The sequence below is a fragment of the Drosophila kikkawai genome, chromosome 3L (genome assembly GCF_030179895.1).
Source record: "Drosophila kikkawai strain 14028-0561.14 chromosome 3L, DkikHiC1v2, whole genome shotgun sequence".
Lineage (NCBI taxonomy): Eukaryota > Metazoa > Arthropoda > Insecta > Diptera > Drosophilidae > Drosophila > Drosophila kikkawai.
In genome coordinates this window covers 26,429,547-26,501,635 of record NC_091730.1, presented here as the reverse complement: position 1 = coordinate 26,501,635, position 72,089 = coordinate 26,429,547, and the positions used below count along the sequence as shown (strand labels likewise).

General features: G+C 38.4%; 1 protein-coding gene across 7 annotated transcripts; it reads right to left on the bottom strand.

Annotated features, from left to right (window-relative positions):
• Positions 1 to 34,187: 34,187 nt before the first annotated feature.
• Positions 34,188 to 50,528, bottom strand: LOC108083325 (uncharacterized). 7 transcript variants are annotated; one of them, XM_017179072.3, is made up of 4 exons: positions 50,463 to 50,528; positions 48,422 to 48,897; positions 46,480 to 47,529; positions 34,188 to 34,319 (listed from the first exon to the last, which is right to left on the bottom strand). In XM_017179072.3, the coding sequence occupies exons 2-3, from the start codon at positions 48,727 to 48,729 to the stop codon at positions 46,524 to 46,526; spliced, it is 1,314 nt and encodes a 437-aa protein (XP_017034561.1). In that variant the 5' UTR covers positions 48,730 to 48,897; positions 50,463 to 50,528; the 3' UTR covers positions 34,188 to 34,319; positions 46,480 to 46,523. The 7 variants fall into 7 exon arrangements, with proteins under 7 accessions (XP_017034561.1, XP_017034558.1, XP_017034560.1 ...); XM_017179069.2 differs by having other exon boundaries at positions 49,848 to 50,519; XM_017179071.2 differs by having other exon boundaries at positions 49,893 to 50,519.
• Between the last annotated feature and the right edge of the window lie 21,561 nt (positions 50,529 to 72,089).

Genomic DNA, 72,089 nt, shown 5'->3' with positions numbered 1-72,089 from the left:
AAAAGAGGAAAATCATTAAAAAGCTTATCGAGGAAGGCAACACCTACGCTCAGGTGGGGCAAATCGTCGGTTGCTCCAATAAAATGATTAGTAATGCCTTAAATTATAAAAATAAACCAGAAACACGCGGTAGAAAAGCCGCAATGTCTAATTTGCTGGTGAACAGACTGGTTCGCGAGTGCAAGAAGGCCCCCTTTAAGCCGGCTACTGAGCTAAAGAAGGAGCTCAACATATCGGCTTGCATTAAAACAGTTCGGAATCGCTTAAAAGATTATAAATTTGTGACGCTGCGCGCACAAAGTATATATATAAAGGAATAGTAGAATAAATAAGAATAGAATATAAGCAAAACTGAAAGGAAAACAAAAGAAAATGAAGTAGCAGAACCAAAAAGAAACCAAAAGAAACATGAAGTAATAATAGTCAATAAGAACACAAATGTAAACGAAAGCGAAAAGGAAACAAAAAGAAATGAAGTAGCTGCAATAAACACAAAAGCACGGGAACATGAAGTGTTTCAATCGAGCAAACTCGAGGAAAGAGGAAAATGGAAGACACACGCGAATTCAAATCAAAAGCGCGCGCGCGCGCACGGTCAACGGACGGCCACACTGGCTATACGACGGCCGGGCACACTATCGGAGGCCCAAAACCGACAAGTGAACTGGCCACACTAGGGCCTCGCCGAGCCCTATATAAAGCGGGCCACGGCACTGGAGCAGGCACTCAGCCGCTGATTGCGATCGTAATCACCCAAGCAGCCAAGTCACTTTTCGGGAACCAGGTAAACCCAGGTTCCACCCAATACATAGTAGTTAGTCGTAGTCCTCCCCGCTAACCCCCCCTCCCTCATCCTTGCTGACTTTCGAGTCCAAATCGTTGCCGACTTTAGGGTCCAACTCTCTGCTGACTTTAGGGTCCAAATCTCTGCTGACTTTAGGGTCCATCTCTGCCGACTTTAGGGTCCAAATCTCTGCCGACTTTAGGGTCCACCTCTGCTGACTTTAGGGTCCACATCTGCCGACTTTAGGGTCCAACTCTCTGCTGACTTTAGGGTCCAAATCTCTGCCGACTTTAGGGTCCACCTCTGCTGACTTTCGGGTCCCAAACCGCACTTCTCCGGCAGACTTTCGAGTCCCAAACCACACTTCTCCGGCAGACTTTCGTGTCCCAAACCACACTTCTCCGGCAGACTTTCGAGTCCCAAACCACACTTCTCCTGGCAGACTTTCGAGTCCCAAACAACAACTTCTCCTGGCAGACTTTCGGGTCCCAAACCACACTTCTCCGAGCAGACTTTCGAGTCCCAAACCACACTTCTCCTGGCAGACTTTCGAGTCCCAAACAACAACTTCTCCTGGCAGACTTTCGGGTCCCAAACCACACTTCTCCGAGCAGACTTTCGAGTCCCAAACCACACTTCTCCTGGCAGACTTTCGAGTCCCAAACAACAACTTCTCCTGGCAGACTTTCGAGTCCCAAACCACACTTCTCCGGGCAGACTTTCGAGTCCCAAACCACGCTTCTCCTGGCAGACTTTAGGGTCCCAAACCACACTTCTCCGAGCAGACTTTCGAGTCCCAAACCACACTTCTCCGGGCAGACTTTCGAGTCCCAAACCACACTTCTCCTAGCAGACTTTCGAGTCCCACTTCCACTTTCCGAGCCGACTGGCGAACCCACGCGACGGACGACATCCGGACCTGCGCGGCCAACAACAACCACCCGCCACCCCGAGCGGAGCCAACCTCTCTCTTCTCCCTCTTCCCCAGGCACAAGCTGCAGCCGACGGCATCCAGACGCGAGAAGACCCACCCAGACCCGAGAAGCCTACGTCCACCGTCACCCGGGATTCACGGACCCGATCTTTCCCGTCGCCCGAGCCATCCTTTGGTCCACCAGCGCAGCCGAAGTCCTGATCAATTTACCTCCCTGTAACATTCCGTCAATAAACCGTACTCTTACTCTTTACTGTATTTCCCTCTCGAGTTCTCCCTGGGGGGCAACGGATCGGGAAACAATCTCTTACAGCAACCACGCCTGAACCAAATAAATATATCTGCACAGACCCTGGACGTCCCGCTGACTACCCGTGGACGACAGGACTTTACAGATTGGCGCCCGAACAGGTTGAAGTGGTTGTAAGTAAAAGATCCGATACCGTGGGAGTAATGTCGAGCTGGGTATACCTTGCATCAAAGAGTGAGATAACGGAGTACGCGGAAGAATTTGGGCTAGACACCGCAGGAAAGAGCGAGGAGCTAAGGCGGTTACTAGCGACTTTCGCTAAGAGAACGGATCACACGGAGGCAACGGTACTGAAACTCACGGAGCTTGCGGAAAAACACAGGAAGGAGAAAAGTCCGGCTAGAAGCTCAACACCGGCGATCGTGGTGACAAGCGGAGAAGAGGGGAGCACCGAGGAACGACCAACAACGAGTGCAGCGGCAAGGGTCAGAGCTGTTAAAGAAGGAGAACAGAAAACCGACCACCGAGGAACGGTTACGGCTAAAATGGAGGAGGTCAAAGAAAGGAAAGGAGAACGGAGAATGGAGACAGATATTGTGGACCGAGTAAGAGGTTGGGGCATCCGGTACCAAGGAACAACAAACCCGCTGGAGTTCCTGAGCAAGATGGAACAATGGGCAGATGGGTACGGGATACAGAAGGACCAGCTAATACAGACCATGCCATTTATACTGGAGGGGATCGCGTACGACTGGTGGAACACCGCACCGGCCAGGATAGCAACATGGCAGCAACTGACATCAGAACTGCTGGAACATTTCCTACCGCCGAGATACGGAGAACAACTGGAGATCCAGATAGTGCAACTGAAACAGCGGGAAACAGAGCCAGTAAGAGAGTACGCGATGAGTCTGAGGAAACTGATGCGGTTCACAAAACTAACGGAGGAGGAGAAACTCGACCGGGTGTACAAGAACTGCAGAAGCAAAATAAAGCTGTATACGCGGAGAACGGGGTTCAACACCCTGACAGAGTTCCTCAGGCTGGCGGAGGAAGTGGAGGAGATCGAGGCGGCAGAAAACCTCACACAACAACTCCAACAGCCATACCAGCTCAGCCCGGACATATGCATGCGCTGCGGAGGAACCAGGCACGCAGCGAGAACATGCACGAATCCGCCAAGATTGTTCTGTTGGGTCTGCGGGAGAAACGGCACCCGGACAACAGAATGCTGCAGATCTGGATCGGGAAACGACAGAGGCCTGAGCAGATGAAGCTGGCGGCTCAGGCGACAAGAAATCCAGCTATAGAGGACGACCTAAGCTGTGACGGGTTTCAGATCATAGCACGGATCGGAATCGGGAGAGGAACGGCACGCGGAGTGGTCGATACGGGGGCATCAAGAAGTGCGATCAGCAAAAACATGTACCAGGATCTAAGGGACCACGGAAGATGGTGGGGTACACGAGAGGAGATCACACTCGCCAACGGAGCCCGACAAAGAGCCATAGGGAACTTCACAGCAAAGGTTAGCTTCGGAGGAAGAGCGTTCACGATAACGTTCATGATTCTGAAGAACGTGTCTGGAGGAATACTATTGGGTATGGACTTTTGGCAGGAGCGAACAGCATGCTGAGGTGCGGCAACCTAGAGTTGGACCTGGTATCGGCCATGGACGGAACACCGACAAGGGAGGAAAAGGATACGATGGCAGAGAAGGCAGGAGAACCGTCAGAAGAGGAAGTGCAGCAGTTCCTGAACAAGAACAGGCAAGTATTCGAGGACATGAAGGGGGTAAGCAACGTGACCGAACACAAAATATACCTGAACGACGACAGACCGATCAAGCAGCGATACTACCCGCGAAATCCCAAGCAACAGGCGGTCATCGACGAACAGGTAGACGAACTGCTGGCTCTGGGGTTAATAGAACGATCGAGGAGTCCGTATAGCGCACCAGTCGTGTTGGTAAGGAAAAAGAATAACGAATGGAGGATGTGCATCGATTACAGACAGCTGAATGAGAAAACAGAGAAGGATGCATACCCGGTACCGCGAATGAACTTCATCCTGGACCAATTAAGGGAGGCAAAATTTATAAGCACCATAGACCTGAAGTCAGGATATTGGCAAATCCCGATGGAACAGGGAAGCAGGCAATACACTGCATTCACGGTACCAGGACGAGGGCTGTTCCAATGTACGGTAATGCCATTTGGGCTAACCACCGCCCCGGCAACGTTCCAGAGGGCGTTAGACACAATAATTGGGCCAGAGATGGATAGGCCGGACTAAGAGGGAGCATCTTGAAAAGCTCCAGGAAGTATTCCGAAGGCTGCAACAAGCAAACTTGAGAATAAATCCGGACAAGTGCCATTTTTTCCAAAAAGAACTAAAGTACTTGGGACATGTGGTAAGCGAGCACGGGATCCGGACAGACCCGGAGAAGGTAGCAGCAATTCGGGACTTACCGACACCCAAAAACACAAAGGAAGTACACAGTTTTTTGGGAATGGCGTCGTGGTACCGGAGATTTATCCCGAACTTCACGGAGCAAGCAGGGGCACTGCAGGAGCTTACAAGGAAGGGCCAAAAATTCGAATGGAACCAAAACCATCAGAACTCGTTCGAACAGCTGAAGGAAAGCCTGATGCGGGCTCCGGTACTGGCGTGCCCGGACTTCACGAAGCGGTTTAAACTGCAGACCGATGCCAGCGACTTCGGAGTGGGGGCAGTACTTACGCAAGACACAGAGGACGGCGAACATGTAATCTCATTCGCAAGTAGGAAGCTGAGCAAGGTAGAAAGGAAATATAGCGCAACGGAGAAGGAGTGTTTGGCGATCCACTGGGGCATAGAGAAGTACAAGATGTATCTGGAGGGCTACCCGTTCACAGTAGTAACGGACCATATGGCACTCAAGTGGCTAAACTCGATAAAGAGTCCCTCAGGAAGGATAGCAAGATGGGCGCTAGGTCTGCAACCGTACCAGTTTGACATACAGTACAGGAAGGGGAAGCTAAACGTGGTGGCGGATACATTATCAAGAGCACCGCCGATAGAGCTGAAGACAGTAAACCAGGTGGCAAGCTGGGTTGAGCGGAAGCGAGACGAGGTGGAAAAAGGGCAAGGCGACACTGACTTTTACATAGAAGGTGATCAGCTCTACAAACTCAATCAAAACCGGAGGGATCAGCAGCCATGGAAATTATGCATACCCGAAGACCAAGTACACCACATACTGACGGAAAACCACTGCACGCCAGCAGCAGGGCATCTGGGGGTGTACAAGACAAAGCGGCGAATACGTAACCGATACTTCTGGCCAGGTATGGCAAAAGATGTGGAGGAATTCGTCAGTAAGTGTGATAGCTGCCAACGATACAAAGTATCGCAACAAAAAACGCGGGGAAAATGCTAACAAGAATAGCAGAGGCGCCATGGGAAACGATGTGCGTGGACTTCGTCGGGCCGCTACCACGGACAACCCATGGAAACACAATACTAGTGGTGATAGTGGACAAGTTCTCCAAATGGGTGGAGCTAGCAGCAATTCGGCAGGCGACGGCAGAAGCATTCTTGAAAATCTTCCGCGAGCGAGTAATAGCACGAGTCGGCGCGCCAAAAATCCTAATATCCGACAACGGAGTGCAATTCACGGGACGCAAAACTAGAAACGCGATGGAGAAGTGGGGAATACGGCAGCAGTTACCGCACCCTACACGCCACAGGAAAATCCGACGGAGCGAACAAACAGGACGATTAAAACAATGATAGCACAGATGACGGGATCGGAACAAACAAAGTGGGACGAACACATCCCGGAACTGATGCTAGCATTCAATAGTAGCACGTCGGAATCGACGAAATACAGCCCGGCACAGTTAGTTTTTGGAAAGGAGCTAAGGTTACCGGATATGACCTTCGATAAGGTAGCGAATGGCTCAGGAATAAACGAAGAAAGCATATCGGCAAGATGGAGGCGCATGGAGGACGCACGAAAAGAAGCAACTGAAAGCATGGGGAAAGCGGCGGAGCAACAGAAGCGGCACTATGACTTGCGGAAGCGGGAATGGAAGCCCAGGATCGGGGAATGGGTTTGGTGTAGGACGCATCATCTCTCAAACGCGGTGAACAAGTTCAATGCAAAACTGGCACCACGGTATGACGGACCCTGGAAAATAGGAGGGTTCATATCCCCAGTGATATTGACACTAAGAGACCCGAAAACCCGGAAAACAAAACGGGCATATATAGGGGATATTAAGCCTCAGAAAGGGGCAGAGCCAGAGCAGAGATCGGCACAGGTGGCAGAGAGAAGGCAAGAGAGCGATAGGGCAGATAATCAGAGTCAGGAACCGATAACAGGCAAAGACCACAACCTAACTCGACGACCCGAACGTAACGTTATACAACACTATAACCACATGGGACGTAGCCTAACACTAGAAAACGAACTAATCAGCTGGCCAAAGACTAACATGTGTTCTTTCCGTATCCTCCCAGCAGAGAGAAAGCGATGGCTTTCAAGCAAGCGCGGAAAAGTTCAGGAAGAACCTCGACAAGGCGGCACGCGGGGCGCCACGAACGCAGCTAATAGACCCGAGCGTGGCACCGGGGACAGTAAGGAAGCGGACGGCACCAACCAGGATGGGCAGCAAGAACGCGAAGGCGCCGGAGAGTGGGGGCGAACCGCTCGCTGGGCTGCCGACGGCACCCGTCCGCCCGGGGAGGAGCAGGGTCGCCCACACCCCCAAGGAGCAGAGACACACGGAGGGACCTGGATGCAGCGGTGCGCAGCAGCAGCTGCGCGCACAAAGTATATATATAAAGGAATAGTAGAATAAATAAGAATAGAATATAAGCAAAACTGAAAGGAAAACAAAAGAAAATGAAGTAGCAGAACCAAAAAGAAACCAAAAGAAACATGAAGTAATAATAGTCAATAAGAACACAAATGTAAACGAACGCGAAAAGGAAACAAAAAGAAATGAAGTAGCTGCAATAAACACAAAAGCACGGGAACATGAAGTGTTTCAATCGAGCAAACTCGAGGAAAGAGGAAAATGGAAGACACACGCGAATTCAAATCAAAAGCGCGCGCGCGCGCACGGTCAACGGACGGCCACACTGGCTATACGACGGCCGGGCACACTATCGGAGGCCCAAAACCGACAAGTGAGCTGGCCACACTAGGGCCTCGCCGAGCCCTATATAAAGCGGGCCACGGCACTGGAGCAGGCACTCAGCCGCTGATTGCGATCGTAATCACCCAAGCAGCCAAGTCACTTTTCGGGAACCAGGTAAACCCAGGTTCCACCCAATACATAGTAGTTAGTCGTAGTCCTCCCCGCTAACCCCCCTCCCTCCTCCTTGCTGACTTTCGAGTCCAAATCGTTGCCGACTTTAGGGTCCAAATCTCTGCTGACTTTAGGGTCCATCTCTGCCGACTTTAGGGTCCAACTCTCTGCTGACTTTAGGGTCCAAATCTCTGCCGACTTTAGGGTCCACCTCTGCTGACTTTAGGGTTCACATCTGCCGACTTTAGGGTCCAAATCTCTGCCGACTTTAGGGTCCACCTCTGCTGACTTTCGGGTCCCAAACCGCACTTCTCCGGCAGACTTTCGAGTCCCAAACCACACTTCTCCGGCAGACTTTCGAGTCCCAAACCACACTTCTCCGGCAGACTTTCGAGTCCCAAACCACACTTCTCCTGGCAGACTTTCGAGTCCCAAACAACAACTTCTCCTGGCAGACTTTCGGGTCCCAAACCACACTTCTCCGGGCAGACTTTCGAGTCCCAAACCACACTTCTCCTGGCAGACTTTCGAGTCCCACACAACAACTTCTCCGGGCAGACTTTCGAGTCCCAAACCACACTTCTCTGGGCAGACTTTCGAGTCCCAAACCACACTTCTCCTGGCAGACTTTCGAGTCCCAAACAACAACTTCTCCTGGCAGACTTTCGAGTCCCAAACCACACTTCTCCGGGCAGACTTTCGAGTCCCAAACCACGCTTCTCCTGGCAGACTTTCGAGTCCCACACAACAACTTCTCCTGGCAGACTTTCGAGTCCCAAACCACACTTCTCTGGGCAGACTTTCGAGTCCCAAACCACACTTCTCCTGGCAGACTTTCGAGTCCCACTTCCACTTTCCGAGCCGACTGGCGAACCCACGCGACGGACGACATCCGGACCTGCGCGGCCAACAACAACCACCCGCCACCCCGAGCGGAGCCAACCTCTCTCTTCTCCCTCTTCCCCAGGCACAAGCTGCAGCCGACGGCATCCAGACGCGAGAAGACCCACCCAGACGCGAGAAGCCTACGTCCACCGTCACCCGGGATTCACGGACCCGATCTTTCCCGTCGCCCGAGCCATCCTTTGGTCCACCAGCGCAGCCGAAATCCTGATCAATTTACCTCCCTGTAACATTCCGTCAATAAACCATACTCTTACTCTTTACTGTATTTCCCTCTCGAGTTCTCCCTGGGGGGCAACGGATCGGGGAACAATCTCTTACAGCAACCACGCCTGAACCAAATAAATATATCTGCACAGACCCTGGACGTCCCGCTGACTACCCGTGGACGACAGGACGTTACAAATTAAGTGCCCGTAGTCCGAGAAAAGTTCCACTTTTGAATGCGAAGCATGTGGCAAAGAGAATAGAGTTTGCCAAAGAGCACCTGAATTGGCCGGCAGAAAAGTGGAGAAACATCCTATGGTCGGATGAAAGCAAAATCGTGCTATTTGGAGGAAAAGGATATCGATCCTATGTACGGCGACCCCCCAATTCGGAATACCGCCCAAGTTTCACCTGCAAGACCATAAAACACGGTGGAACGAGCATCATGGTTTGGGCATGCTTTTCTTATTACGGAGTGGGTCCAATACATTGGATAAAAGGCATTATGGATCAACATGTCTATTGCGATATTTTGCAAACAGTGATGCTGCCTTATGCAGAATACGAAATGCCGTTGTTGTGGGTCTTCCAACAGGATAACGACCCTAAACATACCAGCAAGAAAGCTCGTAAGTGGTTTCAAGACAGATCCCTTCACCTAATGGATTGGCCTGCTCAGTCTCCAGACCTTAACCCGATAGAGAATCTTTGGTCTGATGTAAAAAAATATGTTTCCAATGCAAAACCAAGGAATAATCAGGAGCTCTGGGCCACTATTCAAGAATCATGGAGCAGTATTCCACGGGAAAGGTGCCAAAATTTGGTCAATTCTATGCCGAGACGTTGTGCTGCTGTCATTGCTGCCAAAGGTTTTGCAACGAAATATTAATACACTATATCGATAAGGAATACAAATGAATACAAATATTCCAGAACTTCCCGTTTCTTTTTCGTTTTTTTTTCGTTTTCTTAAGTTATTTTTGAAATAGTGCTATTTTTGTTGCCACCTAAAATGTTCAACGTTCACATTCTTAATGTAAATATTTCAATTTCATGTTATTATCGACGACACTTGCAGTGTATTTCGATAAATTAGAGCCTAAAGTAAAAATAAAAGCCTTAAACAAGTTAAATATATGAATAGTTATAAAACAAATAATCAATAAAGAAAAATATATGTCATGGTGCTATTTTTTTTGCCGCAGCTGTATGTATATAAGTGAAAAAATGGGTATACTTCAAAACGACAGTTAAATAGAAAACAAAGTTTGCACATGTATTAATTTTTGCTGAGGTATAGCAAATAATTGCAATTTTCATAAAATGTCATTTTAAAATTATTAAAAAAAATGTGCTACTTACGAATGCGAACAGTCCAATATTTAAATTCCAATAATTTTGTCATTATAATAGCAAAAAAAAAAGTTTCTTTAATGTAAGCAAACAACGAATATGTAATAAATAAAAACGAACAGAGGAAAATCATAATGAGTTCATGAGTTTATGATGAAATATTTCAAAACAAAATAAAAAATAAGCTGAAAGTCACACATTTTTTTAGACTTTTCATTTTAGCATCGCGGTGGACCTTTTTAGGAAATGCCCATATATGCCCTGCAAAGGAATACAAAAATTAAAGAAAAAATTTTTCGTTAGGTGCGCCACAAATACCTGACTATTAAATTGACTCATTCACGCGCCAAACTTAGCCCTTGTTAATGAAGAGGATCCCTGCCAAAATGGCTTAAAACCTATCAGAGGCTGGGGAGCGGCATACAAAGTTACCAGCCCACCACAGAAAGTTTCACATTGTTTGCATCAGTGGCAGAAAGAAAGAGTTAGGCACCACCATGGGCCAGGTATTGTAAACAGGATGCGGCAAATATGCCACTTTTATGGAACGTTTCCGCATCCGGGCCCAGCCAGCGGAGACGGCTTCTTGCCAGCAGCAGCACCTACTGTGCTCGGAAAGGGTTAGGAAGGCAGCAGCCAGCAGAGCGGATATAGTTGGTAAATTACGGTGGCAACCTCCGCAGGATGCACAAGGAAAAAGGGAAGGGCAAGGTGGTAGCGCCATGCAGGAACGCAAAATAGTCCGCACTCTGGCTGCATACGGGCCACTTGACAAGGCAAGGATGAGCATTGGCAGGAAGAGCGGGCAAGGGAGTGGTTGCCGAGTTCCTTTGGTTTTGAAATCTCAGGCTCCTACCATTGCGAATGGCCCGATAAGAGTGGATAATTCCATTAGAAGGTGTATGTGCCGCGACGAAATATTTGAACATTTTTTTAAGGCAAACTGCGGAACTTCCCTTTTTCATATGTCTTGCGGGGGACCCGATTTCAGTAGATCGGGTATTATAAAATGTTAAAACGTATCAAATTATCTTGTGGTTTAGTCAGTAAAAATTAATATTTTTGTGAATTTTAGCTGTGTGGTTTCTGTGTGCATTTCAGTGATTTATTTTTATACCCTTTCAGGATATTATAATTTCAGTCAGAAGTTGGCAACGCTGCTAAGGAAACATTTCCGACCCTATGAAGTATATCAGGCCTGTTCTAGTTTCCACTTCCGCAAAATTTATTCGGATTCGGATTTCCCTGACCTGTTCTAATGTTCACTTCCGAAAAATTTTTACGGATTCGTATTTCCCTCTGTTAAGTCTCTGTTAATTTGCAGGAGAAACGCACGGAAACTTACCGTGTGCCATTTGGCCGGCTGATTCAAATCCGCAAAATCAGAAATTAATTATTTTAAAATACAATGCGATTATGTATATTACAAATGTTAATTGTAATCTATTCCTAGAGGTTTTGGGAACATTATTGCATAATTGAATTAGCTAATACTAAAGTACTTGATTTATAAATAATTATTTTGTGGGTGCACCTAAAAATCGGTTCGATTCTAACCTTCAACATTATTGCAAATCCGCTGCCGCTGTGTCGTATTTGAGAGGGACCATTTAAGGGTTGTCAGCGTTTCGAAAAAAACGGCATATATTTAAGATTAATTTCGAACAATTACTTTTTGTGTTGTTTTACAATTAAAATATCTGCTATTAGGTAAAGTATATGAAAAAGTGTTTTTCTTTAAAATACCAGCCAATTCAATCCACAAACTGAACTAAATTTTATGCGAAGGGAATTTTTTCAAAACCCTCGGCAACTCTACTTTCGATCATTTTGCCACCAGAACAGCTGATTGCAATTACAAATATTTCAAAATGTTTATTTCCTGTATTAATGCTTATTCCTTAGATTTTATTATTTAAATTAGTGCTTCATTACTATCTATGAGTTGGAGACTACAGCGGGCCAAAATTTGATCAGCCCCTTTTAGCAAATCTTAGACAAGGGAATCTCTTTTGTTGAAAGCGACCAGCTGATTTTGTTTGGGAATTTAAGGGAAATTAAAAAAAATTTACTTAAATCACCAAGGGAAATTCGCTTATGTAAGAGGGAAATCCGCAAATGTTACCAAATTCACTTCTGAGTGGAAACTAAAACAGGCCTGTATATATTCTTGATTACAATTAAAACCCGAGTCGATCTAGCCATGTCCGTCTTTCCGTTCGTCCGTCCGTCTCACTATGGGGCGAACGACCACTTTAGGTGGCATAAACCCATTTTTTAAAAGTTATTAAACTAAATATTTTTTAACCGTAATGTATTCAAATATCATTAACCTGTTATGCTACATACCGGAAATTTTAACAGAGCGCGCCAATGTTAAGTTTACAGCTGTTAAAGTCAGCTGTTGCGTCCGCGTTACTCCAGCGATTGCCGATTGTTGGATAATCGTTGAGAAATCGTGCAAGTTTAAAGTGACAGTGTGCTACTTTTACAATGCAGTTTAATTCTTGTGGTTTGTACTATGTGTTTGTGGTCGTCGATTGTTTAAATTTACTGTGGTGTCCCCATAATCTTCTGTAAGTTCTAACCCTACTAAAACTAAGAATTTGTAGTGTATTTTTATAGTTTAACTAGAGCAACAAAGTGAGTCCAGCTGAGTCCACTTCTAAAACTAATTATATGTTGTAGAGTTATCTATTCTTATTATTTGTTGTTAGTATAAAAGTGCACTTTTGCGCACTTTTCCTAAAATTAAATTTTAAGGTGATAACCTCAAAGTGAAAAACAGCGAATTGTTCGTGAAATGGAACGCAGAGACGACGAGTAAAGCACAAGCGAATGGCATTTTTAATTGTTTTAAAGCGTCGATACGTGGACCTTGTTATGAGCAGGATGAGAAAATATTATTAAATAAAAGCAAAAGCATATCCTGGAGAATTTCTAAAAATTGGCAAAAGAGTAAACGGAACTTAAAACACTTCGAACGAAGTCATTCTGCTTGGCTAAGCTCTGAGACATCAGTAATTCTCACAAAATGGTCAAAACCTGTTGGACGACCTGCATTACCATTTACATCAAAAACAAGAAAGAAAGCTAACTTCGGCACGCCGAAGTTTGTATACCCTTGCATATATTATACCCTTGTTTATATTATAGATTTAAATGCTGAAAAGACTCACAAAACAGTGTTTCATTACATTTTACCTATACTTATTATGTTTACAGTTTGACAGTTACAGTTTTACATTCCCAGCTTTACATATTTTATACATTTACCGATCGCTATATGATATAGTTGTCCGATTTTAATAAAATTTATACCAAAATTCTAGAATAATAAAAAAAACTTATATCTCAGAGTAGATAAACATACGTTGAAAAACAACGAAGCTATACTTTTTTTCCTATTAATTTCCCGATCGTTCCTATGGCAGTTATATCATATAGTAGTCCGATTTTCATAAAATTTTTACCAAAATTTAGAAATAATATAAAATGGCCACATCTAAAAAATGGTGCAAAAATATTGAAAAACAGCAAAGTTATAAATTTTTTTCGAAAAATATATCGAACATTTGTATGGCAGCTATATGATATAGTCGTTCGATCCGGCCCGTTCCGACATATATAGCAGTGAGAGCATATAGAAGACTATATGCAAAGTTTCATTCAGATGGCTTTAAAACTGAGGGACTAGTTTGCGTAGAAACAGACAGACAGACAGACGGACATGGCTAGATCGACTCGGCTGTTGATGCTGATCAAGAATATATATACTTTATAGGGTCGGAAACGTCTCCTTCACTGCGTTGCAAACTTCTGACTGAAATTATAATACCCTGCAAGGGTATAAAAATAAGAGCGCAAAGAAAGGAGGTTGCAGACTTTGTTGCAAAGAGGGCAGGAAATATAAAATTTATTATTCAAGCTGCGATTGCGGCTGCTCGAAAACGGGAGCAGCATGATCTTGCTTATGTGCTAAGATTATTAGCTTTATGTCCACAAAAAGCAAAAGCTATAAGAGATTTATTAAGCCGGCCAGTTGCAAGCCCTACAAAAGTCTCTGCTAATGAGGCTTTAGCTCTCCTTTTGGACAAGGGCCTTACAAAAGCACAATACTGCGCAATTAGGGAGCAAACCAAAAACAATTTGTTTCCATCGTACAAGGAGGTTGCTGATCGGAAAAAAAATTGCCGGCCGAAGGATTTGCAAATATCCGATACAAAGGCAGAGGTACCTTTACAAAATCTTCTTGACCACACAGCATCTCGGATTAAATGCCTGCAAGAAGACGTTATTTTAAGCGTTATGAAAGATCAAGGCACGGAATTCCTAACTGCAGATCTTATATTTAGTTATGGGTTTTATGGCAGCTCTGGGCAGTCAAAGTACAAGCAAGGATACTTGTCAGAGCAACCCATTACTAGCGATTCAAGTATTTTTGCTACGACTGTAACACCACTAAGACTTATGGATGCATCCAACAACGTGTTGTGGAATAACAGGACACCACAATCAATTCGATTTTGTCGTCCCTTAAAATTAGCTTTCATGAAGGAGTCGAAAGAACTCATACTTCAAGAAAATGAATCGCTGAAAAATGAGATACTTAATTTAAAGTCATGTAAAATTCTCATAAGTCAAGGAAAAGTTTTGTACATAAAATTTCGACTATATCTAACAGTTATCGACGGGAAGGTATTAAACGCATTGACGGGAACGAACTCATTCCAAGCTTGTCCAATTTGTGGATCTAAGCCAAAGGATTTTCTGAACAATAATAACTTTAAATGCGTAAAGTTTCATTCAGTTTTGAGTAACCTTAACTTTGGATTAAGTCCTCTGCACTGTTGGATTCGGTTATTTGACTTCATATTGCACGCAGGCTATAAATGCCAAGTAAAATAATGGAAAATTTACAACCAAGAAGACAAGAGAATAGTTGCTGAAAGAAAAGAATACGTGCAAGCCTTGTTTTGGAAACAGATGTCACTGAAAGTTGATCAACCGAAAGTTGGCGGCTTTGGCAGCACAAATGATGGAAACACCGATCGTCGTGCTTTCAGTGACCCAACAAAATTTTCTGAAATTACAGGAATAAGCGTACAACTTATTTCAAATCTAAGGACAATTTTAATTTGCCTCTCATGTCAGCTGCCCATTAATGTTGGAAAGTTTCAGAGCTTCTGCTATGAAACTGCGGAAATTATTATTGATGAGTATCCTTGGCTGCCAATGACTGCAACGGTACATAAAGTGCTTATACACTCTGGTGACATTATAGAAAACACCGTGCTTCCAGTAGGTTACTTTGGAGAAGAAGGCGCCGAATCGAGAAATAAATTTTACAAATCCGATCGGCTGCACCATGCGAGAAAAAATAGTCGAAAGGATCATTTTTATGATGTATTTCAAAGGGCAATGGACACATCAGATCCTATAATTTCTTCAGTAAACCTCCAAAGAAGAGTAACAAAAAAGCTTTGCCTTCCAGAAGAGGTAACAAGATTATTAACCTGCGAGTTCAATAGCACAGAAGAATTTGACGATGGTGACCCTAACTTATTAGGATATTCATGGAATTTGGTGCTGGAAAACGAAGGCGATGACGAAGAACCATAGGTGCGAAATATAAATATATTAATTACAAAACAATTCTAGTTTCTTAAACTTCAGGTTTTAGTTGGAAACATTATTTTAACAAGCATTCTGTATTATTTCTTTAAAAAAAACTGTGAATCAAAATAGTAAGACAACTCTGGTTTTTACTTTATTGTATTATTTAGATATTATATTTTACATTTTTGGTGGAAAAAAAATTTTCGGATACACCGAAAAAAAATTTTTTTTTAAATTTTATTTTGGGGCAGGACCATGCCCATTTTTCCTAAAATATATTACTATTTGTATTATTAACATATATCAAAAAACGGAACTTAAAAATGTTGCTTCGTTCTCGAGATATTAATTAATGCCTCAAAAAGTGGTCGTTCGCCCCATAGTGCGTCTATCCGTTTTTACACAAACTAGTCCCTCAGCTTTAAAGCTGTTGTTTTTCAACGCATTTTCATCTATCCCAGAAATTTCTCCCCATTAATATAAGACTAATAGTCGCCATGGCATGCTTAAAATCCGCACTCTTCTATGGGGTAGAAATCTTAGGGAAATGTTATGCAGCTGGCCAACACAAATTAAATGTTGCGTTCAATAGTATTGCCCCATATGTGTTCAATGTTAACAGATAGAAAAATGTTACTTTTTACTCAAATAAGATTTTTTAAATAAAAATGACAAAATGGATTAAACTTAAGGCTTTAATCAAAAAATTTAAACGGCATTTGATAGGTAATTATTGTAAAATGTATATATGTATGTACTGCATAATGTGACACGCCCTCAAATTAGCTTTTTTATAGGGTTTCAAAGTAAAAAAATGAATTTTTTCCTATGAAAACGAATTTTTATTATTTTTGGTTAATTTTGACTACCTATTACTATATATATATGCTTATTTTTGGGGAATTTAATATCAACTAAGCATTTCTGGACTCTAATCACTTGATTCTATCTCTTTTCGTTATTTTACATGCCGCAGAGATGCAATAATCAGGTTAGATGCTGTATCAATCAACATGTACTTTTTGGTAGATTCTGGACGCCGCCGATGAAAATTAATTCTGATTCAGGAAAGATACACGCAGTGCGTAGTCATAGTGTAGTTGCCGGTTCTGTGCAGCTTCAGAAGTTATAGACTACTTTAGCCAGAAAAAGGTAAAAATAATGAACACCTGGCAGGTAGCGATTAACCTGTACAAGCCTATACCAAAGTGAAATTTCTTTTAGGTTCATTAACAGTTTATGAATGTATCAATAATTTAAAGTAAAAACAATGACTATTGCTTTTATGGTTTTGTGTAATATTATCTGAAAGTCGTCCAATTTACAATTTTTTTAATGATGCAAAAACCGAAAGAAAGCTCAACTTTGAATGCTCATAAAGAAGAAAAAAATTATAAAATTGATTTTATTCAAAATTCTGAATTTCGATTTTTGCAACGCTAATTGTTTGAGAGGCGCTACTGTGCGATGCACCAAAAATATAATTCCACTAAAAACTACTCTAGCTAGCTCTGGCAAGCACTTCGTCATAATACTATTCGGCTTTGGAATCAACTTCTACACGAAATAAAATCGATTATACCGATTTTTGCTAGAATCTAGGGATCACTTGCAAAACAGACGTTAAGGGACAATTATATATAAAATAAAAACTAGAAAGGAAACTAAGCCGAAGTTTGTATACATTTTCAGTTTGCAATTAGAAACAATGTATTGTCCACCTAATAAAACTGAATATTTAACCCATGCGGTTTGACATTGGATCATTAAAAATCGATCCATTCTGGCCAAAAAGATTTATATATCCTTTTTTTATTTGTATAAGCCTAGTACTCTGACGACGAAAATCCGCTGTCTAAATTAAGACAGCGGAATCGCTGTTTAATTGGTTACCGAACCAGTGTGACTGAAAAAATAAGGAAAAGCCATGAAACGCCATAAAAATGTACCTTTTATGGCGATTATGGATTTTCTTTGGCCACACTGGACAGCTGTTTGTAAACAAATATTCAAAAAAAATATTGTAAATATTAATAAATATGGCATTAAAATGTCCTTTGTGGGTTAAATTCAATATTATGGGCTTCGGCTTGACAGCCCATATCAATGCCACTTTTTTCCTTCAACTTTCCCTCCATTAGGGGTGTCTAAATAAATCAAATAAATTATTTAGACAGCACGATATCAGCTGTTTACTCTCTTGATCTGGCAACGGCATTCAATTTTCGCAGGTATCATTTTCGTCGTCAGGAGGCAAAAACCCGAAAGTATACATACGTGTTCTTATTTCGAGTGCATTTCAGGTTAAAAAAAATGTTAAGGTCTGTATTTTATTATAACAAAATTTTGATGTTAAAAAAACTATTACATTTCTTTGTTGCTAATTTCGGGGATGCTTTCCAAAAGCTGAATCACCTCGTCATCCAAAGCAATATACTTCTTCAGGGCTAATATTTCTGGCATTTTTAACTTCTGCGCTTTTAGTAATTTTTGGGAAATTTTCTGAGTCTAGGTTCAATAACATCTGAGATGCATTTCTTTTGCCAGAATTATACAAACTCACGCGAGCAGCCACGACCAATTCTTCGCATGGGGTTTCCCTAACAATATCGGAAACTCTTTGAACTTGGCGATGAGGTTTGCAATCAGAGAAAGCCTTTACTAGGGGCCCAGAGCTACTAGAGGCTATTTCAGTTAGCACAATAGACTCATGAAGCCAATTTTCATTTTGTTTTTGAAAATATATGTGGTTTCTACGGCATTTTTTCCACTTTTCCATAATTTTGTTAGAAAATTTGGCTATTTTTCATTTATTTGCTTGTATTCTTCATCGCTAATATTTTTCTCATTAATAAGGAATGAAAAAACATATCTTTGAATTGCCTCAAGTTTCTTTTCGAGCACCGTTTCCTTGTGCCATATTGCAAAAAGCGTGCTTCTTAAAACTGACATAGTACCTATAAATATTAATAAGCTATAGGGTAGCAGTTGGTATCACCTCATTTTGGCACTGGAGCATTCACAAAGGCTAATTCTATAAACACAGAAAGATTGGTGGCAGGAGATCGTAGGGGTCACAAGTTCTATTCCACGAAAGTCTGAGGTATGTAAGTAATGCTACTGTAAATGAAATGTTAACTTCTACATCGATTTACCACGAATACAAACAAACACAGGACACACACATGTTTTTTTTTTATTAAATATATACCAACTTTGACTTAGGTTAACACTTATTTCAGAAAAAATCGCAAAACTTTAACTTTTACAAAGCAGAAGCGAACGCCTAAAAAGTGCGGGAAAATATATTTAGGTGTGGACAGAAAAATTTAGTGAGCTTCACTCGCTCACGACTGCGTGACTATTGATTAGAAAAATATAGTAGCATCAAAATAAATATTGCCGGGATTTTAGTTTTCAAATACAAATATGAATTAAATTTTAACCTTTAATTTTATATTTATTGCCTGCCAGATCGGCTCAATCGACCAATCGACGTCAGCATCAACAGCCGAGTCGATCTAGCCATTTCCGTGTGTCCTGAAATTATACCCTGCTAGGGTATAAAAATGATTGCAGACCATTTTGTGACGATTTATTGTTAGTTTTTTTTTTTTTTTTTTTTTTTTTTTTTTTTCGCATAATATTTATTGGTTTTAAAAGCTTTGCTGAATTAAGCTTAATATCTACTATTAAATCATTGGTCCAATAATATGTAGCAGAGGAAACAATTCAAAAAAATATTTAACTAGGTTATTCGCCGGGTGGGCAGCTCCCGTATGATGACTCTCCTAAGTCGTCGTCTTCCTCTCGCAGCTGGCAGAGCTCTCGCCAGCGGGTTGGGGTGTCGAATTAACCTGGTTCGGTGTCGGGCGGCAATGGTGTTTATGGAGTCTCCCACAGCAGGGACATGTAGCTCTGTTCGTATATCCCGGTTCCTGATATACCACTCAGCACCTGTAATACGCCTTAGGAATCTGGCTTGGAAGGCTTGTATCCTTCGCAGATGCGATCTGGCTGCAGTGCCATATACAGCCACTCCGTATTGCCAAATCGGTGCCAGTAGGGACTGGTACAGGCGAGTCTTGCACCTAAGGCTCAGCTTCGATTTAGGGCCTGTGAGCCAGCTAATGCGCCTGGCAGTGTTTTCCAATTTAGCCCTAATCTGCTTGATATGTGTGCTGAACGTCAGTCTCTTATCAAGCACCAGTCCCAGGTATGTGTGTTCCACAAATTATTATTATTGTTAGTAACATTAACAAGAAATAAATTACAAATAATTTAAATTTTTACGTTTTCAGCATTAAGCTCCCAAATAGCCTTTGAGTTTCTTGAAAGTATAGACTTTTTCAATGGTACCGAAGTGTAGTAATTAGTACCCCTATTTTTTTAAATTGTTAACTTCTCTTTGATATTTTAAAAACAAAACATGTATTTTCGAAAGGAACATGACGTCATGGATCGCTGAAGATGATCCCTTTTCACGTCCACTTTTCTGGGTGCATAGCAACAGCTGCATTTGATGAGCAGTGCAATGTCGCAGTTGTTCTGCCAAGAAGTTGGCAAGAATGGGCGGCAGCCTGGTGCTGCGGCATTTTTAACTTTTACGTGTAGCACGTGCTCAAAATCGGGGTATCTAAGCATAGTATGCAAAGTAGATGCAGGCAGAAACTGAGGCGGCTATAGATACTGGTGGTGAGACTAAGCTGGAGCCCTCAATCGACACACGTGCGCCCTTTTTTCATGCCTTTCAACAGTGTGTAAAACTAAAGAAAAACTTTCAGCAGAGCAGCTGGAGGTGGAAGTGTCTTGGTGGCACGATGGCAAGATGGCTAGTTGCCACCGTGCACATCATCAATGTGAGCATCTGGGTAAGTGCGAAGCCATTCCCAGCGGCGACGATGATTGAAAATGTGGGTCACTGCGGAAGATGCCGGAGTCAGAGCCATTTCACGGGAAAAATCTGTTTAATCGTTAAATCAAAGCTGAATTGCGAGTGGAAAGCGATTGAAATTCTCATCCAAACACATTAGGATCGCCCACGATCCAATGGTGCCGTCTAACAACGCACACTTGTGGACTTAGTATCCTGCTTCTAGGCACGTCCTGGGAACTCAATTCCAGACACTTGCCCGTCGAACTACAGCAACCGGCCAGGACATTACAAAGCGATTGACCGGAACATGACACAGCACGCACGCAGGACACTTGTGGCCGCCTGAGAAGGCAAAGTTTTCCGTTGAGCCGGCTTCAAGTTGCAGCTGCCAAGAGGAGCAGGGTGCTTCTGTAGAGATTTCGAAGCGTCAAGCTAACACTTCGGAGGACTTCTGGCTAAGGCAATATGAGTTGCAAATAGCCAGGTCCAAGGATCCCAGCGAGACGCGACAGCCCGGCACCTTAAAGCGAACTTAGTTGCCCCCTTTAAGTTCGAGCAAAGTTCTTGTGCCACGCCATGTTGCAGTGTTTGCGCTTAAATTATGCGGCATTCATAATGCAACAGAGTCGAGGATGTTCCGTCCTCTTTGACATATTCCTTCCAGAAACTGCCGGCAAAACTTACCAGCAGGCGGGGGGCAGCGGCATTCAATTTTATGCACATTCTCGCAGGCACAGAGCACACTCGCATACATATACCATACATACATACGTATCTGGATGACTGCTTCTGCTGCTGCTCGCTTAAGGCCAACTTAATGCCCCGGCTTCTGGGCCATTATTTCAGCGAATTTTCTCTTGCACATAGAGTGCTAGTTGTTGCCGTTTCCGTCTCCTTTCCGCTCTCTTCTGCCACCATGGCTTTTCCTTGACTTTCTCATATTCCATTTTATTTAAGAACTTTTGCAGGACAAAGTCAAACAAATTTAAGTTCAAGTTTTCTCCTTTTGTTTTACTGTACGGCTCTTTGGTGTGCTGGCTCCGCCCCGATATTTAAGGCCTGCCGTGGTCGTGACATAAAAAGTGCTGAGAAGCTATTAAGAGAATTCCTCGTCGATGAAATTATCGAACTTTTAGGCACCAAAGGAAGCTGGAATGGCCCTGCTCTGGCTCCCAGTCCGGGGAAGCTGAATATTTTATTTATTTTAAAGCGCGCATTGTTTGGATACTGCGACCTCCGACCGCTGACACATACACTATACGTGCCCAGGAAGTAAAGGGGGCCAACACAGCCCAGACTGTGTGCGGTTATCTGTGGATTACATTGTAGGTATGCATTGTTGCATTGAGAACCTAATCTATTTTTGATGAATCGGAATTGTAAATTTCAACAATAGATATGAACCTTCGTTTCAAGAGCTTTGGAGAATTATTGTGTGCAACATAAACAGGACCATGATTGTATCATGTATGGGCTTTATCAAATGCACTGCAATTTTCGCTGGTTTACATCTGCCATTTGATAGCATTCCAATAGCTAGAGTACTATTGTGGGATCCAGTACTCTGCTGACTGAATATTTGACTCCCTCTGTTCAAGTTTTTTTTTACTGTGTTGTGCGCCGAACTCTGCTTCATAAAGCAATTGAAATGGTTGCTTGTCCATATATGTATTTGCAATGATTCGCATTGTTGGCCATTGTTGGAACCTTTTGCCCCCAATCCTTGATGATGCTGCTGTTGTAGATCCCGGACTGATTTGTTATGCACAAAAAACGCCGACTGGCAGATAGAATTTATCATCAATTGCTGTATTATTTTCAATGGAACCACTCTGATATACTTAATGGAATAACACATTTTTGTAGCCACCACTTAATAGAAGCATTAAAAAAAAAATATCATAGTTCAAATCATCGTGAGTGTGCGAAAGTCAATTAGTAAATATTCTACATTAACAAATAAATCTAAACTTACAATTTTTCTGTACATTTACTATTAAAGTCTATTAATTCACATTTCGTCACAATTAAATTTATAGTCAAATTGATATGAAAATAGGATTATGAAATGCTATTGGAGTGATCGGTCTAAAGTTTGGTTTATGCATAAATGTCTCTCACGTTAGGTTTTCTTTATTTGACCGAAATATTTTTCGAAATTTTGATTGCTCTTAATCCTAGATGGTCATGCTTTGTCGATTCGACTAAGCAAAATCACATATGCTCAATTATTCCCGATATTTTTTATTTATATTATTTTATTTTTACACGTTTTTCGCAACGACGAACCATGTCTTTTTGGAAATGTTAAAAATGCCTTAAACGACTTAATTCATAAAAACAAGTTAAACAATGATAAAAACCAATCCTAATTAAATGCCAAAAATAAGATCTGCGCCTCTTGTCCTTCGTCAAAGCGACTTATGACAAAGACAATATGTGCAAAATGGCCAAAAATCTTTTGTAAAATACATAACATTTATCTTTGTGCCTCTTGCTCAAAAAAATTAATTTGTTACAGAAATTTACATTCTTTTTTAATATTAAGTCTTAATATTAATATTCGATTGAATATAAGCAAATATACATAGGTATGTATGTGTCTTTTGTTTCCTAATTTGTCCAGAGGTATAATTTTTTCGTTTTTAAGAACATTATCTATGTGGAATTAAAAGATTATTTTTAATTTTGAATTTTATTGATATTAATAAAACGCTGTCAGAAAAAAAATTTACAATTGCAATCTGCAATTAAAAAACTTCAGTCTACTGAACTTACATTTCCATTCATTTTTAATATATTTTCTTATTACTTGAGGTATGGCGTTCGTTTTATTACATAATATTGATACTAATTTTAGGAAAATCGGATGACTACATGACAAATAAATTTAATTTTTAATTTTTATCCCAAAAGTTTTTTAATTTGGTGCCAATCAAAAGTGTATGGTAGATGCAGAGGAAACTATTTCCGACCCTTTAGGTATATATTTTCAATCACCTTCACCAGCCGATTCGCTTTAGCCATCTTCGCCTGTTCGTCCTTGTGACACAAAGGCTCTAAGTAACTATAAGAGTCCTCTTCGTATCTGCGAAAATTAGCCCCTTAGTTTTGGAGCTATCTGAATGAAACTTTGCAAATAGTCTTTTGATTACTTTCATTTATATATGCATATGCGTCAGAACGGCTGGATAAAATAAATATAAATTCGTTTTTATTTTTTATTCATTATTTCATCTACTTTAAAATAGGGCCATTGCGTATCTTCTTGCAAGTGCCAGTGCCATGTCTATTACAGATGTCTCATCTGGGGCTCCTTATGGAAGTGCCTTCATTAATATGGCCGTTATGTGCAAGCACACGTACTGCTGTCTGCAACGCGGATTCAATTCGGAGTCACCAGCTTGCAGTAATCCAGCGCTGCGAAGCCTTTACATTCCTTCCCATGCAGACGGTGCAGTGGATCCCTTATCGCATTTCCAAACAGATGAATGTCTGTTAAATATTTATGAGTATCGAAATGTTGCCTGAGTGCATGTTTTAACAAATGAAATGTCAATTTCACGAAAAAATGCAAGCAATAATGACACAGCAAGGATTGCTGCTCTGCGCCATCAGCTGATGCTGGCCTGGAGGCCAGGATTCGGCCAATTTCAATTGGATGTCCACGACACGCCTCCATGGACTATAGCCGTAGGTCGAGTGGGTGTTCGCCTCGTTTCCTTCGTTTCGTTGTTCATGCTCGAACTTTTATATTAAATATGGAACTGAATACTCGACCCCAAAAGACTGCAGTATCCACATTCAATTTGGAAGCTTAAGTGGAGTTCTTCGCCATAAAACATATATGCATTTACATTATGTATGTAACGTGTACATGTATGTGCTTCTTGGAAATTCGATCTAAATAATCGAAGATCGGAGCCATGGACAATTGCAAAATTTTATAAGTATCAAACAGTTTTCTTAAAACAATATTTTTCTGTCAGAGATTCAGTCTTATTAATATTAATAATCCCAATCAAGGTTCAGATTTAAAACTTCGCATACTTTCTTAATTTATCAATAAAAATGGTTGTACAGTGATGAAAACAAATGTGATTTTTATACCCTTGCAGGGTATTATAATTTCAGTCAGAAGTTTGCAACGCAGTGAAGGAGACGTTTCCGACCCTATAAAGTATATATATTCTTGATCAGCATCAACAGTCGAGTCGATCTAGCCATGTCCGTCTGTCCGTCTGTCTGTCTGTCCGTCTGTCTGTCCGTCTGTTTCTACGCAAACTAGTCCCTCAGTTTTAAAGCTATCTGAATGAAACTTTGCATATAGTCTTCTATGTACTCTCACTGCTATATATGTCGGAACGAGCCGGATCGGACGACTATATCATATAGCTGCCATACAAATGTTCGATGAATTTTTAGAAAAAAAATTATAACTTTGCTGTTTTTAAAATTTTTGCACCATTATATATGGCCTATTTATATTATTTCTAAATTTTGGTAAAAATTTTATGAAAATCGGACGACTATATCTTATAGCTGCCATAGGAACGATCCGGAAATTAATAGGAAACAAATTATAACTTCGTTGTTTTTCAACGTATTTTCATCTACTCTGAGACATAAGCTTATTTTATTATTCTAGAATTTTGGTATAAATTTATAAATATAAATGAAAATCGGACAACTATATCATATAGCTGCCATTGGAGCGATCGGTAGATGTAGAGAAAATGTAGAGGTGTGAATGTAAAACTGTAACTGTCAAACTGTAAACATAAGAAGTATAGGTAAAATGTAATGAAATAATATCTGCAAGGGTATACAAACTTCGGCGTGCCGAAGTTAGCTTCCTTTCTTGTTGGTCATAAAATCGTGACCATTTGGTCACGAAAGTAGCATAATCATATTTTGGGCTTATTTTAAGATGTTTCTTAATTTTTAATAATTATAATTTTAGTCAGAAGTTTGAAACGCAGTGGAGTAGTCTTTTCCTACCCTTTAAGGTATGTATATATATTCTTGACCAGCATCAACAGCCGAGTCGATCTAGCCATGTCCGTCTGTCTGATCGGAAAATTTTTATAAAATTATTATTACTTCGCTGTCTTTCAATATATTCTCTAAAACTAAATGGTCAATTTATTATTTCAGAATTTTAATTTTGTGAATTTCGGACGAATTATATTTTTTGCTGCTAAAGAAACTACAAAATCCTTGAATAAACTAGTTAAATATTTATAATTTAGTTGTTGTTAATATTAGTGTTAATGGTCACAAAATTTAGTTTGTGAATATTTAAAAGTTAAATAGTGATGGGTTGTTGTTTGATTGTATTACTTAACATTTTGGCAGTTTGTTTGCGAAGAAGCAGTGAAATTGGTATATCGAAGCAGTGCTTAGCAATTCTGTTTTGTGTGGAGGGGCGTGGCGGGCGTAGGGGGTAAATGGTTAAATATCATTGTTCAAAATGATAAACGAACTGTAAACGAAGTATAACATAAACAAATAGATATCTCTATATATCTCTATATTGCTTATTCTATTATGATTCATTAATTCCAGGAATTACTTATTCAATTTAAAATTTAGGAGCAGAAACACTGCACTTGAAAAGTGATAGCAATACAGCAGCCAAAATGTTCAAGTTATTTACTGGAGGTGTGCAAAATGCTTTCAGCTATCAGACAATAGGCTCAAAAGGCCAATGGAAAGGTGGTAGCTTCAGAAAGAGCAGCAAGGGCGGTGCCTAGGCCATAAAACTTATTCAAAGGGCCTTTCCAATGGTTTTCCTTGAGAGCGACAGAGACAAAATCAGCAATTTATAAATAATAATTTTCCTCGGTTGCACTCCTGTCGTCGCCAGACACCCAGCCGACAGCCAACAAAAGGGATACCAATAGAAGAATCTATGGAAGGAGTCTGACCGAATGGGAAGGGGTCGAGGGCACCTTTGTTTCTCACTCAACAAAAACAATTACATCCAGAACAGCATAGTGTGCAAAAGAGAAGGACGCGTTCATATTAGAGAAATGCCACTAGCAGTTGATGAAGTGTAGACAGCTGTCCGTTTTTATGCAACTTGCCCTTACTCCCACCAGCACAGCACTCACCAACTCAGACAACTCTCAACACTATCCAAAAATCATATATTCTCACATATATATATGAAGAAAGTCGCTACAAAGAGTCAAATTCGATTTGTCCTTAATTTTATAAATATTATTCCTAAAATTATTTTCAAATACTGAATGCTTTTTCTCAACTTTTTGTGACTTTCTAAATATATGTTATGTATAAAAAAATTGTATTATTAGAAAGTGTTCGTTAACCGATTATAAGAAAGATAACTCACTAAGACATTAATTTGCTTAGAAACGGGTACGCGGACATATTTTAATAACCTTACCCGACTTTTGATTAGTTTCTCCGTTCGATCTTACGAGTTCCAAATTATATTAGAAATAACATGTATCTATGAACGGTCAATCAGATAGTTACAGACTGACGGACCGTCCATAATACTCAAGAATCTTTGAGAATCTACAGTGGATCGCAGCTTATTTCGTGCAGTCAAGAAACGAAAATTTAAAACGTCCCTGTGGCTAAACGATTGAAGATAATCCAAATATTTAAACGCAGTACTTTTAGTACTTGTACTAACATTTATACTGAACAAAGACAATCTTCCTAATTATAAAAACGATTTTGTATTTTAATAAAAACTAATTTGAGGGCTTTTTTCATGCCGCAGCTTATTTCGTGCACTTCGTTTGATTCAACTTATTTTTATTAATTTAATATAAACAATTTTATGTGACCTCTTATTTTATTCTGAATACCTTTCAGATGATGTTTCAATTGAATTAACTAGTTTTTTTAATGTTTCTAGATTAATTTTAATCAATTCCTCTAAGGCACTACTTTTTTGATAATTTTGGTCAAAACTTTTAATTTTTGGGATGGCTAGTCCAATATTTGCTAAAAATTTTAAATAAGGATTATGTCTGGGTGACATTGATGTTGTTTTTTTGTCATTAGGACCGTTTTGTGTGAGCTAAAGCTTCCGAAAGTCCGATAAGTAGTAGAGACCGCTGTACTAATAGTTTTGCAAACTATCCCGTGTGACCACGTTTTCTACATTTTGAAAGAAGTTAACATTTTATATTGAAGGGAACATATTGGTTTCCAAGATCCTGCCAAAAAAAATTTGGTTTCCTACTCTACAGGAAGCCATTTAGGCCCAAATAAGACACGATCGCCGCCTTGCTTCAGAGTAGCTTGCAAGTGTTTGGTTTCTAGCTCAATATTGGGTCTCCGCCAATAATTTATACTGTCATCAGGATTAAATTAGTTAAACTTTTACTTATTGGTAAAGATAAAAACATTCCAAAAGAAAATCGGACGAATTATAAGCTCCTATGAAAAGTTTTGATGTTGCTCCTGTGCTGGTTTCCTTATAAATGGCTCTTTTCATACTACTAGAGCCTTATAGATGTATTTTTGCAACAAGAGGCGTATTAAATCGGCACTACACTTGTTTCTTATTTCGTGCTCTATCTATATAACAAATTTGGCAGACGTTTGTTAATGATTTCACTTTTTTTTTGGTCCATGTAATGAACTTAATGTTCACTGAAAAATGTATTCGGTGCATTTCGGCCCTTATGTTTGGCCCAATCTTCACGGACAAACGATTAATTTATGTTTTTATATATGTGCGATTTAAGAATAACATTTTCGTAGTACCACGGTGATTTTTTTTCTGTCTTAAATTGAAAGAGAACTAATTATCGTATTTTAATAGAAATTCGCGATCCTATTTTACTTATTTCCCCATAACTTCATATTTTAGTGTGATCAGGCCAAGAAACTTTTAAAATATACATAAGCTACCAATACCAAAGCCAAAATAAAAAAAAAAATTAAAAATTAAGCCAAAAATTCATTGTTTCTTACATTTTAACTAGCTGCACGAAATAAGCTGCGGCGTGAAAAAAGGTCATAAATTTGTTTTTTTAATATTATTGTTTGTTCTTATTAATTGGGAAGATATTTTTTTTTAATTTAAAATGTAGGATATCTGATTCAAAACACTGCATTTAAATTGTTTCGATATCTCTTATGGTAGAGCAGCAGTGATGATTTATACTTTAGTTTCTTGACTGCACGAAATAAGCTGCGATCCACTGTATGTACTTGATAGGGTCAGGAATGACCTCTGGTAATGCTGTAATATGTTAAGAAAAATAGGTACTAATATTTTCCCATTATTCATTCCTATGGCAGGTAAACAAATGATATAGCTTACCGATCCGTCCAATTCCACTTCTGTATAGAGTACTACCAGCCATAATGGCTATTTGATATATTTCTTTCCGATAGCTACAAAAGTATAACTGACTGAAATTTTATCTACCCTTCGCAACGGAGTACCGTTTGCACAAACAGAATAATTTCCAAGGGGAATAGACAAGGCTCATAGTAAAACAAGAAAGGAAGCTAACTTCGGCACGCCGAAGTTTGTATACCCATGCAGATATTATTTCATTACATTTTACCTATACTTATTATGTTTACAGTTTGACAGTTACAGTTTTGCATTCCCAGCTTTACATTTTGTATACATCTACCGATCGGTTTATATGGCAGCTATATGATATAGTTGTCCGATTTTTTTGAAATTTATACCAAAATTCTAGAATAATAAAATAAGCTTATATCCCGGAGTAGATGAAAATACGTTGAAAAACAACGAATATATAATTTTTTTTCTATTAATTTCCCGATCGTTCCTATGGCAGCTATATGATATAGTCGTCCGATTTTCATAAAATTTTTACCAAAATTCAAAAGTAATATAAAATGGTCATATCTAAAAAATGGTGCCAAATTGTTGAAAAACAACAAAGTTATAATTTTTTTTCTAAAAATTTATCGAACATTTGTATGGCAGCTATATGATATAGTCGTCCGATCCGGCCCGTTCCGACATATATAGCAGTGAGAGTATATAGAAGACTATATGCAAAGTTTCATTGAGATAGCTTTAAAACTGAGGGACTAGTTTGCGTAGAAACGGACAGACGGACAGACGGACGGACAGACGGACAGACAGACATGGCTAGATCGACTCGGCTGTTGATGCTGATCAAGAATATATATACTTTATAGGGTCGGAAACGTCTCCTTCACTGCGTTGCAAACTTCTGACTGAAATTATAATACCCTGCAAGGGTATAAAAACACACACACACACAAAACTATGCAACTATGCAAAAAACTGCAACGATATTAACAAACATATGTATTAAATTTATTGTTTAGTTAATAGTAAATTCCGTTGAATTTAAATAGAGTTTAAAAAAGTAAACAAATATTATTATGCGTGTAGTCAACAATCACCTCTAGGTACACGTATTTACCTTCCCCCTTTTCATTGTTTTGAATTGTTTGCCAGATTTCCCTTTGTTACACCCATTCTGTCGGACGCACTACGTCTCTGTGTTTTGTTTCATAGAGCTCGGGAACCTTAGTGAGTGCCAATGATCAGTTAGGCTTATTTATTGAAAGTACACACTTCGGGGTAAAAAATATCTTTTTTGCTGCTTAATAAACAACCAACTTGGCACAGTATTTCTTAACTAATTCTGCAGGATAATTCTGTCTATATATATCATTAAAATTGTATCAAATAACTTGTTAAAGTTTACACTTTTATAGTTCGTTCCCGGTTTCTAACCCCTTATCACGCATATCGGACTTGGTTTCCTCACTTTTGGTGCTAAGGTCGCCTTTTCGCACGCATCGTTCAATATAAAAACAATCAACACTAATTGGAAACTTAACAGTTTACACTGCTCCGTAGTTGAACCCAACTGCTTTTAAAGGTAAGGTAAGCCTTGACTTCATCAAGAGGGGGTCTGCAAAGGGGGCCCAATCGAGCTTGTTGTTTATTATCGAGTTAGCTAGTTCAATGACTAAAGTACACTTTCGTCAATATATTTTCAGTGGAAAAATCCGGCCCGAACAGAACACTCTGGGACCTCCCACACGCACAAGCCAACGTCCCCTAAATAGGGTGGGAGTGTAGGCAGGACGAGGAAGGACTGATGAGGTGCTTCGTGTGGCAGGACGTGCATATACACATTAAGACACTATCAGCGCGTGCGTTTCATTTCAGATCTGAGTTGCTTTCATCTACGGGTGCCTGCCAGCGCCGCGCTTCTCCATTCCCGCGATGTTTTGGCTCGCTAGGATAACACTAATTTCGCACCGCTAATTACACTTTTTCAGTTGGCAGCCCCCACCCCGACCCCCAATTTGCAGAATTATGCTGAGTGAGTTTTGCTACTTAACTCATTTGGGAAATATCGTAATAAAAATTACCCCGACTAATGTTGTTCCGACTGCAATGTTGTAAGCTTGTAGCTGTTGCCGCTTCCGCTGTGGCAGGCAGTTACTTTTCATTTATAAAGAGTTTTAGAGAGGAGCGCGAATGCCGAATTGAGAGCAACGTCCTTCTGAATGCTGCAAAATGAGGTTACCGAAAAAGTGCACAGACAGTGAAATTAAGAGTGGGACGTTGAATATTTTAAGGAATTGGTTCAGCACATAAGCAACTGTGCACATTAGCTAAATATTGCAGATAAAGCGGATAATTGCAACTTGATAAAATAAAGTTTTTTTGTAGTTATTAATTAGGATAATTTATTATATAAAAATAAGTCGAGTTTTCTGCGGGGATCAAATAACTCCAGAACGCACGAACCGATTTCCACGGTTTTGCATTCGTTGGAAAGGTCTCGGAATTTGTGATTTTTTGCAGTAAAGAAAATTCAGGAAAAATTGCAACAGAAAGCGGGAAAAACATTTTTGCATAAAGCGCCAACACTGACACATAGCATGCCATAATTCTCTACTCAGTTTATTTTATGACAAATCGAAATTGTGTTCAATTTTGAGTAAAATAAGTTATTCGTTTCATATCAGTGCAATTGGAAACCAGCATTTGTATTTAGGGTGGTAAGTTGAACTGTGTAAATTATGTGGATTAGAGGTTAAATTAACCGCTCTGCCTATAGTCGAAAATGCCTATAGCACGACGTGTGAACATCGGTCTCCGCACAAGGCATGCATGCCAGCAACAAGTGTATTCACAGAACTTAAGCGAGGAGAGACGAAATGTAGTAAGGGAAAATGCCCGATTGAGACAACGCGTGGGCACACGAAGATCAACTGGTTTGCAGCATCTAAGCGGATCCCAACCAGCGTGGCAGTCTCCTAACAGCAGCCTTCCTCGACATAGCCATCGACCTCAGGACAAATTTCAAGAATCCTGAGATAAAGTGCTAGAAAATATTCGTTATCCGAAGGTGTCGGGTGAGACCGTGCCCCCGGTGTTGCCCATATCCGTTTTGTCCACTGGAGGGTCCCAACAGTTGTCCTCTCAGAGCCCCAGTTCCCTACCAGGGTGTCAGGCCCGGACTACCGTCCGAAATTGGTAAGGCGGATAATCAGCTTACCTTGAAAAAACCCCTGATGGCAATACCACCAACGAGACAGTTTCATCTTTCCTCCATTGTCGGAACTTCCTATTTATTGAAACCATCTTTCCGCTATTCAGTTGGTCTCTAAAAGACTTTCGGATAGGGACCACTTAGTAGTTCTAGGTGATTTTAACATCCCAGGGGCTCTTTGGTCCCTAGATAATTCCATTAACCACAATACATCACAAAAAATGTGGTTTACCAAAGAACACTTCAATTAAACGGATAATTTGCCGAAGGTGGCGTAACGGAGTTCGCCTGGCTTACTAGTACATTATAAAAGTCACACAGATGAAGCTAGCTTTATATACACTTTCTATAAACTTGGACAAACGAAAAACTATATGAAATAGGCCCATGGTGAGGGTTTTTGAATAAATTTAAAAATATTCAGATGGCAGCTTTAAAAGGAATAAAAAGATTTTTTTTTTAATTTCTATAATTGGATTGTATGGGCATGAGAATTATTGGAATTTGTAGGCTAAATTAATCCCGACTATAATTAGAAAAGGGTCCCGCACATTCTTGATTAAAGCATTAAAATTCTTAAATTATCTATGAATTGTCAATTCTGATACATGGGTTCCAAAAACAGTCGGGTTATGCTTTTAATAGGATTTAAGACTTTCAATTCTTTCACAACAAAGTTAAAAAAACAACAACTTAATATTGCTTAATATTATGAATTTAAATCCTAGTTAGTTCTTACGAATAATGTTTATGTTTGAATGATAACGATTATAACTTTCAGTGATTAAATAAAGAATTTAGGAATAAAACATTTTAAGACAACTCGACTTTAAATCAAGAATTTAGAGTTTGTGAGCCCTTTTGTCATTGATGGGTAGTAATAATGAAAAGCCTTATGGGAAAATTCTTTAATTTAGAAACGCAAAAATTGCGATACCTTGAAGTAAATGGAAATATGTTTAAAAACAACAAAGCTGCAATTAAAATTTTTAAAAATACTCGGATAATATTCATGACAGCTATAAGATATGGTGAACCGATAAGAGAGGCCGTGTTAAGCGAAGGCCAGGTGAATAGTATAAAGGTATTTAAAATGTTAATCACTTACCTTTAGCTAAATAACAAATTTTATGTATTTATATATTTTATTGATTTTAAAGATAAAGTGGCTTTTGATATCGGAGCTTATCTGCAGAAAACGTTATCCTTGTAATTCAAGAGTATTATTCAACCAGAGTGCCAAATTAGAAACTAGGTAAATAATTTGTCATTTATAAATGTATCTTACCTCGTTAAAAGTTATAATTGTTTTATAATTAAAAAAAAAGAGACAAGTGAGTGAGTACAACTACTCTTCTCCATCTGTACTTTTGGTCACTCGACTGTACCTTTTTACCTGTTTTTAAAGCTGATTGGAATAATCGAATGAAATAGTTAAAAAACGCGCTTGCGGCCAAGTAAAATTAATTTTCCATTTGGTTTAATTCACAAAGCCTTGCTAAGCACTCTTGATTGTTCATCTTTAAAGATTTTGTATTTACATATAATTTTATCTTCAAGAAAATACCACTGCTTTAGGATTAATTTGACAGATTAATGATTATTTAAATTCATTTCACTGTGCTAAATGTCCATATCCTGGAATAAGCTGTTTACTTTATTTAATGTGAGACTGCAAGTAGTTCTACAGCAAAACTTCAAGATACACCAGTAAAGCTGTACGACAAAAAAGCCTCATTTAAGAGCCACCCTAGACGACTTCAGACTCTTTTTGAGCCGAAAAGGAAGTGAAACTATTCTTCCATGCAACAAGAAACTGTTTTGGCCTCAACCCCACCCACTAGCAACCCTAAAAACCCTTAGGCCGCCTGGCAAAGCGTGCGGGAAGATTAAAAAAGTTGGTGGGATTTTACATTGAAAATAAGCTGTGCCACTCCCAAGTTGCAACGATTTAGCGCAGCACAAAGAAAATCAAAGCGCGAAATAAAAGCGATGCGAAAAAGGGACAAAAACTACCTCGTAATAATCGCTTTAATTACAATTAAAACGGAATTGTAATCTCTTTGTGCTGGTCTCGTTGTTGTTCCTATTATAAATATCCATCCATCCATTCAGGCAGCCAGACAGACTGACGCGAGGCGGGAGGTGAGGGAGATGGCAGGTAAATTAAAGGGGAAAAGGTAGATAACCAAGGCCAAGTCAAAATAAGAATGCTCTTATAATGCTAATGATGTTTAATAGCTATTCCCTTGTTGAAGATTTTAGGGAACCTGCAATTTACATAAAGTTAAACCGTTAAGTAGCCGACCCTGTGAACTTCCAAGGCCTCGCAGCGACCTAAAGATTTTCTGCTGTCAGACTGCATTTTAATTAAGCGCCAAGGATAATGGTGTAGAGCATTTCCTCAGCAAAACATACAGTTTAAAAGGTGTATTTGCAATTTTTAAAGGTTTTATTTAAACTATTTTATACATTTTAGTGATAGACTTTCATGCGGATGGTGGTGTCTCATATGGCACATAATACAGACTTGATTCACGCAAGTGATGGGTTTCCTATATGGCCTGGGAGCTGAAAATATACAAAAAAGGAAATAAATTAGTTTCATATTGGATGACAATATCCCCCACTACCTCCAGCCTTTAGTGTAGAGCCCCCAATTAACAATTTCCGTCACCAGCAATAAATCAATTTGTACGACCACCTGGCCTAATTAAAAAGCCTCAGAAACTATTAGCCGTAAAAAGTTTTTTCGAAGCCGACAAAGCCCTGCTCTCAAATGTGCTGTAAGGTGTAGCAGGCAATTAGGCAACGACCAAAAAACAAGGGCCCGCTTATGAGTGAGAGGTAAATGAAAGCCAAATATTATTTTGGGTGCAAATGGGAGTTGAAAAAGAGTCGCTCCGCTGAGTGAGAGAAATAGTCTGCACCCATGTGGAAGTGACAAAATTGCACCAAATTGACAGTTCTCGAACACTTGACCAAATAACTGGAAGGCTGGACATGAAGTCGCACCTGCTTCGGTATAGTGTGGATGGACTGGTCTGGAGAACTAACCGCTTGCTTGGCACGTTGGTAAGGATGGCGAAAAGTTTTTGGATCTATATATGGGTGGAAAGGAGATGAGGTGGAGACTGGTGGCCACAGCAAAACCTACTGCTCCTTGACCTGTGTGTGGTCTCCGCATAAAGGGAATCGCAGAGCAAATGCAGGATGAGCAGTAGCAGAGGACACTGTGGATTTTACGCACTGCTGAATAAGCAATTTGCAAAATGTCCGAGCCAATAACATAACAAATGACACAGTGACTCCTCAGCCGCAGCAGCAGCAAGAACAAAATTTGCGGTGTAGCCATGTCTGGAGGAGATCGGCTGAGCGGAAAAAAGGCTGAGCTAGGTGATCTCCTAGTGGATATTCCATTAATTGAATCAGCATCACAAGGCGCAAATTAATAACGCATCAGCAGTTTCATGAAAAAAAAACCGACCTTAAAGTGCACTTTAAACATTAAAGAGAAGCATTTGTAAAACCACTTTTCCCAACTGCTCATTCCTGGACCTAGGGGAGCGTCAACACAACCGCAAAACATCAAACTGCCGAGCGGCGGACGACATCCTTTGGGCTTGGTCCAGACTTCGGGGTTGTGAGGCTAAACGCAAAAGCGTATAATTTACAACACACCGTAGCGATGGGGAAAAGGACGAGTTTACGTTAGTGGTTGTGACTGGCATGGAAGTGGGGGAGTGGACAAAAGCTACAGGCCGGCAATTGGGAATGATGATCATCATAATGATGAAGGGAGTGGATGTGAAAGATGACTATAGCATTGGCAGTGCCAGAGAGGGGCTACAGCGAAGAAGCTGCACGCATAATTGGTGTTGGACATCTTGGCTGCTTGGCACATGTGGACACCATGTGAAAGTGGGTAATGGGTGAAAACTGGTGAAGCTGCGATAGAAATGGAATTTTGGTCTGAGGCAGACACGCCGGAAATCAACTTAACACAACCGCAAAAGCGCAATCTCCTCTTTGGCCAGCCACAGCAGGGGCCGCATCCTCAGACCCCGAAGTCTTATTGCGGCCTTGCTTATATGTGTTGACATTTCCTGATAATTGGTATGTCCATGTTAGGGTCCTCCTATCCCTTGACTCCCCTTCTGCTTGCATCATCCCATCCCGTCTCCCAAGCGGCACATTAAGTTCCGCATAGCCTGAGAAAAATTGACTTAATGACGCCTTGATGCAGCTGCAAATCTGTATATGGTCATTTCTACAGAAATGTCAACCGCAACCAAACCATTAAAACTTTTCTAAAATCATTTTTTTTTTTTCAATAAAGTTGTTTCATTTAAATAATCGTTAAATAAGCGTTTCGCTAAATTCCGTGTTTAAACAGAAGCCGACTTGTGACTTTTGTTTTTGTAGCGTGCGAATTCTTTAACTTTTTTAATATTTTGAATTCATGTCAATGCTCAGAATCAACCCTTGATCCAATTATAGTCCGAGGCAAAAGTTAACATTAAAGCATTAAACATTTGTTCTCTTAGTACTAGGCTTTATTTAAAAATGGTACATTCGTTTCTTTGTACTTTGAATGCGTACGAATATAGCATTCGAGATTATCCAAATACCGATTTTTTGCAATTTTGTTCTCTTTTTGATTTTCCGTTTCTAAAGCAAATACTGAAAGTAAGTCCGGGGTCAAGCTCTTCGTCGTGGGCTCCTAATGATGTGGTAATATGTTTCTGCATGTAGTCATCGACCTCAGCGTGGCAGTCTGAGCCATGCCAGTGAGAATAATAATAAAACTTATGCTAGTAAAAAACACAGGAAAACGTAGATATCCAAAAGGATTGTGTCCTATTCCTGTGGCGAATTAATAATGTAAATACTTTATAAAAACAATAAATCGTTACTATACAGTAGGCAGAGGTCAATGTAAGCAGAACAGCTCACCAATTGCCTAATGAAATTAATTTGGACCAAATATTAAGTGATTGGAACGTTGCTAACGAATCATAAAATCGAAAGCTTCAGACAAATAAATCTTACATGGATTAGACATGTTTTTAAAACATTTGAAGATGCAAAACGCAAATAACTGAAACCTTGCGTAGAAGAGGAGCCTTTTTGACCAGTTAGAGTATTTAATTTAAGAACTGAGACTGACTTCATCGTAAATTTAAAAATGAGTATAGGAAAATAAGAAAAAGCTTGATGTTTTTTATATAAAAGTTAAATTCAGCACTCCTGTTTTTCTATTTTTGGTTCAACTACAAACGGCAAGGGTATACAATATATCTTTTATTGTTGTTAAAGTATAGATTAATTTCTATGGATAAAATATTCTTTTGTTAATCTCTACTCACATTTAGTAATGTAATTGTATTCGATCGAAATCGGTCAACATAGTCGTCTAACGAAATGTTGGGTCAACTATAGCAAGTGCAGAGGAGTACAAGTTTCGGCCTCCCGAGATGAGCTTCCTCCCTTGTTTAATTTTTTGTTAGTTATTAATAAAAGTAAACAACTGCAGAGGAGAATAAATATTTATATACCACTCAGCCACAACTGTAATGAAATTTGTTCCTATCGCACGTCGACTCTCGGCTCGGCTCGGCTCGGCGTAATGCAGTAATAAAGTTAGGCTTAACGGCGTTTGCTTTTCTTTGCATTTCATTAGGGAAATGCATAAGAGGATGCTAGTTTGCCCTCCTGTTTTCTTTTTTAAGATCTTCTCTAACTGGTGGCGGCACAATCAGTCGCCATGTTAGCATGTCGTAAAGTGAAGTTTAAGAGAGCTTTTTTAAAATCCACATATAAGTACTAAACAAATAGGGCAATTTCTTTGTGAGTAAATATCCATGCCCATCGAGTTTTGTCACTATTTATTGCTAAATAATTGCTGACTCTTTTAAAAAACGTCCTTCTTAAAACAACAAGACCAAAAAAATGTTCAAGATTTTGTATCTTTTCATTCGCCACACTGCATTTTTAAGCAGTTTTTGCATTTTTATTAGCTTAAAAAATGTTTGTAAAATATATAAGGACGTCATAGCCTGTAAGCCCCAAGCAGGATTCTGCTGATTGTGAAAAAGCCGGCAAAATGTTATCCTAATGAGAATAATATTTAAAGACAAACTTTGACTACAGCCACGGAAAAAGTTCGCTGAAAGGCTGCGAAGCAATCAAAAATATGAATTTAAAGCGACGTGTTTCCACTTGGCTGTTCAGCAGCGAAAGGTAAACGAGCGACAAATTCCCTGCAATTATTTAGCTTTCGTCCTTTGAACAATTTGGGTGTTAGCAGAGCGGGGTTTCCCTGATTGATATGCAAGGTAATTGTGAAGAATCCAGCGCGTAGCAGTGAGGATGTCCAGTGAAGCTCCTACCGGACAGTAACTAGCTGAGGAATCAGTCCCATCATCGGCAACTCTGGGGAGCAACGGTTTAGCTTTATGATTGCAGTCCGTGCACGTCGAACTGGAGGCGCAGCGCGTCATCAGTTCCGGTTCCCTTGACATGCCCTGAAGCCATTAATACCAAGGCGTTGCGGGGTATCAGAGAGGAGGTCGTATGTGTCTGCTTGCTTCCGCTCTGCCTTCCGTCTTTCGTTTGCCTCCATCCACCCTTCAAATTAACCCCCCTCATAAGCCGCGCCTCGCTTTTGCCTTTTGCCTGGCAAATTTCCAATCGCAGACGGAAACATTTTGCAGTCAGAAGTGATACCGGCGCAGCGGAAGCCAAGAGGAGGCGCCTCGTTCGCTGGAGCTCATTACAAATGCAGCATCCCCACCAGGAGACACAGGCAAGTCTCAGTCCGTAAGTTCCTGCCCAGGTCCCTCCGTCTAACTCCATCGATGTCTCCGATTATTGCATAAAATGCCGTATTAATGGCTGTCAATATTGATACTGCTCATGGTTATAGCCATCGACATGTTCATTGAAATAGGCATCAGCATCGGCATCGGCATCGTCCTCGCCAGTTCTTTGTGTGCACCGGCCCCCAGGCTCCGGCTAGCATTATTATGCACAGAGCAAGAGGCCGATGGGTATTCCAACTAGACCCGTCACTATCCGACAGAGGAAGTTTCCGGCCAATAAATTATTAGTATAGTTGATGAGCCGAGGGAAATAGAAAGAGGCTGCACAGCATATGCAGATTTATGTGACTGGTTATGGGTATCGGGCATTCGATCACATTATGCGCTTCCTGGACGCACAGCTTGTGTTGGCTACTGCTTGATATGGCCCCTTTACTCGGTTCGGGCATGTTCTCGGAATAACTGCAACTAGCATATGCAGTTGGGCCTTTCCTTCTGTTATTGTTATTCAAGTCTGTTGGCCGTTGATTGACGTTTGAATTCCATTACACGATAGAGAAGGGGTCAGATTAAATGCAGGAATTTGATCACAGACATAGGGAAGTTCGATGCATTCCAGCAATAAGGGAGGTTATATAGGTTTCAATTTTCAAAATATCTGGTCAATTGCTGCTCTTCATTACTAGTAAACTTCGCAATGAAACTAAATAAATGTCGCTCTCAACATACGCATAGTTGGCATTCTGTGTTTATCCAGCGCAAGCAAAAATTAGTAGCACATATTAAACTCGCCACCCGCGTATCAACAGGGAAACAGACTGGAAAAGTGTAAAAGCCAATAAAAATACCGCAAACAAAATCACTTGTTCCTAAGGACAAACAAAAAACGAGAAAAGTTACGAGAAAGCCGGCTGCGTATTAATCAAACAGATGCATTTTTATTATACAAACAATTTTGGCTAACGCGGAGAGAAGTCAACATACTCCACCATCAACTTTCAACCACATACATATGTATGTACTAACACTCACTCCATTCAAAAAACGGATTTCGAAAGTTACGATTCTAAGCCGCGTAGCCGCTCGCAAAATCCATTAAACTTTTACGACTATTGTAAACATTAACTTGCATACATCCCCATATATGCATTTTATGTGTTGGGAGGGCGCACGCCGCAGGGTATGCCTTGCTTTCTAGTGCAGCCATCGAAAACTTGCACCATTTACTAGGAAACTCTGCGCTGGAAGCTTCAGATCGCATGAAAAGCGTTCATCAGCATCCTCCGACATTGTAACCACTAGGGAATTGATTTTTGAGTGGAAAAGCGATACGCAAGCGGGTAAGTTAGGAGTGGTTGCGACATTTGGCAGGTGGGCACTCTGTAAGTGGAATAACTCAGTCTATCCGGATCTGTTTCGAGCTTCGAGATTCCGAAGTTTGTATATGCGATTGACGATGAGCACTGTGGTTCAATAAACAAGAATTGGTTGCCTTTCCAAATGCAAACTTTTTCTTGCCTGAATGTCGGACGTAAATCGCTGTTTCAGATGCCTAGAAATATTTGTATACCCTCGCAGTGTATTATAATTTTAGTCACTAGTTTGCAACGCAGTGCAACTGCACTATATTTTTGAATGAAATTAAAAGCACAAGAAACGGACATTTACGCATGACAATTTAAAATTTGGTTCATTAAAAGAATTCTTGAAAACAGTGTAAACACGTTGAAATACCTAACTTTTATTAAATTTCTTTGAACTCGAGCAAATGTTAAAAATCAACAACGGGTTTTCAACATATGTACATATTTTCATCTAATCTGAGAATTTCTTTAGAATTTCGATTTTAATTTTATGAAAATTTGGACGACCATATCATAGGAACGATTGGCAGCTGTAGGGAAAATTTGAAAGCTGTAAATGTAAAACTGTAACAGTTTGCCTATAAAATTATAATAATAATAATGATGCAATTGAAAACTGAAAGGCTACAAAATTCGGAGTGCCGAAGTTAGCTTTCTTTCTTGTTACATATATAACAATAATGCTCTTCTAGGTTTTGGTTTTCCCTCTAGCTTTTAATTAGTATTTTTATACCCTTGCAGGGTATTAAAATTTTAGTCAGAAGTTTGCAACGCAGTGAAGGAGACCTATAAAGTATATATATTCTTGAGCAGCATCAACAGCCGAGTCGATCTAGCCATGTCCGTTTTTGCATTTAGTTTTCTATATACTCTCACTGCTATATATGTCGGAACGGGCCTGATCGGACGACTGTATCATATAGCTGCCATACAAATGTTCGATACACTTTTTTAGAAAAAAATTATAACTTGACTGTTTTTTAACATTTTTGCAGCATTTTTGAGATATTTAATTTTAAATTTTATATCTTATAGCTGCCATAGGAAAGATCGGGAAATTAATAGAAAAAAAATTAACTTCGTTGTATTTCAATGTATTTTCATCTTCTTTGAGATATGAGCTCTTGTTATTATTTCAGAATTTTGGTATAAATTTTATGAAAATCGGACAAATATATTATATATCTGCTATCAAAACGATCGGTAGATGTAGGAAAAATGTAAAGCTGGGAATGTAAAACTGTAACTCTCAAACTGTAGAAATAAATATAGGTAAGATGAAATGAAACTCTGTTTTTTGTGTGTTCTCAGCATTTAAAATTATAATATAAATATCAAACCCAAATTATTATATGCTATGTATAAATATACAACTTTTATATATTTCTTTTTATTTATTTCTATTAATTTCACCAGAATGGCTTGATTCTTAATAAAACCATATATAAACTTCGGCGTGCCGAAGTTAGCATCCTTTCTTGTTTTTTGTAATTTGACACGTAGACACATCTCTGTTATTTTTCACATTTACTAAGTAAGTCTGCAACAAATATTAATATATAATTTTACATCATTCCGATTAACGAGATTCTCGAATTATTAAGAACCGCTACAATACAGTAGATAAATATATATTGAAAACGTCGAAATTATAACTATTCTCTTAACCCTCTAGTGCCCAAGACCGCCTATAGACGGGCAATGTTAAAAGCATCGTTATTTTATTATTTTCATTCCTTTTCACACGGCTTTCCGTTTTATCTAATTCAGAAGAGTCCAAAAATTACGTTCGTTGCGTTTGGAATATGTACATACTAGAGCTAGCGCAAGCTGCTGTATTCATTTGAAGTTGAAAATTTGTGCAACTTGGACAAAATAATTATATTATACTGCAACATATAAATACTTTTTTCAAAAATTGGGAAAAAAATAGAAAAAAAATTGTACTGTGTTGCTGACAGTCTCATAATAAACAAATTTTTTACCTAATTTTTTGTTGGCCTATCTTCCCAGAACCGCCTTCATGCGGTCCAAGGATTTGGTCATATAAAACTTGATCCGAGCAAAAGTAAAATTTTTTCTAAAACAAACATTCACTTTTGATACATACTGAATCCAAAAATAATTTTTTTTTTTTAATTTGGGCACTAGAGGGTTAATATTCTTATGCTTCCGTTGGTTTGATAAAGCGATTTGTGCCTGTCATATAAAGAAATCTATCTGCAAAGATTCATTTATATAACCCAACTGAGAGACTAGTTCGCATAGAAGCGGAGAGACAATTGGATAGGCGGAAAGGCGGACATAAGGCCATGGCTAGATCAACTCGACTGTTGATGCTGATCAAAAATATGTATATATATGATCAAAATTATAAATACTTTCTAGAGTTTAAAAGGAGATTTAAAATATTTCTCATGTCAACTTTTGTGACGATTAATGATAATATTATCCAAAAATAAATTTCAAATAATTTAACTAAATACTTGTGTATTTTGTTTAGAGAAAAGACTTGCTTAAGGTCTTCCGCAGGGTCTTCTATTACATTTATTGGGCCTTATAACTGGCAGCACATTTTTTATTTTGCTCTGGCTGATATCCGCAACTGTGGTGGCCCGTTTAATGCACATTTCGCTTCAAAGTATCTATATATGTAGTCCATCGTGTCATCAGCTGCATCCATAAAACGATAATTTATGGCAAATTTATAATGTTGTAAGTGCCAACAAACTTGCTGTAACTATCCATAAAAGGTCGGTGGGCTGCCAGCCTCTGTGTGTGCAGATATCGGATTCCCACCACCTACCACCCATGGCCCGACTACCCAAACGCTCGTAAAGCAACTTGGCCAAGCCATAGATAAAAGTAGGAATAGGGATTTTTAATGGAGAATGTTTTGGGCATTGGTATGCGAATGGCATGCAACGAGCACACACCAGAGGCGTCGCCTGCATAAATATTACAAAATTGTAAATGCACAGGCCCCATGGTAACGACACTTTTGAGCGGCGAGTGTGAACTCATTCGCACAGTTGCAGATTCTAGTTATGTACATTCGAATACATATACAGATACGAAACAAATACCGATTCATTAGGGCCGCTGATCCTTCAGCTTTCCTAGCAATCATAATTATCACATTTAAGGAATTTTTAGGTGAATGAGTGACTTAATAGAAACGATTTAAATAAATGCATAGTATACTGGAGGTTTAAAGGTTTCTAATGTGAAGTCTTAAATAAAAAATGTATGCACCTCTGCGTTCGACTAAGTAAAGTATGAACTACTATTGCTACCGTATAACGACAAAATGTAGCAATTTTAACAACCCAATATTGGTCCAACAACATGGGAAAAGTGAATCTGACATCACTCTAATAACTTTAATATTTAATAAATTAATTCATTTAATAATTTTTTTTAAATTATATCTTATAGCTGCCATAGGAACAATCGGAAAATTAAGAGAAAAAATAATACCTTTGTTGTTTTTCAACGTAAATTCATCTACTTTGCGATAAGAACGTTTCTTATTATTTCATAATTTTGGTATAAATTTTTTGAAAATCGGACAACTATATAATATAGCACCCATAGAAACGATCGGTAGATGTTTAGAAAATGTAAAGCTGGAAATGTAAAACTGTAACTGTCAAACTGTAAACATAATAATTATAGGTAAAATGTAATTTTATCAAAACCAATTCTTATAAGAATATACAAGTATATGCTATGTATAAATATACATGTTTTATATATTTCCTATTAAGTTTTTCTATTAATTTGACCAGGAAGGATCGATTCTTAATGATCCAATTGCAAACTGCAAGGGTATACAATTTTTTTTTTTTTGTCATAAAGTTTAATCCGATATTCTGAAATATAATAAAATAGTCTTACCATACCGGTGGTTTCTGTTGCAGCTATATGATAAAGTATAACTATATAGTATATATTTAAAAAAATTAAAAAAAAAATTTTAAAATAATATTAAATGGCCATATCTCAAAGAAGATGAAAATTTGTTAAACAACAGCGAAGTTATAATTTCGTCATACAACATTTTTATATAGCAGTGATAGTAGTCAAAATACTATCTGCAAAGTTTAATTATTTTCGTTTTCTTCTATGACCTGAAATGAGGTCTCGGAAATTAAAGTACTTTTTTAAAATTGTGTGTTTCTAAATCATAGGAAAACAACTCTTAACGAGGTAAGATAAAAGTGACTTCAAGAATACTTCGTGACGAATAAAATACAAATTTGTAATTATTTATTATTTTATTTTAAACTCTATTCATAAAATAAAATAATTTATCCAAATAAATTGTTTAATTTTATTCTTTTAGAAAGGCATGGGTTATATATTATACCAAAAGTCTATCAATACTTAGGACTATGCTATCTCGTTTGACTAGCAAAATAGTGTAGTAAATGCTGTTTTTATAAATTTTAATTTCTGCTGCTTAATAAATAATATTGTAAAACAAAAAAGGAAGCTAACTTCGGCACGCCGAAGTTCGTATACCCTTGCAGATTGGTTTTGATGTTTATATTATAGATTTAAATGCTGAAAACGCTCACAAAACAGAGTTTCATTACATTTTACCTATACTTATTATGTTTACAGTTTGACAGTTACAGTTTTACATTCCCAGCTTTATATTTTCTCCACATTTACCGATCGTTTATATGGCAGCTACATATATGATATAGTTGTCCGATTTTCATAAAATTTTTACCAAAATTCTGAAATAAGAAAAGAAGCTTATATCTAAAAGTAGATAAGAATATGTTAAAAAAACAACGAAGTTATAATTTTTATCCTATTCATTTTCCGATCGTTCCTATGGCAGCTATAAGACAATGTCGTCCGATTTTCATTAAAATTTTACCAAAATTCTGAAACAATATAAAATGGCTATATCTCAAAAATGATGCAAAACAAGAAAGGAAGCTAACTTCGGCACGCCGAAGTTTGTATACCCTTGCAGATTGGTTTTAAGGTTTATATTATAGATTTAAATGCTGAAAACACTCACAAAACAGAGTTTCATTACATGTTACCTATACTTATTATGTTTACAGTTTGACAGTTACAGTTTTACATTCCCAGTTTTACATTTTCTCTACATCTACCGATCGGTTTATATGGCAATTATATGATATAGTTGTCCGATTTTTATGAAATTTATACCATAATTCTAGAATAATAAAAAAAGCTTATATCTCAGAGTAGATAAACATACGTTGAAAAACAACGAAACTATAATTTTTTTTCCTATTTATTTCTCGACCATTCCTATGGCAGCTATATCATATAGTCGTCCGATTTTCATAAAATTTTTACCAAAATTCTGAAATAATATAAAATGGCCACATCTAAAAAATGGTGCAAAAATGTTGAAAAACTGCAAAGTTATAATTTTTTTTCTACAAATATATCGAACATTTGTATGGCAGCTATATATATGATATAGTCGTCCGATCCGGCCCGTTCCGACATATATAGCAGTGAGAGTATATAGAAGACTATATGCAAAGTTTTATTCAGATAGCTTCAAAACTGAGGGACTAGTTTGCGTAGAAACAGACAGACGGACAGACAGACAGACGGACAGACGGACAGACAGACAGACAGACAGACGGACAGACGGACAGACGGACAGACGGACAGACAGACAGACGGACAGACGGACATGGCTAGATCGACTCGGCTGTTGATGCTGATCAAGAATATATATACTTTATAGGGTCGGAAACATCTCCTTCACTGCATTGCAAACTTCTGACTGAAATTATAATACCCTGCAAGGGTATAAATATTGAGAAACAGCCAAGTTATAATTTTTTTTCTAAAAATTTGTATGTTTGTCTAAACATTTGTATGGGAGCTATATGATATAGTCGTCCGATCCGGCCCGTTCCGACATATATAGCAGTGAGAGTATATAGAAGACTATATGCAAAGTTTCATTCAGATAGCTTTAAAACTGAGGGACTAGTTTGCGTAGAAACGGACAGACGGAGGGACGGACAGACGGACAGACGGACATGGCTAGATCGACTCGGCTGTTGATGCTGATCAAGAATATATATACTTTATAGGGTCGGAAACGTCTCCTTCACTGCGTTGCAAACTTCTGACTGAAATTATAATACCCTGCAAGGGTATTAAAAAAATCCTGGAATCTAAAAAATAAACAACAAACAGGCGGAAAGTTGATTAATTTATTTAACTAGCGTCTGATTTTTATGAATGAGGCCGCAAGAGTATTCAAACTTTAGGTTCCGGAAGTCGGCTTATTTTCTCGTTTGAACATCTTTTCCGTCAAAGTCAGCCCTTTTTCAACGAAGTGTAGGCGAAACCCAGACTTTCTGATAATTTTACAATTTTTTGTTTATTGAAAGCCCCTGTAATTCAGACCTCTTTTCACTCACATATCTTATAAGAACCCAACTTCATTCATTTTTCTAAAAGCATTTTCCGAAACCTTTGTTTGGTAGCTAATAATCAATTGCTGAATCATTTTAAAACACTCACCAGTTCCGCAGCAGATTTAATCAATGCGGAGGTTGCCTCAGTCCTTACTTCTCTGCGATGAGCAGCAAAATCTTGTTCATCAGGTCGTTGGCCACAGTCTCTTGTAAGGTGTTCAGTCGGGCTGAGAGGAAGTCGCCAAACTTTATGTAGAGCAACTCTCTGGGACCGGGCACCTGACGCGAGTGCGAATGGATTCGCCCAAGCCCTCGTTCTCCGACCCCGCCTACTCCAGTGTAGCTGCTTCCAGCCGAGAGCCGGCCATCGATACCCATCATGTCTACGTCCACTGCAGGCGAACAGCGTCCGGTCCCATCTTCATCTTCATCGAAGTCGTCTAGATCCTCGTCCAGATCTCCGGCGTCAGCGTCAATCAACTCGTTGTTGGCGTTGATGATCAGATGGGGCGGCGACGTTGCAAACACCGTTGAGTTCTTAGAGAGAGGTAATTGCAAGCGAGCCTTGAGCTGTTGCTTGGTCTGGGGCCGAATAGTGGCTAGCTTTTTCCTTGCCACCTCTGGCACGTTTTCGGAAACATCCCCATTTTCTCCACCTACAGGAGAGCCCGGCTCGTCCTTGATGTAAATGGATGGCGATGAGCTGCATGAGCGCGAGCTGGACAATACTTGGGCGGGCGAGGTGTGATGTACAGACGTTGCCGTAGGGGTAATCATGCGTTGCGGACTACCTGGAGGCTGGCTCTGGAGCGCGCTTATTGAGGTCAGCGTCACGTCCGGCTGCAGCTGAAGCGCCTGAAGGTGTTGAGCCTGCTGCTGAAGAGCGGCGGGCAACTGGCTGAGGCTCAGACCCTGCTTTGGAATATTTACTGCAGTCGAGTTGCTCTTGGACGTTGACTTGAGACTTTGGACCGAGACCTGTGACTGTGGCTGGTTATTCGGGTTGTTGGGGTCGCTGGGTGCAAAGTACTGATACTCATCTAGAGCCGTGGTACTGCTGTTATTGTTGCTGCTATTGCGACTCAAATTATTGTTGTTGTTGCTCGTTGTGGCAGGAGCGGTATCTACGGATCCTGGTTTGATGCGCTCTCGAGATCTGAAACGAGCAATTCAGAAAATGTTATCGTTTGTTGGCACACTTAGAACTTTAGAAACTCATCCTAAAAAAAATGTCCCAAACAATGGTTATTTTCTTTTCTTTTTAAACTTATGTTATATGTTTTTAATAAAGTTTATGTAATAATTTTATTTTAGGTAGTTACTGAAGATATTGGGAAAGAGCACTAAGACATCAAGAAGGTCAAAAAAAAAAAATTATTAAAAAAGTTATAAACCTTTACCAAATTAAAAATCAGGTTTTTTTTTAAATGTAATTCTAATAATTTGATTAAATCCCAAAAACATTATTTTTAAATCGTATTTAAAAACTATACCTTAGGCTTGCAGTATCTAATACAATGTAAATAATAAATATATATATGCTGAACAAAAGCATATTAAATATATATTACATTTACAGTATTACACTTTTCGCTTTATCTACTGATCTTTCCTATATTTTAAATTTTAAAACAATCTTAAATGACCATATCTCAAAGAAGGTGACAGTAGTTTGTATGAAAGAACATCAAAGTGATATGCTAATATTAAAAAATATATAAAGTATATAGTATATAGTTACTAGGGAGAACAGTCAGAAAACTTTTTGCAAAGTTTTATTGAGATAGCTCCAAAAATGAGATTCTAGCTTGGCTAGAAACTAACAGACGGACGGGCGAACAGACGGACATGGCTAGGTTAACTCGGCTGTTGATGCTAAATAAAAATATATATAGGGTGGGAAATGGCTCCTTTACTGCGTTCCATACTTTTGACTAAAATTATAATACCGTGCGATGATGTCTTTTATACATAGCTTAAAAATATCTTTCTAGTTACAACCAAAGGCTGGAAAGTTGATAAAACAAGGAATCTAATAGTGATGTTACTTGCGCTCCCGAATGACCTCCTTCAAGAATCCCATAGCGTCGTAGTACTCCCATTTGGACTTGAAGCGCGTGGTGCCCAGCATCTTCTCATGGTTCAGCTCACGACGGAAGATCTCCCTGAGTGATGTGAAGGTGCGCTGTACCCGCTCACCGTTTACGTTGAAAAGTCGCCCCAGTTCATTCCACTTGATGGCCTTCTTTTTATCAGAGCGCTTGTAGTGGGGCAGGCGGCAGTCCCATAGGATGGGGTTCAGGCGCACTAGCTCGATGAGTCGGCGCTTCTCGATGTTGTGCCGCGAGAAGGCCATGTCGTGCGGTATGGCTTCTGCAAGCGAATTGTCCTGCTAACTCGGTTCCGCTCTCACGGTTTGTTGGCCAAGCCACTGTTGCCACTACCAAAGCTGTCACTGCGCATGTCCCACCTGACAAAGAAGTAGAGTGTTGGCCCTCTGCGGCTGTATGTTTGGTGCTGGATGCTGGAAGTAAGTAGAGTGATGTGAGAAAATCGTTATTATTATTGATGGTCGTGCGACTGTTGCATACATTTCGGCGCTAGTTGGTCAAGGGTTAGGGTGCTGTTTCGGTGAGCAGCCTCCCCACCTTGCGAGAGGTAGAAAGTTTACTGACCCCTGTGGTTTTAAGTGGGGTCGCGCTAATATTTCTTTCTCAAATCACAAATGCAAATAAAATGACATTACTTCTGCGGGAGATGATAAGCAGTAGCAGGGGACAATGCAAACATAAAACTGATTATGGCTGCTGCCTGTGGCCGATCCCCTTGCCATCGCCAACAAATGCGAATCGTATACACTTCCTTTGTATACAAGTGCGAGTTCGCATAAGTAGCTGTTAGCTAAACAAGAATCGTATGGCATAAACAATGCCGTTCTGGGAAGCCCAGTAATTCTGACTCGGCGAGAAAGTATTTATTTATTGTCCGATCGTGCGAGTGATTTCGTGTGGCATGGAGTGGGGGAGGGGAATATGGGTGGAGTGGTGGGTGAGAGGCGGAAAAGAGTTCTGGGTCCTACCAAGATTCAACTATATGAGGTGCTCTCACTCCGAGAACTTCTCTATTTTGAAAACGGTATTGCTATGGCCATAACTTCCTACTGAAAGCGGAGGGAGATTGATATCGTCCTCAACAAAGATTATGAGACCACCTTGTATAGTTGAATCATGGATCCTACCAATCTCCCTCTCTCTCTTTTTTAATTCAGTCTCTTACACACCCTTTTGCCAACTTTTCATTTCCAATTGAACCGACAGAAGGGCTCGGATACAGCAACACACTCGCGTCTAAAAATAAAAGCCAGCATCTGCCTGACACTCTTATACCAACATCGGGGGAATTCAATGATTCGCTTGATTTTAAGCACTGAACTCCGGTGGCTTGTAAAATGGTTTGTTCTTTCGCTTAACAAACCTTTATTTTGTCGCCTGGCACGGAACTAGACCCACATTTGCTCACTGTTTTGTTTACGCTGCTTGTTGCTGCTGGCTGCGGCTGTTGCTGCTGCTTGTACTGCTCTTTATTAACAATATGAGCAGCAAAGTCGAGGAATTTATTTCAATTTATTTCAATTAACAACAAACGCTGCTGCTGTTGTTCGTCGCAGTTGCTGCCACTTATTGGGGATGCGACGCTGTTGTTGCCCTTTGTTGTGTAGTACGTATGTATGTATGTATGTATGCTGTGTAGTGTGTTGATTTGATGTGTCGTGTGTAGCTCGGAGGCCTTGCAACAACTAACTATTGGCTGCCACGGCGGACACTCGACGAAATTTCAAACGGATGTTCGGCAAAAAGGCAATTTTACCACTCACACTGTTGTCAGTTGTGAGTGTGTCCGTATACACATTATTTAAGCGGGCGGACGCGGCGAGAGAGGCAAAAACAATAGCGACAACAACACTAACAAGCCCATCCGAAAACACGAATTTATTGCAATGTAAGCTAAAGTTTTACTACGACGACCAGCTAACTAATCGCACATTTGCCGCGTTATTAACATTTTGGTACTTCAGTTGCCACTTGTCACCTCCATTGGCTATTGGCAGCTTCCTGGCAGAGAGCAGTTCGCCGCTGTTCTCCTCGTCGATTTTCACAACTGTAAACGAACTTAATTTTCTTGCAAATTGGCAGCGCGCAGCAGCCGCCGCTCGCAAGAGAGTCGCCAGTGGCAGAGCGCCAGAGAGTAGCAGCGGGAGCTCTGCCTCTCGCTTTCCACCGCGTGCCAGAGAGAGTGGAGAGTGGGAGCGAAGAGAGGATGCCATTCCGCCTCCGCTGATGTAAACAATCGCGGAATAGATATAGCTGCTGCGCTGCTGCCACAGAGCAAATATTTTTGAAGAGAGCTCCTCGCTTATCGGCGCTCTGCAGCAAGTGAGTAATACTGATAACAATGTTGTGGCAAGTACTGACCACTATCTTGGATTATTCACTCGCTTCAAGCTTCAAGGCAGCAGGGCAGACAAAGCTTGGCAGCATCTGAGACTTGGCCAAAGAGAGGGCGAGGCGGAGCAACAATTGGAAGTGAAGCAACAGCTGAACCCAAGGAAACAGCTTCCAGGAGAGCAAGGGTTGGATGTTGGGAAGGATTTTGGTAGCAAGTAAGGACTAACAATTGCTGGTGGTGGAGGTTCAGAAAGAGAGGCTGTCTTGCTCGCTCACTACCGTTAACAATGGTCGGCGGCAGTACTCTCTGCGCTCTCGTTTCCCATCTCGTGTTGTTGCTTCTCCTAAAGCTGATGCGGACATTTAACAATGCGAACAAACACTAACAGAAGCGGACACACGCACACAAAATTCAATTTGCAACTGCTTGCAATGGACTTTGTTGCCCGCTGCTGCGGCTGTTCCCAGTGGGGGTCATCTGAAAAAATAAGCTTTAAAAACGTTCTCGCGTTTATCAATCGCTGTCCGATTTGATGCGACTTATCAATACGCGCGGTCCCTAGCTCAAATTCAATTAATTTTGTACACATGTACATATGTATGTACCGCGATGTATGTAAATCTGTGACATATGTATGTACATATTTGCAAACATATGTATGCAGGCCTGCTCCGGTAATAGTACAATTTGTATACCCTTGCAGGGTATTATAATTTCAGTCAGAAGTGTGCAATGAAGTTAAGGAGACGTTTCCGACCATATAAAGTATATATATTCTTGATCAGCATCAACAGCCTAGTCGATCTAGCAATGTCCGTCTATCCGTCCGTCCGTCCGTCTGTCCGTTTCAACGCAAACTAGTCCCTCAGTTTTAAAGCTATCTGAATGAAACTTTGCATATAGTCTTCTATATAGTCTCACTGCTATATAAGTTGTAGCGGGCCGGATCGGACGACTATATTATATAGTTGCCATACAAATGTTCGATAAATTATTAGAAAAAAATTATAACTTGGCTGTTCTTCAATATTTTTGCATAATTTCTGAGATGTAGCCATTTTATATTTTTCCAGAATTTTGGAAATTTTTTGAAAATCGGACGACTATATCTTATAGGAATGATCAGGAAATTAATAGGAACAAAAATTTTAACTTCAGTGCTTTTCAACGTATTTTCATCTACTCTGAGATATGAGATTTTTTTTATTATTTTAGAATTTTGGTATAAATTTCATAAAAATCGGACAACTATATCATATAGCTGCCATAGGAGCGATCAGTAGATGTAGAGAAAATGTAAAGCTGTGAATGTAAAACTTTAACTGTCAAACTGTAAACATAATAAGTATAGGTAAAATGTAATGAAACTGTGTTTTGTGTGTGTTTTCAACATTATAATTTATAATATAAACATCAAAACCAATCTGCAAGGGTATACAAACTTGGGTGTGCCGAAGTTAGCTTCCTTTCTTGTTTCTTTCTTAATATACGGGCGAATTGTACTTGTTTTGATGGTCAGTTTCGTGAAACAAGTCGCCCCAAAATTTGGGAAGTGTTAGCATTTTGGAATCCTTTGTTAATAAACAATAATAATATTGTTTTTGTCTTTATAAAACAAACAAATGAATATTATTATTCTTTATTTGCAATGTCACGATTCGGAGGCAGATTGAGTCATAAAGTTAAGATTTAAATGCATGCTACAACAAAAAAATAAAGGAACCAAACAAAAGCATCTACAATGAAAACAAATCTGATATAAACACTAGTAGCTAGTTAGCTCGCTCCTGAGGGTTGTGAAGCGGCTTAACCCTCCCTTGGTCATCACAACTCCTGTATCCTGAATATGAATCTAATGACCCTTTTCGTAGACCTTACTAAGGTATTCATATAGACTTTGATTAGCACAGTATAATGTGTATTGACTTAAACCTAAAAGTATGCATTTATACTAAAATAAAATTCAAAGAGCTAGAACCATTAAATTTAAAAATCAACGCGGAGCCGAATCAACTTCAATAACCTAATTAAAATTTGTTACCATTCAATTATAAAACTGATTTGCTAAGATTTATTTTGGTCTCAAACATGCCCTCATTATACCCTTGCAGGGTATTATAATTTCAGCCAGAAGTTTGCAACGCAGTGAAGGAAACGTTTCCGACCCTATAAAGTATATATATTCTTGATCAGCATCAACAGCCGAGTCGATCTAGCCATGTCCGTCTGTCCGTTTCTACGCAAACTAGTCCCTCAGTTTCAAAGCTATCTGAATGAAACTTTGCATATAGTCTTCTATATACTCTCACTGATATATATGTCGGAACGGGCCGGATCGGACGACTATATCATATAGCTGCCATACAAATGTTCGATAAATTATTAGAAAAAAAATTATAACTTGGCTGTTTTTCAATATTATTCCATTATTTTTAAGATATAGCCAAAATTTTGTTAAAAATGTTATAAAAATCGGACCACTATATCTTATAGCTGCCATAGGATCGATCGGGAAATTAATAGAAAAAAAATTATAACTTCGTTGTTTTTCAACGTATTTTCATCTACTCTTTCTACATGAGCTTTTAGTATTATTTCAGAATTTTGGTAACAATATTATAAAATCGGGCGACTATATCATATAGCTGCCATAGAAGCGATCCGCAGATGTAGAGAAAATGTAAAGCTGGGAATGTATAACTGTAACTGTCAAACTGTAAACATAATAAGTATAGGTAAAATGTTATGAAACTCTGTTTAATGTCTGTTTTCGGCATTATAACTTATGATATAATATGAAAACCAATCTGCAAGGGTATACAAACTTCGGCGTGCCGAAGTTAGCATTCTTTCTTGTTTTCATTTAACTACTTAAAAAAAAAAAAACTGGGCGCTAGATCGTTAGACAATCGATGCGTTTTTTTCGCAAATTTTTATCCTCACTATAATAAAGATTCGATTTAATTTAATATTGGATATATACTTTTTACTACTTTAATCAATTTCGAAAATCAAAAAATTTCCCCATTCTTTTCCGCCGGCAAAATACACTGATCTAGGTCGATTAGAAACACGGAATTTCACTGAGTGAATTCTGTAACTTTAAGCATTCATTTGGATGCTTCCCGCAGACTCTAGGTTATTCTAACAGATCTTTTGGCGCTCTATCTCTCTGCCCCTCTTTACCTCGATGTCTGAGTTTTTTATAAGCTCGATTAAACCTAACAACAAAATGAAATTGAATTGCATCCAAACGCACTCACAAACTCAAAAGCTTCGAAGTCCCAGCCTCTGCGTTATAGGAAAGTGGAAGGGCGGTCATTATCATCGATCTATACATATTTATGTATGTACATAAAACTTTTTTTTTAAATTATTTTATTGCCGCCGGAAACTTTACCTGGCGTTTAAAAGGTGGGGTAAATATGGTGCAAATTGGTATGGACCTGGACTATATACAATTATTTACAACATTTTTACATATTTATTTTTTTTTATTTAATAAACAAAACGGGAAGACAGATCGCTGGGGTGTAGAGTAAAGAATAAAAAGACATTTAACTTGGATAGTTTATTTGAATCCCTTTAAATTCTTATATTTTCATTTTTTTTTAAATACATTTTTGTACGCAAACCCTCAGCCAGGTTTTTTCTTTGTTTTGACATCTAGGACGCAGATTTCAATTTGGTGAACATAGCAACACACTTTTTCCACTGTTTTTTTATCCCGCGAAAAAAGCGCTTTCTCGCGTAGATGATGTAATGAGGATGGCTGTGGGGAATAAAGTTACATATTTTCCTTCCGAAAACCTGACCTCTGTATTAGCTTCAATTTTACACTGCGCTATGGTTTTTCCCGTTTTTTTTTTTTTGCATAAACTCTAATTTTGAACGTATTGAATTGAAATTTGGTGTGAATACATTTTTTAAGCTCCCAAAGTTTTAAATGATTTGGGGCACTATTTCATATAGCTCCCATAAAAAAATGATGGCCATTGCTTATACAGTTATCGTGTAATATTACCTGAAGGCCGACTAATTTTCCTACACCGAAAACAATTTCAACTTTAAATATCTTCCACAAAAAAACTGAAAATCGCTTTGATTACAGATTCATAATCCTTGGGAAATTCTCTGTCGGATTTGTCGATCGGATCGAGAGGCGCTACTGTGCGGCAAGAAAGAAAGAAAATAGTGGCACACACAGTGTTGCCAGGTGATGAGCGCCCGTATAAGCTAGATTTTTGATAAAAAAATAAGCTAGAATAAGCTAAAATTTACAAACAAATTTTAAAACCAAGCTACACCCAAATAAGAGAAAAAACATCAATACAAAGGTTATTGTTAATCAATTTATAATAGTTCATTTGTACATTTTTAAAATGAAATTAAATTGGATAGTATAGTAGTATACTAGATAGTACTGTCGCTTTCATTTATTGTCATTTATTGTCAAATATTTATTTGTAATTTTTTCAATAGCCATGAGGTATTTTTCTGGCAACATTTCCCATACCTGCGCAATCCATATCTGAGAAATTAAAAAGGAGTTTTTAAAGATTAAACAAATACAGCAAACCTTATGCTTAATATTGCGTTTAAAGTTTTTAAATGCATTTTGTTCTGCAATTTTGTTTTTACAATATTCAATTGGCTAAAAGCCCGTTCCATTTCGATATTGGACCACGGTAAGGAAAGCATTTGAATTGCATTTAATGAAATGAATTTGATCAATTTGCGATTTCAGTTCCTCAATATTTGATATGTTTAAATATTCAAACATTTAAATGAATTCCAGAAAATTTTTTTGGGATCGCAAGAAATTATCAACTGAAAATACGATTACAGTTTTTAATACTTCGAAATTATCCGGCAATCTAAAATATAAAGTAAAAATAGAGCTGGGAAAAAATCTATTCTCAGCGAATCGATTTTTTTCGATATTTAGAAAATAAAATCGATTAAATCGAAAAAAAAAACTTTTTTATTTTTTACTTCAAATAAATTCAGAGAAAAACCAAAACGTAAATTTATTTACATAATCATTCATAAAACAATAAACCAAAAATGTATTCATAAAAAATGAAATAAATATTTCTGGCCATAACCAATGATTAATTTATTTTTTTTTATGAAAATATTTTGTTTCTTATTTTATGTTTATTATTTTATTTATTTTAAATAAAATTATTTAAAATAAAGGTTCATAAAATAAGAAACAAAATATTTTCATAATATAAAAAAAATCAAAATCAATTATTATTAATAAAATAAAATTAAATTAAATGAGATCAATTCAATGAGATCACAAAAAACAAAGGAAAATATTTTCAAAATATAAAAATTAAAATATATATGAAAATTAATAATTAATCATTAAAAATTAAAATTTTAACTCAATTAGCCTTATGTTCACGTCCTCTTCTTGACGGAATTTATCTTGAACATAGACCTTGTCGATTAATCGATTCTTTCTAAACCAAATCGATGCATCGACTAAAAAGAAAGAATCGATTTAATCGATGTTGACATCGATTTTTTCCCAGCTCTACTACCTACTAGGTAGAGGTGGAGAATAATCGATGTTTGTGGACATCGATGTTTTCGATGTTTTTGGTGAAAAACATCGATGTTTAATCGATGTTTAACAAAATTTTTTTTTTTGTTATTATATTTTAATTTTATTAATATTTTTGTTTTTGTTAAGGAACAGAAGCTTATCGACGACTGATGGCGATAAGCGAGTGCGACGGTCCGAAATCATTTGGCCTGCCTTGCTAATGCCTATATGATACTGTAATGCAGTTTTCATTAATTAGCTACTTCATTAGAACCTTGAAAGAGACCACTATATGTGTAATTTTGTGTAATTTGGCTTGAATTTTGCTTGGATTATTTTGGTAATACGACTACGGTCACACCGACCAAAGACAATAGATTTAACAAGATGCCTTACGACCATACATTCGTTTTGCAATATGAGGCTGCATTTTTGATGGCAACGACAATCGCGTTCTAAAAATAGAATGCGTTTGCTTGTATGAGTAAACACAAGAACACGCAAGCGCGTATGTGTGCGAGAATATGTGTGCGCCAGCGCGCAAGCACCAAAAAATCAAATTTTTATGTTTTGTGCTGGCGACCGCTTGTTAGGAGGCGATGCACAGTAGCGCCTCTCGAACAAATAGCTTTGCAAAAATCGAAAAAGTCATGTTCGCAAAAACGATTTTAACCATACTTATTTGACAGAACATTTCTCAAAGATTGAGAATCTGTAATAAAATCAATTAAAATTTTTTTTTTAATTCTAAGTGTAACCGCCACAAAACCGTGAGCGCTACAGTTAGCATATTTTTTTTATTATTATGCAGTACATATATATATTTTACAACAATTATCTGTCCGTTCAAATTATTAGGTTATCTTATTTGGTTCAAAATATATGATTTTTGCAACGCTAAATGAGAAAAGGCGCTACTGTGCGATAGTAGCGGCAGCAAAAACAGCTGATCTCGAATATGGATTGTATTCGTATACAAGTTCAATCCAGAAAATCAGTTAACTAAATTTTATTTTCATCTGTCTGTATATTTTATAATTTTATTATTAAATAAATATGCAAAATAATACAAATAATTGATTTAAATACATTCATAATTACATATGTATTTACAATTATCTAATTCAATTGACTAATAAATTAACAATATATTATTATGATTCATACATTATAAAAAATTCATTTATAAATCAATAAGTATATAAAATTAAAGAGATGTTAAAATAAAAAATAAATTTATTTGCGAAATTGGCCTTCTGAGGCCCGTTTGCACACAAACACCCGACGGCGTCGCTGAATGCGTACAAGAGAACGGCTGGCTCTAGAGCGCTCTCTTCGCTGGCTTTTGAACAAAATTTAAGAGAGCCTGGAGCCAGTTCAAAAGCCAGCACGAAAAAATCGTGTGCAAAAAAATCGTATGGCGTTATTTATCTTATAGCTCTATTGTCTTTGCACCGACCGTAAAAGGTAAAAAAAAAAAAACGGCCGCCATTCGCGGCCTATTACTATGAATTTCTGAATTCCTCGTCGAAGTATTCTTGCATAAATAAATGCAGAATCCTTTAAATTTATGTTTTTAACCTATGATGCTTAAAATTTTTTTAATTATTACCAAAAAAAAATTTTAATTAATTTTACACCGCAAGAACCTTGCCACCGCAAAACATATTATTTTTCCTAATGTTCTAATATTTTTTCAGTTCAAAAAACCAGCGAAATGATATAAAAATAAAATTCTCATTGTGAGACCATACTGTCAATGAGCTGGCTAATACATTTTTCAATTACAATTTTCTTCATTAAACCCGTATTTTGTTATCGAGTATCTAGTATATAATATGTAGATCTATCGATTATCGCGGCAATGAAGTAGCTAATGCATTATTCTAATGCATTAGAGCGCCATATCGTCGTCTTGCTCGCACTTGTGTAAAACGCTATAGCGCTGTCAAATCTTTAATGAAGTCTCTAATTAATGCGGCAGTGTCATGCCAGTATAAAGAGGCGTTCAGACTCGCATGAGGATGCTGGAATACAAAGGAACTTTTTCGAGATCTTTTTAAATGGTTCATCAGTTGACATCTGAAATAAGATATTTTGTTTAATTGAATATTTGAAGAACAAAAGACTTAGCATATAAAGTTTTACCTCCCAATACGCCAAGGGATCGCACTTTTCCGGTTGGTTCCCTTTCTCTAGATGTTGGCGTAAGAGTATAATGGAATCCGCCCGAAGTGATTGAACTGTTGTCTCCATTTTAGTTTTGAGGAATGAGAACCGTGTAGGTTCCTCTGTTGGTGGTGCTGGCTGCGGTCGTGGAGTTGTTGTCATAACGGAGTTCAGCTCTTCCTGCAAAGCCTTGGCCGCTTCCTCCGAGTTCGATTGGGCAAGGAACCCTTGCTTCTTGAATCGCGGATCGAGAATTGTTGCGATACGAGGAATCGTTCTAGTTTCATATGCAAACAATCTTTCCCTTAGACGAATCTTCATGTAATCTGTGGCAGCGATTCCTTCAATTGTTTTGAAATCGAATCCATTAACTTTGTGGAAAAGTTCACAAATTACAGGAATGATCAACGAAATTGAGACATTGGTGTTCGTCGAAACCGACAAGGTTGCATCCGCGTATGGAGCAAGCAATATCGAAATCTCTTTTAAAACGTCAATTTCTTCGGCAGACAACGGTGAAGGGGAGATACAGCCAATACTACACCAATATATTCGTTTGTCAGAATTACTCGCTTGATCATTTCGTATGCGCTATTCCAGCGCTTCGGCATTTCTTGAACCAGGCCATATGGAGTTTCTGTTTTTTGTGCTGCTTTGAATTTTGCATACGCAGTCGAGCTTCTTTTAAAAAACGATACAACAGTCTTGCATTTGCTTAGAATTTCCTCTAATATTGGCTGTTTTAATATGTCCTGGACCAGCAGGTTAATAGTGTGGGCCACACACGGCAAGTGTTTGTATTTTAATGAAACGCACGCCTTTTTCATGGAAGCGTCGCACAGTGGTTCCGTCAGAGGCCAAAAATCAAAAAAACCGATTTGAAAATATTTCAATTAAATTTACACAGTTTGTCTCTAAAATGTCCAATCTACCAATTTGCAAACCGCTTTTCGCTGGAAACCTAACGGTACATTCTAAAAATAGAATCAAAAGCACGAACACGTGTTCATTTCAACAGCGCATCGCAGCTGTGGTGAAATATTTCGAAGCAAAAGCGCACTTTAAATCTGTCTGGTAACTGTTCAAGTTGATAAATTTATATTATTTAAAATGGATTTTGAAGCTCAAGGTATTTATTTTACTTTATGAAATTAATTTATACTAACTTGATATGAAATTAACAAAATCTAACTTGATATGTGAAACTTATTTGTTTTTAACTGTTTTGTGAGTCTCAAATTTGTTTACCTAAAGTTTTAGTTGTGATCCCCCACGATTCCAAGAAAGGATTTTATTTTTTTTAATTTATTAGAGTTTTAAGATGTTAAATTCGCTAAAGTTAGGTGCGGAAAGTTGCGGATGTAGTTGTAATCGTTAATATTCTAACACGACTTCTTATTTTTTTCAAGGTCAAATTTTGCTAGCACGCTGTTGCCCCTGTGTCGTCTTTTGTGTCTCTGTTTTTGTTGTGTCTTTGTGTTCGTCTTTTGTGATTGTTTACAGCTTTTATTTGTCAGTTTATTTATTTTACTTAAAATTATTCTAATTATTTTTAAATTTTTATACCCTTGCAGGGTATTATAATTTCAGTGAGAAGTTTGCAACGTAGTGAAGGAGACGTTTCCGACCCTATAAAGTATATATATTCTTGATCAGCATCAATAGCCGAGTCGATCTAGCCATGTCCGTCTGTCCGTCCGTCTGTCCGTTTCTACGCAACTAGTCCCTCAGTTTTAAAGCTATCTGAACGAAACTTTGCATATAGTCTTCTATATGCTCGTACTGCTATATATGTCGGAACGGGCCGGATCGGACGACTATATCATATAGCTGCCATACAAATGTTCGAAAAATTTTTTGAAAAAAAATTATAACTTGGCTGTTTTTCAATATTATTCCATCATTTTTGAGATATAGCCATTTTATATTATTCCAGAATTTTGGTAAAAATTTTATGAAAATCGGACCACCATATTTTATAGCTGCCATAGGAACGATCGGGAAATTAATCGAAAAAATTATAACTTCGTTTTTTTTCAACGTATTTTAATCTACTTTGACACATGAGCTTTTGGTATTATTTCAAAATTTTGGTTTAAATTTTATGAAAATCGGACGACTATATCTTATAGCTGCCATAGGAACGATAGGAAAAGTAATAGAAAAAATTATAACTTCGTTGTTTTTCAACGTATTTTTATTTACTCTGAGATAAAAGCTTTTTTTTATTATTCTATAATTTTTGTATAAATTTCATAAAAATCGGACAATGTATAAAATATGTATAATGTAAATGTATAAAATATGTAAAGCTGGGAATGTAAAACTGTAACTGTCAAACTGTAAACATAATAAGTATAGATAAAATGTAATGAAACTTTGTTTTGTGAGTGTTTTTAGCATTTATATCTATAATATAAACCAATCTGCAAGGGTATACAAACTTCGGCGTGCCGAAGTTAGCTTCCTTTCTTGTTCTTTTATAATTTTTGTATTCCCAATGAGATTCGTATCATTGTGTATTTTCACGACAGTATATTTTAAAATTTATGGTGCAGCAAAGGTGGTAGCAACGCTGCGAAATTGCGGGAAGTTATCGAGGAGGTTCAAAATAATATTGAGAATAACGGCTACAATTTCGAGCTCAACGAAGTTTATAAATCGATTAGCTACTTTTTGGACTCAGTATGATCGGAAAAAATCGTCAATTGTACAATATCAATATGATTGGCTAAATGTAAAGAAGTCAATTGTCCTCCAAAAGTCCACCAAAAATTCATCTCAGGATATAGCGGAAAGTGCTCGTCGTGGTCGTCCAAAGGTTGATTTTGCGGAGTGTTCATCTAGAACAAAGCGTCGTCGTATAGCTCAGCTGATTGATATGGATGAGTCCACTGTTGCTGCTTTGCGCAATGAAAATCAGCAACAGCCGACAATCCAAGCTGATCCCACTGAAGTAATTTCCCTAATAATGGAGACCGCCATGTCCAAAAGTCAATATTTGCTTATAAGGAATTTCGTTAATAGCAAAATATCCTTCGACTTATTTCCAAGCTATCAAACCATAGTAAATGAAAAAAAAAGAGATACCCTAAAAACATATCAGTAGATGAATCTCATGCTGAAATTGATTTGCAAAGTTTACTGGATAATACAGCATCGAGCATATTGAAGCTTCAAGATGATGTAATTAAATCAATCACGGATGAATTTATTGAAAACCTAACGTTAATTGGAAAATGGGGTTTTGATGGGAGTACGGGCCATAGTGAGTACAAACAAAGTTTTTCAAGTTACGATTCAGAGGACAAGAGCCTATTTGTCACATCATACGTACCTCTCCAACTAATTTCAAAAAGAAGTCAGACAATAATTTGGAAGAATCCGCGGCCTTCATCGACACGTTACTGCAGGCCAGTTCGTTTTCAGTTCAAAAAGGAGACAACTGAACTGTCAATCGAAGAGGAAAAATACTTTAAGGAGAACATACATCAACTCAAGCCGACAGAATTTTTGATTTATAATAAAAAGATAATTGTTGAGCATTGTTTACAACTTACTATGGTAGACGGAAAAGTGTGCAACGCTTTAAGTGAGTCGTCCTCTACAAAATATGTGGAGCAATTCCAAAAGAAATGAACAACTTGGATAAATGTTTAAAGAAAGACGTGAACAGAGAATATTTCGAATTCGGTTTATCCCCACTTCATGCAAAAATACGTTTCTTTGAATACTTTCTGCATCTTTCCTATAAGTCCGTTATCAAAATGTGGCAAGCTAGAGGCCCAGAGCAAAAATTAAAAGTTTTAGACCAAAAGCATAAAATTCAAGCGGCGTTTCGGGAAAAAATGGGAATAATAGTGGACAAGCCCAGAGACGGAGGCAGAGGATCGTCAAACGATGGAAATGTGGCTATAAAATTTTTTTCAAATCCAAAATTGGCTTCTGAAATTACAGGGCTTAATGAAAACCTAATCCATCGTTGTGCCACTATACTCCAAGCTATCGCCTCGGGGTACAAAATAAATTTGGACAAATTTAATGATTATGCCATCGATACTGCTAAGGAATTGATAAAAGAGTATCCATGGTACTATTTGCCAGCTACAGTCCATAAGGTGTTAGTTCACGGATCTTCTGTAATTGAGCGTGCACTCGTGTCAATCGGAGAGCTTTCGGAAGAAGCTGCCGAGTCGAATAATAAGGAATTAAAAAAATTTAGATTGTATCACAGCCGAAAAATGTCACGGATTGCAACAAACACAGACATATTGAACACACTCATTTTACGGTCGGACCCATTTATAACTGGGCAACGAAAACAGGGAAAGAAGGATAAATCAACGTTACTTGAATCTGTGTTCAACTTACTTGAAAAAACATTATAAATCTTTGTTATAATTATATTAATTCGTTAATAGCTGTGAAAATATCAATATAATAAATTGGCTTACAATATGATTGTTTAATTTATGATTTTTTGATATGATATTATTTTAGTAGGTGTATAGCTTGAGAATTAGACGGGGGAAGATATTTAAATTTATGAAATATAAACATTAACAGATTGTTCCTATGGCAGCTATATGATATAGTCGAGCAATATGGCCAATTTTTTGTGGATATACTTAAAACATTTTTCTAGATTTTTGGTGAAAGTTTCATAGCGATAGCACATCTAGAAGTAATTATGGCCGCAGCTCCATACAAGCCGAACCACTGTGCGTCGTTATCAGACACAAGACATACAACTTTTTGCGCTATCGCCCAGTCATCTAGCACCGATTTTATCGTTTTTGCTATATTTGCAGCGGTGTGATTTGTTGGCGTTAGAAGATGTTGTGTTGATAAAATTGCCGATTCCAATTTGAAATTATTGGATATGAAATGGCATGTAATGGTTATGTAGCCCTCGTTGGCTCGAGATGTCCACAAATCAGTTGTTAGTGCCATAAAATATATATAAAAAATAAATGAATACAAATTTACTTACAATTACACGTTTTCTTCCTCAGATGCGCAGTTAGAGATGGAAAACATTGATGTTTGGCAAGCCAAACATCGATGTTACCGATGTTTTGAAAACATCGATTACATCGATGTTAACATCGATTTTTCTCCACCTCTACTACTAGGCGTACATAGCGATAAAGTACCGTTTTCTTCTTGGAAAATACTAAAACAGTATGCGAAAGCGATCTGTGTAAAGAGTTTCTTGACAGTGTTAAAATTGTGTAATCTAACTTTTTGTCTTCTTCTTAATTTTCCTTTTTATATTTTGATTTTGTTTTTTGACTAAATAACTAAGCATACTCCAATTAATAGTATGGCATTAAAAAACAATCATAAAATTAAACAAAAAGGGCCCATTTTTGCATGCAAAGTCAAAAAAAAAAAGTTTATTTTCGTGTGTAAACTGTTTCTTGACATATTGTATATACACTTGCTCTCATATCTCTGCGTACAGGGCAATAAAAAATCATAACATTGACTTTAATGTCAAATAACTCTGCAAATATTTTGCACTGCGAATCAAAAATTGGTTCAATCTATTAGTCATGCAATTGACGTCGCCTCTTTATTTTTGCAGAATTATGAGCCTAGCAGTTTTCTTATAATGACCATTTAAAAATAGTAGTCTCAAAAGTTTGCGTACAGCAAAGAATATCGCCATTTAATGTCCAATGCACTTATATTTTTCTTCCAAAGTTGGCTTTGCGTCTTTGGTTAATCAATTTTTAATGGGTAATATATGCATTTGTCACTATGGAGTCTAAGGGAAAGGAGATTTGCGCTGACGAAAGAAAAATCATTCTTAAACTGCATCTTGAAGGCAAAAGCTACAGGGAGATTGGAAAAACCATTGGCAGATCGCATTCATCTGTTCAAAGGGTTATTACCAATTACGGAAAGTCGGGATCTATCTTGTCAGCGCCCAGATCTGGCCGCCCAAGCAAGATAACGAAAAGAGAAAAATCAAAAATTCTCCAACTAGTCTAGAACAATCCAAGATTAACAGCGCACGAGCTTAAGCTGGAAGTTGAGGAACGGTTCTCCAAAATCGTATCAGAAAATACCATACGAAGGGCAATTAAAAAAGGTGGATACAAAAGCCGCGTGGCCAGAAGGAAACCATTTATTTCCGAAACTAATAAGAAGAAGCGTTTGGATTTTGCAAATGACCACATAACGAAGCCATCCGAGTTTTGGAATAAAGTCATTTTTTCGGACGAAAGCAAGTTCTGCATTTTCGGCATTAAGGGGAAAAAATTGGTGTGGCGGAAGAGTGGTACTGCCTTGGAAAAGCAAAACTTAATGCCTACCGTAAAACATGGAGGAGGCGGAATTATGATATGGGGATGTATGGCGGCCAACGGCGTGGGAAATCTTTCCCGTATTGACTCAATTATGGACCATAAGGCCTATATTGACATACTGAAGGCAAATTTGGTTGAAAGTGCTGGACGGTTAGGTCTGGAAGAGGACTTTATTTTTTAACAAGATAATGACCCGAAACACACTGCCCACAACGTCAAGCTTTGGCTGCCGTATGACACAAAAAAACAGTTGCGAACTCCTCCACAATCACCGGACTTGAATCCAATCGAACATTTGTGGGATCTTTTGGAGCGTCGTATACGGAAACGCATTATTTCATCCTGTAATCTTAGAGGAATGTTCGGCGTCCTGAACCACACTAGTGGTGGTGGCCCAAGAGATGGGGCTGCTGGCGTTGACGTTGCTGTCGGCGGAGCGGAATCATAATCATCCGCCGAGCCGCAAAGTCCAAAATTACGCTATTTTGCGTGACTATCACTCTTGCCCGAAACATGTTTTTTTTAAAGGTAAACACACCACAAGCACAAACTTTTCCGCGTTACACCGAAGATGCCAGATCTTCAGGGCATAAAAAAGCAAGCCAACTCATTGAAAAATACTGTTAAAATTAATACTATTAAAATTATAGCTAGAAATAGCCCTATAGCTAAATAAAAAAGGTTGCCCAACCATTTTAAAGTAATCTAGAAAATAAAAGCTCAAAATCAAGCAACATGTCGACCAGTGAAAGTGAAAATTTCGCAATTGAATTAGCGCAACGAGAGTGCTTAAACGTTATAAAACAATGCAAATTTTATTCGTGTCATGATTTAGAGGAGAGGACTCTAAATTATAGGCGAATTGTTGGAAATGGTATAGTGAATAGTGCCGTGAACCTGTTGCATTCGGGCGGTAATCGATAGCCGCAGGCGAAACAAATATCGTCTGGGATGCTCACCGAGGATAGGTTGGCAGGGCCAGGAAGAGGGGAAGTGGATCGCATCTCGAGCGCCTAATGCGATCCACACCGAAGGGGAAGTGTGGGAAGTATGTGCCGATCGCGAGAGAGGCTAGCTGCCCCCACACCAAGGCACCAAAGAGTACTGGCCTTGAAAGCGGTTCTCGACCCCGGGAGAGAGAGGCGAGAAAAGTGGGTCAAGGAATTGGTGGGAACCGAGCCTATATAGGGCAAGGTGACCGCTAATGGCGGCCAGTAGGAAAAACGGAGCCGAAATACAACCAAAAACCCTTTCAAACCTTTTAAACCGCAAAAACCGAAAAATAAACCTGAAAACCGAAAAATAGTGACGGGAAGGTATAAAAAAATTAATATATATATATATATATTTCGGACGGGAGTGCGAAAAAAAAACTAAGAATTAAATAAAGGAGGATAAACGGAGCCGGGAAGCCACGAGGGTGACCAGGAGCCGGTCACGGGAAACCAAAAAAAGAGAAGAAGGGATACAGCCAGGAAAGAAAAAAAAAGTGAGTCCGTTCCAAACGGAACTAGAATTAAAATAAAGCAAGACACGTTCACAGAGTCCTGTGCCTTCTGGAGGCGAAAATTCTCGGCGGGAGAAACTAGGAAAAAAAATCGGCCCCAACCCCACAGTCGGACGGGTTCCGAATACTGAACCTCAAAGGCCGAGGTGCCACCGTCTCAGCCGGGACAAAGGTGACGGAAGCCCCAAAGAATCCACGGCCGGATAAGATTATTTAATTTATTTATTTATGCAAGAAACATTAGGCTAAATTATTTATTTATTTATTTCCGCCATATTTATTTATTTATTTAATTTATTCATTTCTATTTATTTATTTATTTATTAAATTTAAATCCACGTTATTTATTCTAAAGTGCCCGTGCTAATTTATATTGTTTATTTGTTTGTCGGTGCGTAAGAAAAAATTGTATGTGAATACATTAATACACTTATTTGGCAATATAAAACGCCATATTTAAAAAGCACCAAAACGCCGAATACATGAAATTAAAAAATTAAAAGCACGTAAAATTAAACCGAAGGCACCTAAATAACAATTAACAATGATATCCACCAACATGAACTAATAGACATCCGTGAACATAAACCATTGCAGAAAATTTAACATCAATTAAAGCTTAAAAAGGAGAGAGATCTTTGATGCGGCTGCGCTGCGAAGGCCGGTTTGTAGTGTAGGGGTATATTTGTGAAGATAAACCATTTCGGAAGTCCCGTCTCAGTCCCTTCCCCTAATTTGGAGCTCCAAGTAGGTTGGATGTAGCTGAAATGAACGAGGGTACATTTGAATAATTATATACATTGATATACATTTATACCTGTGCAAAAAAATCGTTGTCTTCTCCGTTGTTCGCTGCTCAACTGTCTTTATCGTCATTTATGCAATTTCCGTATTTTCTGGTTTTGTTTTGGCCCATGTGATGTGCTGAGAAAGAAGAAATAAAAGTTTGTTAATTAGTTATATGTCAAAATTAAATATGTATGATTATCTAGGAAATTAAAATGTTTATAACGATGAGTTGCTAAGCGTTTCCGATTGGGGGGGAAAAGGATGACTAGACCGTAGTCAGGAGTAGGCCGGCGAAGTCCGCCTGCCAAGGGGAGATCCGCAGAAGATGAGAGTCCGGATCTCTGGAAGGGAGGGGCGTCCAGGGCGATTCCAGCCAAGCCCAAGCCTACATTCCGAGAGAGGAGAAGAGCGAGATGAAGTAAGCCGTAGAGTAATGCAGTTTGTTTACCTTTCTTGTCGGTCCTTGTTTTTTTTATTATTTTGCGGATTCCAGATCAGCTGGAATTTATGGTGCGACCTGCGGGCGAATGGGGAGAAATCCCCCCTGAGAGGAGACTGGCTAGCCGGCCTTGCCCCATCGGTAAAACTCAGGTCGTAACAAACCTCATGCCAACGATGACTGCATCGGCGTATAAAAGACCGTACTATCTCCTGGTGGATGGTTTATATACGCCAATAGTAAGAACCAATACATATACAATATACATATTTCCTTTTATTTTTTCTATTTACCCTTGCAGATATTATTTCATTACAATTTACCTATACCTATTATGTTCACAGTTTGACAGTTACAGTTTTGCATTTCCAGCTTTACATTTCCTCTACATTTACCGATCGTTTATATGGCAGCTATATGATCATAGTAGAATTATACAAGGTAGTCTCGTCGGAAAAAATAAGCCCTAGTTCGACTCATCAAAGTGTGCGAGAGACGGGTATAGTCTCAAAGTTTGAGTGAAATGTGTGTTAAACACACTATGTTTATAAGATTGTACATTGGGGCTTAAATTGTTCAATCTCTTTAAAGTTGTTGTTGAGGCAGCTCGTTAATTTTATTTTGGTTTTTCTATCATGATTTCGGGTGCTCATCGGCAACCGTCTCCAGAGCCATTTTTTTTAAACGTCCGCACCGTCTGAAGTGGAGTTTTATAAATAAAGGTCCCAAATTAAACGTTTTCCATTTCATTAAACCAGTTGCCTTTTTTATAACTTAAATTTTAATAATTTTGTGTTTGACATTATGCGTTGTTTTTGTTTATGTATGGCTAGTCTTTTGTTTAAGCTCTTAATTCTAAAATATATTCTTGTCTTAAAGAAAAATGCTTGTATGGCTTCATCAATATTTAAGTGTTTAGCTACTGTTAGTAAGGTTTGTTTAACATTTTTTGTAATTTTAAATTGGTCACAAACTACATTTAAAAATATGTTCTCCAGCTCTTTTATTTGTCCCAAGAACTGGACAGAGGGTTTAATAAGCCCTCCGTGGGAAACTTCATTTACATAGGTAAATGTCCCATCTTCCACCTGATCGAAAATGCGTAGTTTTTTAATTATATATCCGGCTAAGTATTCTATAGCATCTTCAGTTAATTCGTCTACATCGTTTTCTTCTTTGCTGTTATCCAATATAATTTTTAAGTCAAGATCTTCATACTCATTGTAATTTTCCTCTATCTTAATGTTATCCAATTCAATATTCACATCATCTTCGTTGTTATTTTTTTTAATTCTAAGCTTAGCCATTCATCGCTTATATCTTCTTCTACATTTCCCTTGTCAGATAACAGTTCAGTATTCCTGGCTAAATGGTATATAAGGATTATGAATTATTAATTATAGTTATAAATAAAAAAACATAAGACATTACTAAAACATTTTACAATTAGAATTGTTTAAATTAATTATTAGTTATTGTTTAAATTTGGTTATACCTGTTACAGTGGATCCCATTAATATTCGGTTTTTTTGTTTTTTCAACTTCAAACCCGAATAAAATGTATAAGACTGAGAAAAAACCATATTTAAAAAATGGAAAATTCAAGCTTGTTTTATTAACTATTCTTAAAGGTGCATATATATGGTATAAGGTTTTAATTTAAAATAAACGAAAAAACATACAAAAACAAAAACAACTTTAAAATCTTAGTATCATTAATATTCGGTTTTCACTTATAAAACTAAAAAAAACATAGTTTTTCTTGAAAATTAAGATAATTTAGTATTTGGTATGATAACCATTACTTTTAAGGGTATCGCTTAACCTTTTTGGCATATTTTCTATTATTTTTCTTGTGTACTTTTCTCCTATTTTGGCCCACTCCTCCTGAAGCCGTTGCTTTAGGTCCGATATGGACGATATCGGCATTTTGTGGACACGGCGGTTCAACTCACTCCACAAATTCTTAACGGGATTGAGATCAGGCGATTGGGGCGACGCACAGTAGCGCCTCTCGAACAATTAGCGTTGCAAAAATCAAAAAAGTCATGTTCGCAAAAACGATTTTAACCATACTTATTCGACAGGAAATTTAACAAGGATTCAGAATCTGCAATAAAATCAATTTTAAGATTTTTTTTGTAGAAGTTATGAGCATTTAAAGTTGAACTTTGTTTCGTTTTTTGCATCATACAAAAAAAATGTGTAAATTGGTCGACTTTCAGGTAATATTACAAAAAAACCATAAAACCAATGGTCATGGTTTTTACTTTAAATAATAGATACATTCATAAACTATTAAAGAACCTAAAAAAAACGACACTTTGATTTGGGCTTCTACAGGTAAATCGCTACCTGCCAGGTGTCCATTTTTTTCACCTTTTTCTGCCTAAAGTAGTCTATATCTTCTGACGCCAATGAAAGCCACTGACTACACTATGTCTACAAGTTACGTGGGTCTTTCCTGGACCAGAATTAACTTTCATCGGCTGCGTCGAGCTGCGTCTGAACCAAAACAACTCAGGGTAAAATATACCAAAATACCGACACAATTTCATACATTTCAAGAAATATACTAACTGTAGCGCGTGGCGGTTACACTTCGAATTAAAAAAAAATTTTTTTTTTCAGTTTTCAAATTATTTTTATTTGAGCAAATACATAAAAATAAACATAAAAAATTAAATAAAAATTTTTGTTTAAAAATTGTTTTCATTGAAAAAAAATTATTTTTTCACTTTGATACCCTTTAAAAAGGCGTATTTGTGGGCGTGGTACTTTATGCAATACATATATATATTTTACAACAATTAACTGTCCAATGCCGTTTAAATTATTCGATTACCTTATTTGGTTCAAAAGATATGATTTTTGCAACGCTAAATGAGAAAAGGCGCTACTGTGCGACGTTTCCAAAACTTTGGGGCAGTTGTAGAGCAACCAGGACTTGACTTTATGAGCCTTGTGCTTCGTGTCATTGTCCTGATACAGCTTAAAAGTGTTGCCAATGCCCATTTTCTCCGCCGATTGCTTCAAATGTTCTTTCAAAATGTTCAGGTATCTGGTCCTGGTTCATGATCCCATCAATAAAAACAAGATTCCCGACTCCTTTGGTGGAAATACAGCCCCAGATCATCATACTTCTACCGCCGTGTTTCACGGTTGGCCTATGATGCTTCCTCTGCAGCTTAGTATTTGGCTTCCGCCAAACCATGGTCTTGCCGTCACTGCCAAAAAGGTTAAATTTGCTTTCATCCAAGAAAATGAAGTCTTCCCACCAGCTTTGGTTATTTTTTCCTAATGTTATACATTTTATTCGGATTTGAAGTTGAAAAAACAAAAAACCGAATATTAATGGGATCCACTGTATATATTTTCTTAACCTGTACTTAAATTGAAGAGGAGTCGGGTGGTCGAATTGTCCACCCATTGCCCGCATGGCACCAAAAAAGTTTTCCAGTATGTCCTGGTTAAGTCGACTTGTCAGAACGTAATGCATCTCGTATTTTTCTAACAAGTAACTGTGTAGACCATTAAGGGAGGCGTTGTTGATTAAAATTCCTTTTTGGAAGGGTAGCCTACGGGCCTTTCCCACTACATCCGTGCTCATGATCTTACTCATTTCGGTCAATACGTCTTTTTGAATTTCAATGTTTTTTCCATATGGCTGCATCGTGGGAATGGAGTTGGACATTGAAAGTTTAGAATTAAAAATATCGAACCAATCATTTACAAGTTTAAAAAAATCGGCAGTTTTGCAAGCATTTTCTACTTCATATCCCAACATATAGCATCGCCTAACGGAGCTGGCAGTGATATTTGAAAACAGCTGCGTTGCCAATTTGACCTTTCGGACCAACATGTAGGTGATTTTGTGTAACTTTATACAAAATCGATCGATATAGTGGTTACGGACCAACTTTATTAAGTGTGGTGTATCCGAAAATATTGTATATCTTTAATTGATCATCCTCTGGATGGCTAAACCAGGTTTTTGCTAAAACAAAATATTTACTTTATACTTATGTAAATATAATTTAAAAAAACTTACTCCGAAATTTTAAGCCTTTCCACTGTCTTTGATTTCCAGGGCCAAAATCTGAAACAATAGCTACTACAGGAAATCCCCGTTTATAGTTTCCTTATGATTGTATATAGGCAATTTGCATCCATTCGAGTATCAAAGTCGAAGAACACTGGCTGTTACCAAGACTTTTTTAGACCGCGAACTATGGCCATTTGGACGTAGTTAGATGGCTCATAAACCACACCCATTCGGCTGTCATACTCGAAGCCAGCAGTTACCTTCATTTCATCGAAGCATAGTACGCATATTTTGTCTTCTTCAATCATGTCTTCATATTCCATTAGATCAATAACTACATCTAAAGGGCACACCTCAATTTGTATTTTACCTAGCCATTTATATAATGTACTCCGACTCGGCAAAGGGAATCCTTTTTTTTCTAGGTGGTTGTACGCGCGAGGT

Excerpts from the sequence above, each read along its gene's own strand:
- LOC108083325 (XM_017179072.3), bottom strand. The coding sequence starts at position 48,729 with ATGGCCTTCTCGCGGCACAACATCGAGAAGCGCCGACTCATCGAGCTA. Across the intron at positions 47,530-48,421 it reads GAGGTCATTCGGGAGCGCAA|ATCTCGAGAGCGCATCAAAC; the intron begins GTAACATCACTA and ends TGCTCGTTTCAG.